The sequence below is a fragment of the Hevea brasiliensis genome, chromosome 6 (genome assembly GCF_030052815.1).
Source record: "Hevea brasiliensis isolate MT/VB/25A 57/8 chromosome 6, ASM3005281v1, whole genome shotgun sequence".
Classification (NCBI taxonomy): domain Eukaryota; kingdom Viridiplantae; phylum Streptophyta; class Magnoliopsida; order Malpighiales; family Euphorbiaceae; genus Hevea; species Hevea brasiliensis.
Genome location: NC_079498.1, coordinates 96,531,420 through 96,603,508, shown reverse-complemented (window position 1 = coordinate 96,603,508; position 72,089 = coordinate 96,531,420). Strand labels below are relative to the sequence as shown.

At 33.5% G+C, this 72,089-nt stretch overlaps 3 protein-coding genes and 2 pseudogenes across 4 annotated transcripts; 2 read left to right on the top strand and 3 right to left on the bottom strand.

Moving 5' to 3' along the window:
• Positions 1 to 28,357: 28,357 nt before the first annotated feature.
• LOC131180995 (probable serine/threonine-protein kinase PBL7) lies at positions 28,358 to 31,475 on the bottom strand (annotated as a pseudogene).
• Positions 31,476 to 33,845: 2,370 nt separating this feature from the next.
• On the bottom strand, positions 33,846 to 38,095 carry LOC110636467 (uncharacterized). Its single transcript, XM_058148672.1, has 7 exons — positions 37,545 to 38,095; positions 36,975 to 37,137; positions 35,995 to 36,195; positions 35,672 to 35,917; positions 35,191 to 35,338; positions 34,693 to 34,924; positions 33,846 to 34,470 (listed from the first exon to the last, which is right to left on the bottom strand). The coding sequence occupies exons 1-7, from the start codon at positions 37,918 to 37,920 to the stop codon at positions 34,136 to 34,138; spliced, it is 1,701 nt and encodes a 566-aa protein (XP_058004655.1). The 5' UTR covers positions 37,921 to 38,095; the 3' UTR covers positions 33,846 to 34,135.
• Positions 38,096 to 39,525: 1,430 nt separating this feature from the next.
• Positions 39,526 to 41,828, top strand: LOC131180845 (receptor-like kinase TMK3). Of its 2 annotated transcripts, none has more exons than XM_058148671.1 (2): positions 39,526 to 40,456; positions 41,095 to 41,828. In XM_058148671.1, exons 1-2 carry the CDS (start codon positions 39,760 to 39,762, stop codon positions 41,592 to 41,594), a joined length of 1,197 nt encoding a protein of 398 aa, XP_058004654.1. In that variant the 5' UTR covers positions 39,526 to 39,759; the 3' UTR covers positions 41,595 to 41,828. The 2 variants fall into 2 exon arrangements, with proteins under 2 accessions (XP_058004654.1, XP_058004653.1); XM_058148670.1 differs by having other exon boundaries at positions 41,089 to 41,828.
• A 17,009-nt stretch (positions 41,829 to 58,837) lies between these two features.
• Positions 58,838 to 62,348, bottom strand: LOC131180844 (uncharacterized). Its single transcript, XM_058148669.1, has 6 exons — positions 61,760 to 62,348; positions 61,190 to 61,352; positions 60,220 to 60,420; positions 59,897 to 60,142; positions 59,416 to 59,563; positions 58,838 to 59,149 (listed from the first exon to the last, which is right to left on the bottom strand). Exons 1-6 carry the CDS (start codon positions 62,040 to 62,042, stop codon positions 58,853 to 58,855), a joined length of 1,338 nt encoding a protein of 445 aa, XP_058004652.1. The 5' UTR covers positions 62,043 to 62,348; the 3' UTR covers positions 58,838 to 58,852.
• A 2,009-nt stretch (positions 62,349 to 64,357) lies between these two features.
• On the top strand, positions 64,358 to 66,430 carry LOC131180994 (receptor-like kinase TMK3; annotated as a pseudogene).
• The last annotated feature ends 5,659 nt before the right edge of the window (positions 66,431 to 72,089 follow it).

Sequence of the window (72,089 nt, the reverse complement as noted above, 5' to 3'; positions counted from 1 at the left end):
CACTTTGTAGTCAACCACATCCATAAATTTTCTCAGAAGTTCAATGGACTGATGGGTTGAACTAAATTGATCATTAATAGCAGCTTTGAACCCTTGAAGCTCACTCATAAACTCATTTGTAGAATCTGAACCAACCTTAGCTGAGGAAGAACCACCTTTTTCAAACCTTTTCTTTCTTCCATCAGTGTCAGAGTGAATTTCTCTAAGCACAATCAAATCAGTCTTAGAACTTTCCTTAGAGACATTTACATTCAGCTCTTTAAACACAGCAGTCAAAAGATGTGCATAAGGCAATTTTCCAATCCCATAAGCTTTGCACATGTTCTTAAAAATCAAATAAGCCAGATTCATCCTTACTTTGTTAACAATATGCCACATGATACACATGTCTAGGTAGCTCAAATAATCATAACTGCCAGACTTAGGACAGAAAATGTAGTTCACCATACTGTGAATGATTTTAATATGTTGAAAAGCTTTTGTGCTAGTGGACTTTTCATTTGTGGCAGTGTTGGCAGGGAACACTTCATTTTCAAACTCAGCCAAATTAAAGCCTGGAACACTAGCAACATCTCTATGAGTGGAGATTTTATTTCCATCATTAGGCAAGTTCAAAGCCGTAGCAATCATCTCAACAGAAACAACATACACACTATAATTCAAAACAACTTCAAATTTGTCCTCATCATCAACTGTTCTTAAGGTTCTATAAAAATGTTGAACAAGTCTAGGGTAATACGCATTGGTGCACTCACAAACAGACATCCATTCTTGAAACTCAAAAAGTTCTTTGAATTGAAAATTTACCTGACCAAAGTACTCCCATTTGATAAATTTACAATCAAGCAGCGCCTTATCCACTGAACCCGAAGAATGGGCAACGCCCTTTTTGCGTTGGGTGTCAATCCCTCATATTTTTCTTCCCTTTTTTCTTTTCTGGTGCTGATACAGTGGGTTCGACAACCTTGGATGGGTCGAAAGATGCACTAGTTGATTTCGATTTAGGTGAGTTCTTCTTTCCCTTCAATTTCTTTTGTAATGTGGTGACAGGGATATCGTCAGAGGCCGAGGAAGACGACGAACCAGCAGCAGCAGCAGGGGTTTTGCATTTGGTGCGAGCATCGATGGGAAATAAAAAAAATGTGATGAAATCTAAAATGGCTTTCGGTAAGTGATGAGTGAAGAAGAGAAGAGAGATGAGCGGTTAGATTAGAATGGGTTTGTTTTGCCGGAAAGAAAATTTTTGGAGGTGTAATGTCGTAAACCAATGCAGAGGAGAGAGAGGATGACGGTTTCGTGTGGCAGAGGATTTAAGTTCTCTTGAGTCCCGCGCTTTTCTATTCCAGTGTACTTTATCTGAACTTATTTTCCCTTTTTTTTTAATTTCAAATATGTCTATCTATCTTTATATGCACATATATATATTTCTACATGTCTGACACAGCACTAAGAATGTGATACCAAATGTGAATAGGTAAGATTTGAAATTTGAACAGTACACGATATAGCAAACTAATTTTAGTCACGCAACATTAGCATACAACTTAGTAAACTAATTTCTCAAGTACACAAATAAGTTAGCTAATGTTCTTTAGAGTTTTCTCAGCAAACTTATATCATAGCAAATCACTCACACATTGGATAATATGCAGATATATTAAATTACTATGACTTAAATTTCAAGCAAGTGGTTCACACATACCAATTTCCCTTCTAATTTTACAAAAGGTTTCCTCATTAAGTGACTTTATAAAAATATCAACAAGTTGATTTTCAGAGGCAACAAATTCTATTTTGATATTTCCATTTTGAACATGATCTCTAATAAAATGATGTCTGATCTCAATATGTTTTGTTCTTGAATGTTGGACTGGATTTTTGATCAAGTTTATGGCACTTGTGTTGTCACACCTAATTGGAACAAGATTATATTTTAAACCAAAATCTTCCAATTGTTGTTTTATCCATAAAATTTGAGCAACACAACTACCAGCACCTATATATTCTGCCTCAGCTGTAGATAAAGCTACTGAAATTTGTTTCTTACTGTGCCAAGAAACTAGTGCAAGACCAAGAAATTGACAAGTACCTGAAGTACTTTTTCTATCCAATCTACTTCCAGCAAAATCGAAATCACTATAACCAACAAGATTAAATGATTCACATTTAGGATACCATAAACCAATTGAGTATATGCCAATGAGATATCTAAAGATCCTTTTAACTGCACTTAGATGGGATTCTTTTAGACACGATTGAAATCTTGCACACAAGCAAACACTAAAGTGTATGTCTGGTCTAGATGCAGTAAGGTACAAAAGAGAGCCAATCATACCTCTATAAAGCTTGGTATCCACTTCTTTACCTTTTTCATCATTGTCCAATTTAATTGTTGAACTCATAGGAGTGCCCATGCTCTTCAAATCTTCCATTTTAAATTTCTTTAGCATATCCTTGATGTACTTTGATTGATTTATGAAGATGCTATCTTTCATTTGCTTAATTTGAAGTCCAAGAAAGAATGTGAGCTCACCCATCATGCTCATTTCAAATTCATTTTGCGTAATCTTAGAAAATTTCTTGCAAAGAGATTCGTTAGTAGCACCAAAAATTATATCATCAACATAAATTTGCACAATGAGCAAATCATTATGATGCTTCTTAACAAAAAATGTTGTGTCCACTTTGCCTCTTTGGAAATCATTTTGTAAAAGAAATTTACTAAGCCTTTCATACCATGCTCTAGGAGCTTGTTTTAAACCATATAAAGCTTTAGTAAGTTTATAAACATGATTTGGATGCTCATAATTTTCAAAGCCTGGAGGTTGTGCAACATACACTTTCTCATCAATATAACCATTTAAAAATGCACTCTTGACATCCATTTGGTAAAGCATAAAATCCTTGTAACATGCAAAGGCACACAACATTCTAATAGCTTCAATTCTAGCAACCGGAGCAAAGGTTTCATCAAAATCAATCCCTTCCTCTTGGTTGTAGCCTTGAGCCACTAGTCTAGCTTTGTTTCTAACAACATTGCCTTTTTCATCCATTTTGTTTCTAAAAACCCATTTAGTACCAATAATTGAATGATCTTTTGGTTTAGGCACTAAATTCCAAACTTTATTTCTCTCAAATTGATTTAATTCTTCTTGCATGGCAAGAATCCAACTTTCATCATTTTGAGCATCTTCAAAACATTTAGGTTCAATTTGTGAAACAAAAGCAACATTACCAAAATATTTTCTCAATTGTGCTCTAGTCATCATCCTCTGAGATGGATAATCAATAATGTCTTCTTGGGGATGATTTCTATGGAATCTCCATTCTTTAGGTAAATCTTCATGTTGGAGCTCAATTACTTGTAATTCTCCCAAATTTGGCATTTCTTCATTGATTTGATCATCATTGGCATTATGGGCATCTATTGTAATATCTCCTTGAGTTTCTTCATCTTTGTCATCAATTTGTTCCGTTTCTTGACTTGATGTTATATTTTCTTTTCCAAACACCTGCTCATTATTATCATCACAAATATTTTCCTTCTGATAGAAGGGTTAGTCTCATCAAACAAAACATGAATAGTTTCCTCAATGACTAAAGTTCTTCTATTGAACACTCTATAGGCTTTACTCTTTGTTGAATACCCAAGAAAGATTCCTTCATCGGATTTAGCATCAAATTTCTTCAAGTTATCCTTCTTGTTATTTAAAATATAGCACCAACTAAATGCTTTGAAATATGAGATATTTAGTTTTCTTCCTTTCCATAGCTCATAGGGGGTCTTTTTCAAAATTGGTCTAATTAAAACTCTATTCAACACATAGCAAGATGTATTAACAGCTTCAGCCCAAAAGTACTTTGGCAAATTATTTTCACTCAACATAGTTCTAGTCATTTCTTGCAAAGTTCTATTTTTCCTTTCTACTACCCCATTTTGTTGTGGTGTTCTAGGAGCTGAAAAATTATGGTTGATTCCATATTTATCACAATATTTCTCAAATAAATGATTTTTAAATTCAGCTCCATAGTCACTTCTTATAGATGTGATGCAAAATCCTTTTTTATTTTGAACCGTTTTACTAAAAGAGGTAAATTTTTCAAAAGTCTCATCCTTGTGAGCAAGGAAGAATGTCCATGTATATCTTGAATAGTCATCAACAATAACTAAAGCATATGACTTCCCACCAAGACTAGTAGGAGTTACGGGTCCAAATAAATCAAGATGAAGCAATTCTAATGGCCTAGTGGTAGACATAATATTTTTAGATTTAAAAGATGCTCTAGTATGTTTCTCTAGTGCACATGCTCTACATTGAAATTCACTTTCATAATTAATCTTAGGAAGACCATTAACAAGTTCTTTCTTAGACAATTTTGAGAGTGTATGCATGCTTGCATGACCTAGTCTTCTATGCCACCAATAACTAGAATTATCAAAAGATACTAGACATGTACCATGATTAGTTTCAAAATTATTCATATCAAGCAAGTAAACATTATTAGATCTATTGGCAATGAACAACGTGTCTTTTTCTAAGTTATTGATAGTACGTAGAGAAGAAGTAAACTTTACCTCAAAACCTTTATCACAAAGTTGGCTTACACTTAGCAAGTTGTATTTCAAACCTTCAACAAGCGACACATCTTCAATACAAGGTTTGGTTCCAATTGTGCCATTTCCAATTATTTTTCCTTTTCCTTTATCTCCAAATTTTACATATCCTCCATCTTTCATTGTGATTTTTGAAAACTTGTCCTTTTCACCAGTCATGTGCTTTGAACAACCACTATCTATATACCATTTTTCACTTTCCTTCATCCCTTTGAAACATACCTGAAATTTAATCATTGAACTTTAGGTACCCAGGCAACTTTGGGTCCTTGGGGGTTAGTGACCTTAGGTAAGGTTCCCTTTGGTACCCATACCTTCTTTACCTTAAGACGACCTTTCCTAAGTGCACAAGAACTAATCATATGACCTCTTTTATTGCAATAATAACATGTAACATTAGGCAAGGAAGATGTAGATGCTTTAATGAAATGATTCTTATATTTACCATAGTTCATGAAACCATCAAAACCAATTCCATACTTTTCATTTGAAATTCTTTGATTTCCAAGAAGTACATCTAGAGTTTCTTTTCATTTTGTAAATTTTGTCAAATCATTTGTCAAAGACTCTACTTTAGCTTCAAGAACTTTATTTTTCTCAATGAGCATTTCACAAGTATCTTTTGAGATTTTCAACTCTAAATCTAGTTTTTTAAACAAGGCAATTTGTCCTTTGTAAAATTCATTTTCTTTATACACATTGGACATAGCAATATTTTGTGATCTCAATGATTCAATCTCTAAATTCATTTTAGTGCACTTTCTCTTGTAATTTCTATACTCATCATATACTTTAGCAAATGCAAGCTCAAGTTCTTCTACATTAGGAGATTCATAAGAGTTTACCTCATTGTCACTTTCTTCTTCCTTTTGTGAACTCTCGACTTTCTCTTCAAGTGCCATCATACAAAGAAGAGCAGTCTCTTTGTCACTTGATTCATCATTTGAAGATTCTTCACTGTTGCTCCATACTACTTTCATAGCTTTCTTGCTCCTATCTTCTTTTCCTTTCTTCTTTTTGAGTAATGGACATTTGGGCTTGATATGTCCAGGTTTGTGACACTCATAACATACAATTTCTTCTTTTGAATCCCTGAAATGTTTATCCTTGGGAGTATACTTTTTCAAGAATTTCTTGTATTTGCTTCCTCCCTTCTTGAAAGCTCTTTTGAATTTTCTTGCAAGCATAGCCATTTCATCATCATCATCACTTGAAGCACTTGAGTTATCACTTGAGTCAACTTTGAATGCAACTCCTTTCCTTTTATCTTCATCGTTGTTTGACTTGAGAGCAATGCTTTTCTTCTTCTTTTGCTCATTTTCAACTTCATCTTTCTTATATACCATCTCATGTGCAATGAGAGATTCAATGAGTTCATCATAAGTGAATGTTTTGAAATCCTTGGTATCTTGGATAACTGTTGTCTTTGCTTCCCAAGATTTTGGAAGTGATCTAAGAATTTTCTTCACAAGTTCAGCTTCCTCAAATTTTTTACCAAGTGCTTTGAGAAGATTTACAAGATCGGTAAACCTTGTACTCATATCCGCAATTGATTCTCCTGGCTTCATTTCAAATAGCTCATAATCTCGAATAAGAAGGTTTGCTTTGGACTCTTTGACGACATCAGTTTCTTCATAAGTGACTTCAAGCTTATCCCAAATTTCCTTAGCAGATTGACATCCTGAAACACGATTGTATTCATTAAGGTCAAGTGAGCAATGCAAAATATTAATAGCTTTAGCATTTATAGAAATTTTCTTCCAATCATTGTCATCATATTCATCTTTATGTTTTGGAACTTTTGTGGTTCCTGGACCATTCTTTTGAGGAACATGTGGATCATTTTTAATAATTCTCCATGCATCAATATCTACAGATTGTATGAAATTTCTCATTCTTACTTTCCAAAATGAATAATTAGTGCCATTGAAGAGTGGTGGTCTAGTGATTGAGTAGCCTTCAGCTAGTGGTGCAGGTATACCGGCAGTATTGCTAGATGAACCAGCCATTATGGATCACTCTAAGGTTGTAATACCCTAAGCAAGAGAGACAAGCTCTGATACCAATTTGTTATCCCAAAATAGTCTAAGAGGGGGGTGAATTGGACTTTAACAATTTTTCGGCCCTTGCTTGTAGCCTAATAAAAAATTGTGGCTTTGTTCAACTAGGTACTTTTTAATATATAATGACAGTGATATGTATTTCAATAAAATGTCCCTAAGTTGCAAGTCAAGCTTTAATCAATATTTATAGCTACCAAAACATGCATCACAAGATTTTCAACTAATTTCTCATCATACTCATAAATCCTCAAATATATCAACTCAATATATTCAATCAACATTCAAGGTCATGTATTAAAATTAAATTGCACAAAAGTAAAAAGGTTAAGATTAGAGAGATCAAACACAATGATTTTTATAGTGGTTCAGCTTAACTAGCCTACATCCACTCTTTCAAAGAACCCTCTTTGAGTCTTCTCTCCACAATTTGCTCTTTTAAAGGCAAGAGACCAAAAGCCCTTTACACTTTTTCAACACCAAGCTTTTACCAAGGCAGCTTGAACCTTTGACAAGTGCTATCACAAGCACTTACTCTCTCTCAAGCTTCAATAAATGCTTGTACAACCTCTCTTAAATGCAACTTAATGTTTTAACACTCACTCTTACTCAATACAAATCAAACTATAAAGAAGAGATGAGTTGATTTGCCAATGGTAGCTCAAAGACTTTAAAACTCTTGAATGAAAGTAATAAATGAAAATCAAGGTTGGAGTTCAAATGTAAGCTTTCATCAAGTGTAAAATGAAGTAAAGGTGTATTTATAGTCCCAAATCATTTTAGACTGTTTGAAACCTTTTTGGAACGTTATACACACTGCTCAAGACAAAATGGCCGTTATTTTATCCTTTTGTGTGAAGTTGAGCAGCTTTGATCATTTAGCAAACTAATGAAATTTTGGCACAATAGTAAACTGGTTAGTAAACTAATATTTTAGCAAACATATTAGCAAACTAATATTTTAGCAAAGCAGTTAGCAAACTAAGTCAACAGCTACATGTCTCAACTTGTAATATTTAAAAACAAAGATTTAGACCTTAAAAGAAAAATAAGTTCCAATAGCAGTATCCAAGGTCATGATGAGAAAAAGTAATTAGAAAATAAAGTTTCATTTTTGAGCTCCATTCGACTAAATTCTCATCTATTCTTTTCACATAAGACCTAAGACTCAATCTCTAACTCTATGACTTTCATACCTTTACTTTGAGTCTTGGCTTTTATAATCTTGTTCTTTTCTCATTTTAGATTTGTCTTGAGATGCCTTTGAGTATTCTTCCTCCTTAGATGCAACTTCAAAAATTCTTTATGAATAAGAGAAGGAATCTACACATCACTTTAAAGCTGGGTTAGATAGATTCTGTTTTGAGTTTTGTTATCATCAAAATCAATGCTCATTTTGAGCTACACGGGGTCAACATCAACTTGGCTAGACCCATGATCAAGGACCCATGAAAGTGCCTCTCTCAAACTAAGGGCTTCAGAGGAGCTAAGCACCTGTTCCAATAAAAATGCCTAATACGAAACTATGTTCTAAATTAGGGAAGAAAGTGTGAAATGCTCCAATCAAACCCTAAATGCGTCCAAAATGCAAAACACAGCACGAATCAAAATCATAAAAGAAAAACAGAACCATCAAAACATATAATTAAGTAAAAATTATAATTAGCATATGGTGTAATTAAATATAGTTTATAGAACATTACATAACTTATGTTTGTTGCTCTTAAAGGTTCAGATAGGACTGTTATGCATGTGCAGATCATCTTTTAAATGATCAAGAAACAAACTCCATGATTGACCATTTTCAGTTTTCATCCTTTGCATGTGCAAGTGGGAATATGCCCTGAACTAAATCACACATCCCCGCCCTGTTGAAGATCAATTCAGAGAAGAACAGAATCAACCATGTCAAGAAGGACATTAAACAACTTAACATGAAGTTTTTTTTTTGGGTAAAATAAAGGAAGGACTAAAAGTGAATTTTACACATGGGCAAACACCCATTGTATAATTATTTAGGATTTACAGGTTATGATTTGGTAAAGGGATTGCATATTTCCAAATGAATCCTTTAAGGTATAGCAAAACACAGAGGTAAATGGGAGATTGGTCCTTTTTTTTGCACATCCTTCTATACTTTGTTGCAACTATCGAAGAGCACAAGAACTTACAGTAAAGGAATGTGTACTGAAATCCACATCTTTGCTTGAACCATTTGCCTCTTCCAAGCTTCAAGAAACTTGCAAGAATAATTAGCCACCACTAATTGGGGTATAATTGCTAGCTTATCTTTTTCTTTGACAACCGAATCTTCAATTGCATACTCCTCATTTAGAGCAAGAACTATGCACCCACGGATTTCTTCCAAACTGGGGAACTTAGCAACAAGCTTATTCAAACAATCTCTAGTTGTATTACCAATCTAGTGGCGTCTCAGTTGAGCCAGTTAAGTCCCAAGCTCTGGCAAAGAACAAGATCTTTATCTTCACTCATGAACCCTCACTTTCCACAGGTTTACCATTGATATTTTCGGTCTTGATTTTGATAGCATCCATAGCAGAATGAGGAATAGACTAATGCGAGTGGAACATATATCCAGACTAATATTGGACTACTTACGACCGCGCCTTGTTCAGTTCAAGTACAACAATTACGGTTATGGATTCAAAGTGCTGATAAACGACGACAGTGAGGGAAGCTATATCAACTTGAGGGAGTTGGTTGAGTTTAATCCACACCTTTAAATATTTGTTAAGGGCCAAGAGCTTTAACTCTATTATTGCATAACGCACAATAGCATGCGGCCCTCCAACTCTAGCCTCATGCACAAGTTCTTGAACCTTTTATGACTGTGATGGTATGTGTAACAAGCTTTAGGCTTAACTCACAGCCTGCTTACCAATAGGTAGAGCATGCTTATCAAACTTTCATGTATTATCGTGTCTAAATGAAAGAATGCTACTTATTGGTTGTCTCTTTTGTGGGAGAAAGGAAAGAGGAAGAGGTGATAGATGACAGAAAAAAAAACGAGGAGAGAGAAATCAATTAAAAAAAAAGATTAATGATGAAGAAAGAGAGAGTTACTGCCACGTAGAGGAGAAAGAAAATTTTGGTTCATGGAAATGTCAACATGAATAGTCCATACCAACATTCTTCCAGAGCTCTCAACAGAATCCAAATAAAGAAACTTTAGAAGGTATCAAATTAAAGTTGAAGTATTTTTATAAAACAAATTGAAGTTGAAGTCTAGAAATGGTTATGAAATTAACCTCAAAATTGAGGACAGTAGGTGAAAGCCCATACGTGGATGGACTAGTTATCTCTGGCAGATTTCCGGTACAATACTGCTTACCATTCCACTATATGGTGTTCCTCCACCATTTTCTATCCCTCATATCCTCGGTGATTCTAATATAGCTGCTGTTGATATATACAATCGTAACAAGAAAGCTACCATTTCTCTTCTTAAGCACCATCTCAGTAAGGCAATTAACTGAATGATGCAACAAGCAATCGCCATCGGTATGATAGAACTTTTGAGATCGGAGAAATGGTGTTTATAAAATTTCATCCTTATGCTCAGACCTCAGAGCATTATGGCACTCTTAAACTTCAACCTAAGTATTTTGGGCCATTCCTGATAATTGACAAAATTGGCAAGGTTACTTACAAATTACAGTTGCTTCCTGATTCTCAAATTCATAATCTGTTTCACGTCTCTTTGTTGAAGCCAACCTCAGCTTCGGTTCAAGTTTCTACGTCTTTCTCATCTAAGAATATATTATAAATAGCTTGTATGTTAGACAGTATAGAGAGAAATAATTCCTATATTGTTAAAATATAAGGCAATGACAAGAGTGAAATATGTATAGAATTATATATATATAATTCAATATATATTATTCTATTATGGCACTTGGCACGTATATGTGTAAAATAAAATAGTTATCTTATTGTAATTTTCATAAATAAATTACGAACAGATGTGTTTATTAACAAGTAGATGTGTCTGTTAATAGATAGACATGTCAATTCTATACAAACAGTCATAACTGTTTGTATAGGTGTGACACCCCTTACTCGTGTACAGTATACCCGAGTAAGTAATGCCACACGGTGTACTGGCACACTCTAATATACCTTACTTAATTTGTGTCATGCTTTTGAAGTTAATTTATGAAATATGATTTATTTTAATTATTTATCAAAAGTATTATTCATTTGAGGTTCCGAAGATTTTAAGGAAAATCCATGAGTACTGCTAAAAATGGAGAAAACAGTTCTTCGGAACCTGTTAAAAACACTTCCAATATACTATTTCATTCATTCTCAACTCCAATATCATCAATAAAACTCAATATCAATATCTCAGTAATTTGTCAATTTCAGGTCTCAACAACCTTTTCATTTCTCAAAACATCCCTTTCTCAGGGTTCTCATATATAAACAACCATTAAATGCTCAATTTAATACCATACATGACCATAAATCTTTATTATTTACATGAACCTCAAAATACATTACATAAATCCCAAATACATATGAGAAAATAAAAAGTTAATTACAAAATGACAAAATGACATCTAGTGTCCTACCAATGCACTGCAGGTGACGAGGTGACACGGACATCGAAAGAATCCGGGATGGACTCACCCACTGTGGTCTACTGGGCTCGCGATCGGGATCTCAGACTCACGCGTGGCAAAAGCAACGCGCTAAGCAATAATGCTTAGTGGTGCAATAATATAATAAAAGAAAATAGCAAGAAAATAAATGTGTATAGAATGTGTATGCTTTCTTTGTTTGGTATTGATATATTCATTGTTTCATTAACGTTGTTCACTTTTATTCATTTGGTTGCTCCAAGTAACCTACACTAGATGACTGGACTGGATAACGGGTAAACTGGCATTGGGTACCTAGTACCTCGGGCCGTCACACCATCGGTCACATATGCATCTCCGGTGTGCAAATGAGCAGCTAACAAGTCAGAATAATATCGAGCACAAGGCCAAGTCTCAATACAAAGTCAGAATGGCTAAAAGCCATGAAATCTCGGAATGGCATATTGCCATGTGCAGTACTGCTAACTGAACCCTATTGGCATGCCAAACTATCCAAACCAATCTTGTTAGGTATACTAGGGCATTTGAAACTTTTAAATTCTTCAATTTGTGAATTTCAACTTTTTTGGTGTCACTATTCATCATTGGTCAACAAAAATGTTGACTTTTGGAATAAAAATGTGTACATTGACTTTGGCACTCCCAACATACCACATTTGGTGTTTAAAACTTGTTGGCATTAAGTGTTAATACCATTCCAAAGTGAAACTCAAAACAAGCAGAATTTTCAATTTTGGTGAGTCAAGTTCACTATTCCATTGGACACTGTTACTGTTGGAATTTGAAGAAATGTAAAACATAAAAGTTGTTCCTTATTTTGTCTAGTTGAATTTCCTTTTTTGAATCACTCCATTTGAAGTTTCGTAGCTCCAGATATGGCCCAAAAACCCAAGCTGGCCGGATTGCCAAATCTGCAGATTTACCATATCTACAGTGCATGAACAGTAACTAGAGTCACTTGGTTGGCTGGGTTCTGGCCATAATTTGGGGTAGGTTCCTTCATGAAAGTTGTTTTTCTATGTCTTAACTTGTTGCTGTAAAAATTTCAGGCCAATTGACCAAATCTACAGTGAGTTATGGCCAAATGAACAGTTACTGTTCATTTGGTCAATTCTACAGAGGCAGTTTCAGGGTTCCGGATTGGGGCCAAGTTTTGGTCCTCTTGCTTTGGTCTTTTGGGCATGGTTTCTTCAGCAAAAATGTGCCATTATAAGCCTAGTTTCATGTCCAATTGACCAAACTTCAATTGGACTAACACAGCCCAAGTTATGGCAGTGCAAAGGGACTGAATTTTCAGTCCCTATGCTGCTGTCATAGGGCAGCCTGCAACCTCACTTTGCCATAGCATTTTTAAGTTCAATTTGTGGCCAACATACCCCAAATGGTCACTTATTGACCATTAGAGTGTTCTTTAATAGGTTGGTAAGCCAAATCAATTTTTCATGCTTCAAAACCCTAGTGTCCAAGGCAATTTACCCATAAACCTCCATTAGCACCCTAGTTAAACATCTATGTAAATATATAACTTAAATACAATCTTCAACTCATGCTAAGTCCATTAAAAACATTCAAAACCCTTCCTCTATTAGGGCTGCCGAAATTCAAGTGTTCATACCCATAGGTTTTTGTTCATTTAAACTACAAATCTTACTAAGTTCAAGTCCAAAATCATGGAAATAAAGAGTTTAATGGGTATAAGTGCACTAACCTTGAATGGCAGATTTTTCCAAGCCTCTAAACCTCAATTTCCTTCCTCTTGTTGGCTGCCAAGAGCTTGTTTAAGATGTGGGGTAAGGTTTTAATGAAGTGAAGTTAGGGTTTAGTGGTGAAAAGAAGAGAGAAAATAAGCTTGATGGAAGTTGGCAATGGGGGTTTAGGGCAAGGTTGATTTCGGCTGCAATTGGGGAGGATGGTGGCTGCTGGATTTTGTGGTTATTTAGTCTTCATTTTATCTCTTTATTAGTTAGTCAAATGGTAGATTAATTGTGATTGGTTGAACATTTTAAATGACATCACTTTGATGTCATAAATAGCCATTTTTCCTCAATTTCTTTTCTTTCCTCCACTACTCATTTTCAATTTAATTTCTAGCAATATTTCTTCATATTTTATATCATATTAATTATTTACTCAACTGGACAAGTCGGCCAAAAATCACCTCGGAAGGCGAAATGACCAAAATGCCCTCCGTTTGGCTTAACGGGTCAAAATCGTCTGTACCGATTGAAAAATTTTTCTAGGTATTTTCTTGGCATTCTAATGCCATGGGAACCTCAATTACCCTTCTCTGGAGTCCCAAAAATTATTTTATAATTTTTCCCCCAGGTCTAGGGCTCCTCGTTGCGAGAACCGCAACTTCCCTCCGGTTACCCATCGCTTGGGCACCGGCTCGTTTTGCTTGGTTGTATTTTATTTCTAAAATTTTTACTAAGTGTTTCTTATTAATATTTGAGTTAATTATGGTTCCCGACTTTAATTTTAATATTTTTTCGGACGTTCTAGCTGTCCGGACCGACACCGGTCACCGAGCATGGGAATGTACGAGTGGTTACCGGAGGGTGTTACAACTCTTCCCCTCTAATTTAAATTTCGTCCTCGAAATTTACCTGATGCAAACAGTTGAGGGAACTGTTGCCTCATCGTCTCTTTACTTTCCCAAGTTGCTTCCTCGGTGTTGTGGTGCCTCCAAAGCACTTTCACCAATGGAATCTGTTTGTTCCTCAACTCTTTCACTTCCCGAGCTAGGATCCGTAGAGGTTCTTCTTCATATGTCAAATCCGGTTGTATTTCAATTTCTTCTCTGGAGATGACATGTGAAGGGTCTGAGCGGTATCTTCTGAGCATGGATACATGGAACACATTGTGGATCTTGTCCAGCTCTGGAGGTAAAGCTAGCCTATAGGCCACTGGACCCATACGTTCAATAACTTCATATGGGCCAATAAACCTAGGGCTCAACTTACCTTTTCTTCCAAACCTCAACACTTTCTTCCATGGTGACACCTTGAGGAACACTTTGTCGCCAACCACATATTCTATTTCTTTCCTCTTCAGGTCGGCATAAGATTTACATGCATGCGAGGCAACCTTTAAGTTGGCTTTGATTGATTTCACCTTCTCCTCGGCTGTTTCACGTGTGCAGCCCTACCAGTTTGTCTTTGCCCAATTTAGTCCAGCACACTGGAGTTCTACATTTTCTCCCATACAGTGCTTCATATGGGGCCATTTGGATGCTAGCTTGATAGCTATTGTTGTATGCGAATTCTGCCAGTGGGAGATATCTATCCCAACTTCCCTCAAACTCAATGACACAACTCCTCAGCATATCCTCAAGGACCTGACATATATTTCGTGTTATTGTCATCATTTTAGTTCAATATTTGTATCAATTTCATGGGTTTCAATAGTTTACCTGGATTACTCTTTCGGATTGCCCATCCGTCTGAGGATGGAAAGCTGTGCTGAAGTGGAGTTGTGTACCCAAGGACTCATGCAACTTCTTCCAAAATCTCGATGTGAACCTTGGGTCTCGGTCAGATATAATGGAAAGTGGGATTCCATGCGATCTAACTATCTCAGCGATATACAATTACGCTAACCTCTCCGGTGAGTAGTCGGTCTAAGCGGCGAGAAAGTGTGCCGACTTCGTCAGTCTATCCACTATTACCCATGCTGCATCATATTTCTTCTGGGTGAGAGGTAGACCACTTACAAAATCCATGGTGACCCGATCCCATTTCCATTCAGGTATGCGTATAGGCTGTAGCAAACCCGATGGAACTTGATGTTCTGCCTTGACTTGTTGACATGTCAAGCATTTAGTTACATAGTCACCTATATCCCTCTTCATACCAGGCCACCAATACTGAAGCTTCAGGTCATGATACATCTTTGTACTTCCTGGGTGCATAGCATATACACTAGTGTGTGCCTCTTTTAGAATACTAGCTTTCAATTCCCCATCATCTGGTACACACAGTCTTCCTTTGTAATACAGACACCCATCTGCTTTCACCCCATAGTCAGTTGCTTTTCCCTCTGAGATCTTGCTCATAATAGCCATTAGCTTCTCATCTGCCTTCTGCCCATCTAATATCTGCTGTATGAGTTTGGCCTCACTTGCAATTCAGCCAAAATAGCTCCATCTCGAATCAAAGTTAGACGGGTATTCAATGATCTCGAGTGTGATGGATTTTCTGCTCAAAGCATCAGCAACTAAATTTGACTTTACAGGATGTTAGTCAATTACACTATCATAATTCTTCAGGAAGTCAATCCATCGGCTCTGTCTAATGTTGAGCTCCTTCTGGGTTGGCAATTATTTGAGGCTTTTATGTTCTGTGTAAATGTAGCACTTTTCACAATACAAGTAATGCCTCCATATCTTCAGTGCGAAGATAATTGCTGCAAGCTCTAGGTCATGGGTAGGGTAGTTCTGTTCATGTGGCCTTAGCTTTATGGAAGCATAGGCGATCACTTTCCCCTCTTGAATCAATACACACCTAACCCATTATGTGAGGCATCACTATAGACCACAAAATCCTTTCCGGACACTGGTTGTGCTGCTGGTGCCTCTGTCAACATAGCCTTCAATTTCTCAAAACTGATGCGACACTTGTCATTCGATCAAATCGACATTCTTGTGTAACAACTTGGTCATTGGAGCGGCTATTAGGAAAATCCTTCACAAATCTTCTGTAATACCAGCTAGCCCCAAGAAGCTTGACCTCGGTTGTGTTTTAGGAGGTTTCCATTCCATCACTGCTTCTATTTTCTTGGGATCCACCCTAATCCCATCAGCTGACACTATGTGTCCAAGGAATGCAATCTCATTCAGCCAAAAGTCACACTTGGACAACTTAGCATATAGCTTCTTTTCCCGCAGGGTTTGCAGAACAATCCTCAAATGTTTATCATGTTCTTCCCTAGTCTTGGAGTACACCAGAATGTCATCAATAAAAACCACTACGAACCGATCTAGGTATGGATGGAAGATACGGTTCATAAGGTCCATGAACGCCGTTGGTGCATTTGTTAGGCCAAAGGGCATCACCAGAAACTCATAATGCCCATACCGGGTCCTGAATGCAGTCTTGGGCACATCTACATCTTTCACCCTCAGCTAATGATACCCTGATCTGAGATCAATCTTAGAAAATACTCCTGCTCCTTTCAACTGATCAAACAGATCATCAATTCTAGGCAACGGATACTTGTTCTTCACAGTCACTTTATTCAACTGCCGGTAATCAATACAAAGCCTCAAAGTCCCATCCTTCTTCTTTACAAACAGCACTGGAGCTCCCCATGGTGACACACTGGGGCGTATGAACCCCTTATCAAGCAACTCTTGCAACTGAGTTTTCAACTCTCTCAATTCAGTGGGTGCCATCCTATAAGGAGCAATGGAAATGGGTCTTTGTGCAGCAGTGTCTCAATGGCAAATTCAACTTCCCTTTCTGGTGGCAAACCAGGCAACTCTTCAGGAAATACCTCTGGGAAGTCTCTCACTGTGGGTATGTCACTCAGGTTTGGCTTAGCCTGCCTAGTATCCACCACATGTGCTAGGTAGGCTTCACAGCCTTTTCTCATCATTCTCCTTGCAACAATGGCTGAGATAACATTGGACAGGAAATCTGTCCTTTCCCCTAACCGTGATCTCATTACCCTCTGAAGTTTTTAGAAATTCTCTTCAATTTGCAATCAACTATTGCACGATGGCGTGACAACCAGTCCATTCCCAATATCACGTCAAACTCATGGAAGGGTAACTCAATTAGGTCTGCGAGAATTCATACCCTTGAATCCTTAACGGGCAACCCTTGTATACTTTATTCACCACTACCGTGGCCCAATGGATTAGTGACCAGAATGTCTTGGTCACTCTCCCCTACTAGTATCCCCCTTTCTACGGGTAGGTTGATGCAAATGTAGGAATGAGTGGATCCTGGATCCACCAATGCATGCACAGGAGTATTGTAGAGGGAGAACGTACCCCTGATGACGTCCGGGGCATCTTGCTCCTCCTGAGCTCTCAGGGCATAATTTCGCGGTGGTACATTATCGGCCTCTTTGCGGCTCGGATGTAGGCCTGCGAGATGGTCCCACGGCCAGTTTACGGACCTTCTACCCCTTGGTGGTGCGGAGGCGGTCTGCGCTTGTGTTGGAGCGGCGAGTAGTTCTGCGTGGACAGTTCCTTAACTGATGCTCTGTTGACCCACACCTCAAGCAAGCACCAGTCACTCTCCAACACTCCCCCTTATGCCATTTTTGACAGTGTGGACATGCAGAAGATGCCGGGGCTAGTCCCCTGAACCCCATCCCTGGAGAGCTGCCCACTGATGGTGTGGGTGACCTCTCCTAGGGGTGAGCGTGGCTGGGCCCACGAGGCTGACCACAGCCCGTGGTGACCCAAACTCTGTGCACGAGGACCCTTGAACTTCTTCCCTGATGTAGGAGCTGAACTAGACTGACCCGGTCCCCTCTTCTGTTGTCTCTCTCTCTTCTAGTCCACTCACTAATTCTTACTTTTTCCACCTTTATTGCAGCTTCCACTAACTTGGTAAATTCGGTGATTCCCAAGGCAGTGAGCTGGATCTTGATGTTGTCATTTAGTCCCTCTTCAAATCTCTTGCATCTTTCAGCTTTATTTGGGACTATCTCCCGTCCATAGCGGCTTAATCGGACGAATTCTTTCTCATACTCAGCCACTGACAACTGTCTCTGCCTCAGGTTAATAAATTCTCTTCTTCTCTCTTCCAGGTATACAGTACCCACATACTTCTTCTTAAACTCAGAGAGAAAGAAGTCCCATGTCATAACTTCTGGCTGCACTTCACTGGATACCGTGTCCCACCACTCATATGCATCATCTTGCGAAAGAGATGGCGACTTCGGGTTTTGCTCGAGTGCGGTGGAGTTGTTTTAGTACTCTGCACTGTGCATTCAACCAATTCTCACCGCAATGAGTCATCTTCTCTCTTGCCGAAGAAATCCACTGCCCCAAATTTTCTTAACCTTTCCAGGTGTGATTTCTGCTGTGGAGCTGGTGGTGGTGGTGGTGCTGCTGGCATTACCCCGGCCATTTGTCTGAAGAAGTCGGCCATTTTCTGAAACATGGCCTGTGGAGGCCGAGGTGCTCTGCTTGAGTGGCGGAGGCATTCTCTCATGCCCCAGTCTCACTGCGCGGTGGAGCATGACTCTCCACTACCTCCTCGACGGCTCTCTGAGATGAGGGATCCATATCCTATTCAAAATAAGAAGGATAAACAGATCTGCGTTAGTGTCACCTCGACTCTTACAAATGCAATGCATGGTATGGACTCAATCTAGGCCTAGAAACGCCTAAACCGTGCTCGATACCACTAAATGTGACACCCCTTACCGTGTACGGTATGCAGAGTAAGTAATGCCACGATTGTCTTGGCACACTCTAATATACCTTACTTAATTTGTGTCATGCTTTTGAAGTTAATTTATGAAATATGATTTATTTTAACTATTTATCAAAAGTATTATTCATTTGAGGTTCCGAAGATTTTAAGGAAAATCCAGTGAATCTGGCTAAAAATGGAGAAAAGCAGTTCTTGAACTGTTAAAAACACTTCCAATATACTATTTCATTCATTCTCAACTCCAATATCATCAATAAAACTCAATATCAATATCTCAATAATTTGTCAATTTCAGGTCTCAACAACCTTTTCATTTCTCAAAACATCCATTTCTCAGGGTTCTCATATATAAACAACCATTAAATGCTCAATTTAATACCATACATGACCATAAATCTTTATTATTTACATGAACCTCAAAATACATTACATAAATCCCAAATAAATATGAGAAAATAAAAAGTTAATTACAAAAATGACAAAATGACATCTAGTGTCCTACCAATGCACTGCAGGTGACGAGGTGACACACGGACAGCGAATCGCGGATGGACTCACCCGATCACGTGGTCTACGGGCTCGCGATCGGGATCTCCAGTACCTACGCGTGGCAAAAGCAACGCGCTAAGCAATAATGCTTAGTGGTGCAATAATATAATAAAAGAAAATAGCAAGAAAATAAATGTGTATAGAATGTGTATGCTTTCTTTGTTTGGTATTAATATATTCATTGTTTCATTAACGTTGTTCACTTTTATTCATTTGGTTGCCCCAAGTAACCTACACTAGATGACTGGACTGGATAACGGGTAAACTGGCACTGGGTACCTAGTACCTCGGGCCGTCACACCATCGGTCACATATGCATCTCCCGGTGTGCAGCGGCTAACAAGGCGTAAATAATATCGAGCACAAGGCCAAGTCTCAATACAAAGTCGAATGGCTAAAAGCCATGAAATCTCGAATGGCATATTGCCATGTGCAGTACTGCTAACTGAACCCTATTGGCATGCCAAACTATCCAAACCAATCTTGTTAGGTATACTAGGGCATTTGAAACTTTTAAATTCTTCAATTTGTGAATTTCAACTTTTTTGGTGTCACTATTCATCATTGGTCAACAAAAATATTGACTTTTGGAATAAAAATGTGTACATTGACTTTGGCACTCCCAACATACCACATTTGGTGTTTAAAACTTGTTGGCATTAAGTGTTAATACCATTCCAAAGTGAAACTCAAAACAAGCAGAATTTTCAGTTTTGGTGAGTCAAGTTCACTGTTCCATTGGACACTGTTACTGTTGGAATTTGAAGAAATTTAAAACATAAAAGTTGTTCCTTATTTTGTCTAGTTGAATTTCCTTTTTTGAATCACTCCATTTGGAGTTTTGTAGCTCCAGATATGGCCCAAAAACCCAAGCTGGCCGGATTGCCAAATCTGCAGATTTACCATATCTACAGTGCATGAACAGTAACTAGAGTCACTTGGTTGGCTGGGTTCTGGCCATAATTTGGGGTAGGTTCCTTCATGAAAGTTGTTTGTCTATGTCTTAACTTGTTGCTGTAAAAATTTCAGGCCAATTGACCAAATCTACAGTGAGTTATGGCCAAATGAACCGTTACTATTCATTTGGTCAATTCTGCAGAGACAGTTTCAGGGTTCCAGATTGGGGCCAAGTTTTGGTCCTCTTGCTTTGGTCTTTTGGGCATGATTTCTTCAGCAAAAATGTGCCATTATAAGCCTAGTTTCATGTCCAATTGACCAAACTTCAATTGGACTAACACAGCCCAAGTTATGGCAGTGCAAAGGGACTGAATTTTCAGTCCCTATGCTGCTGTCATAGGGCAGCCTGCAACCTCAATTTGCCATAGCATTTTTAAGTTCAATTTGTGGCCAACATACCTCAAATGGTCACTTATTGACCATTAGAGTGTTCTTTAATAGGTTGGTAAGCCAAATCAATTTTTCATGCTTCAAAACCCTAGTGTCCAAGGCAATTTACCCATAAACCTCCATTAGCACCCTAGTTAAACATCTATGTAAATATATAACTTAAATACAATCTTCAACTCATGCTAAGTCCATTAAAAACATTCAAAACCCTTCCTCTATTAGGGCTGCCGAAATTCAAGTGTTCATACCCATAGGTTTTTGTTCATTTAAACTACAAATCTTACTAAGTTCAAGTCCAAAATCATGGAAATAAAGAGTTTAATGGGTATAAGTGCACTAACCTTGAATGGCAGATTTTTCCAAGCCTCTAAACCTCAATTTCCTTCCTCTTGTTGGCTGCCAAGAGCTTGTTTGAGATGTGGGGTAAGGTTTTAATGAAGTGAAGTTAGGGTTTAGTGGTGAAAAGAAGAGAGAAAATAAGCTTGATGGAAGTTGGCAATGGGGGTTTAGGGCAAGGTTGATTTCGGCTGCAATTGGGGAGGATGGTGGCTGCTGGATTTTGTGGTTATTTAGTCTTCATTTTATCTCTTTATTAGTTAGTCAAATGGTAGATTAATTGTGATTGGTTGAACATTTTAAATGACATCACTTTGATGTCATAAATAGCAATTTTTCCTCAATTTCTTTTCTTTCCTCCACTACTCATTTTTAATTTAATTTCTAGCAATATTTCTTCATATTTTATGTCATATTAATTATTTACTCAACTGGACAAGTCGGCCAAAAATCACCTCGGAAGGCGAAATGACCAAAATGCCCTCCGTTTGGCTTAACGGGTCAAAATCGTCTGTACCGATTGAAAAATTTTTCTAGGTATTTTCTTGGCATTCTAATGCCATGGGAACCTCAATTACCCTTCTCTGGAGTCTCAAAAATTATTTTATAATTTTTCCCCCGGGTCTAGGGCTCCTCGTTGCGAGAACTTAACTTCCCTCCTGCTACCCATCGCTTGGGCACCTACTGCTTTTGCTTGGTTGTATTTTATTTCTAAAATTTTTACTAAGTGTTTCTTATTAATATTTGAGTTAATTATGGTTCCCGACTTTAATTTTAATATTTTTCCGGATGTTCTAGCTGTCCGGACCGACACCGGTCACCGAAACAGTAGAATGTACGGAGTGGTTACCGGGAGGGTGTTACAATAGGTGTTTGTTAATAAACAGACATGTCCATTCTATACAAAAAGTCATAACTATTTGTATAGGTATCTGTTAATAAACAGATATGTCTATACAAATAGTCACAACTATTTCTATAGGTAGCTTTTAATAAACAGACATGTCTATTACACAAATAGTTGTATCTATTGGAGATAGACAGATGTGTCTATCTAGTAAAGGTGCCATGACTTTTCATTCTTTATAAATATGGATAAGTTTTTTCAATCCAAAAATATACTACTTCTACTTCTTCTTCTTTTCTTCAGTCTCTCTAAACGGTTCGTATAAAGAGTTCTTAAGGGAAATCTTCTGGAGTTGCTGTCTACAGATTTCAGGCTTTGTTATATCCTGGAGGTATATTGTCATAACCTTGCAGCAATCTAGTGGGGGCAATTAATACCTTAAAGATAGTGATTCATCACACCTCAAAGCCTATTCTACACCCACTGCCTCAACAATTTTAAGGTATTAATCGCAATAGAGTCTAAGGCTATTTTGTGATGAATCAAGAGTTCGTGAAACTTGATCATTTTAAGGAAAAAATTATGTTCACTGAGAAGGTGAAAGCAGATCAAGAAAAGAAGATGAATTGCCATGCCGAGGTCATATTCTCAATAACTCATCAGATAGGCTATAAGATTTGTTTACCTCTGTCAAGTCTCCAAAGGAAATCTGGAATTCGTTAGAATTCGAATATAATACAGAAAAAAAAAGGTATGGATAAATTTCTCATTATGAAATATTTTGAATTCTAAATACTTGATAATATGCCTGTTATGGATAAGTCCATGAGTTGCATATCTTTGTTTCAAAATTTAAGGATTTGAAAGTGGTAGTTCCTAAATCATTGCAATTAGGAGGAATAATAGCACATCATACTTCTAGTTTAAATGATTATAGGAAGAAATTATTGTATGCCACATACGACTTTTCTCTTAAATAGATTCAGAAATACATACACATTAAAAGTTTTTTATGTGATAATTTATTTTATGTTGATGACATGCTTATAATTAGAAGAAATATAAGGTTATATTATGATGCTAAAGTTCATGGTGAATGTGTTAAAGAAGATAATAAGATTTATGTGCATAAGTCAAAAAATACTTTTTATATGCATAAATCATAATTCATATTGATTGTGTCTATCACTAACTAGGTGGGGATATAGTTAAAAATATTAGTGATAGGAAAATTTGTCTCATTTCAAAAGAGTTATGTCTGTTCATTAAAAGATATCAAAATGAACTATTTATTACCGATAATTATATATGTTCTAAAAGTTATAAGTGAATGGTTGTATCTGTTCTAAGAGGTATAAGTGAACGGTTGTATATGTTCTAAGAGGTATAAGTGAACAGATGTAATTATTCTAAGAGATACAAAGTGAACAGTTGTATCTGTTGTAAAAGGTATAAGTGAACAGATGTAATTATTCTAAGAGATACAAAGTGAACGATTGTATCTGTTGTAAAAGGTATAAGAGAATAGATGTAATTGTTATAAGAGATACGAAGTGAACTGTTGTATCTATTCTAAAAGGTGTAAGTGAATAGATATAACTATTCTAATAGATACAAAGTGAACTATTGTATATGTTTGAAGAGATGCAAATGCTTTATAAATAGCAGTTTGGAACAAAAAATCTATTAACTTTTCTTTTTTGTCTCTTCTCTTCATTTTTACCTACAATCAATATTATTATTCTTTAATTTATTCTTGGGAGAATTTTAAAATTACTGTCTAGATTTATATTTTGGTTATTATCCTTGAGGGATCTGTCTAAACTACCTAGCTGTAACATAGTGGGGGTTTTACTCTTTGTCAATTTCATTATATTGAGGGAAGCAAATACTCCATATGATATTTATTGCAAATTGACTGGAAATTTTGGTAGAATAATTACTCAAATTGAGTATACTAATGCTATTGATAGCTTAATATATGCTATGTATTACACTAGACCTGATATTGCTTTCGCAGTATTTAAATTATCAAGTTATACTAGTAATATTAGTATGAAATACTGGAAAGAAATTTCAAGGTTTGGATATTAAAAAAAAAAGAATTATAAACTATAGATTATTCTGTGATAAATTTCCAAATGTGCTAAAACCATATAAAGAGTTGTATTCATGCAAAAAGTTGTGTCTCTTGGCTAAAAGATGTAACTAAATAAAAAGATGCAATTCTTTTTAATAGTTACATGTATAAAGAGATGAATTTATTGGCCAAAAGGTTGATACATTTTGAGTAGTAAATATAAGAGCCTTACAAGTCATTTGTAAGAAGTGACAAAAGGACAAATGAGTATGCATTTGTGTGTATGTGCAAGTTTAGCTTGGTTCTTTATTGTTGGATGCTCTCATTTTAAACAAGTTATGGAGCAATTTATTTCTATAAATAAGGTACAAATCTAGACTGTGAATTATTTATGTAGTTCATGTTATAAACATATGATTATATGGTTGACTAGTGAAACAAATATGGTGGAGATCTAGGATTATACAAATGCCAATTGGATAAGTAGTACTACGGATAATAAGTCAACCTTTGATTGGGTGTCCACTTTAAGTGGAGATTCTGTTTCTTAGGCGTCAAAGAAACAAACTTGTATTACTCATTCTACGGTGAAATCCGAATTTATAACTTTGGCTAATGTTGGTAAAGAAGCAGAATGGCTGAGAAACTTGTTATTGAATATTAAGTTGTGGCCACAACCTGTGCCATCTATTTCTTTATATTATGATAGTCAAAATCATGATGGCTCAAGCTTATAGTAAAATATACAATTGAAAGTATATACATATAAGCTTAAGACCTGAAAATGTAAGACAATTAGTCTCTAATGGTCTTATTACCATGTTTTGTTAAATCCTATAATAATCTAGCAAATCCTTTAATAAAAGGGCTTTCAAAAGTTATGATCATAAGTACATGTGCTGATTAGGATTTAGAATATTCCATTAAATTTACTACTGATGGAAACCCTACTTTATAGTATTATTACTAAATAAAGTTTAAAGGGTAACAACAAGTCATTAGTAAATGTTGTAATTAAGTACTTAGTGTACTAAGTTAATGGAATGAGGATGAGTATTTATACTCTTAATGAAGTTTAAAATTATTACAAAGGAAACTTCACCTATATGAACATAGGAAGTGGTGCCGCTTCAACAAAAGTGAGAATAACTTTTGTAAATGTTCATGAAAACAGGAGGTAGCACAAGGCCATATTCGTGCTAAAATTTTGGTGAACTTTTTAAGTCGAACTAATTGATTCGTGTGTGTAGTATTTCCGATTCTATTTAATAGGAATCTAGGTTTAAGCTAAGGCCACCATGATTTTTTTAGAACTTTGAAATACTTACACTAAGGAAAAGTTTAAATCGAAAGATACTTTTCATTTTGCATGAAATAATGGGATCTAACAATACAAGCTAAGTGGAGGATTGTTATAAATAGCTTGTATGTTAGACAGTATAGAGATAAATAATTCCTATATTGTTAAAATATAAGGCAATGACAAGAGTGAAATATGTATAGAATTATATATATATAATTGAATATATATTATTCTATTATGGCACTTGGCACGTATATGTGTAAAATAAAATGGTTATCTTATTGTAATTTTCATAAATAAATTACGAACAGATGTGTTTATTAACAAGTAGATGTGTCTGTTAATAGACAGACATGTCAATTCTATATAAACAGTCATAACTGTTTGTATAGGTGTTTGTTAATAAACAGACATGTCTATTCTATATAAAAAGTCATAACTATTTGTATAGGTGTCTATTAATAAACAAATATATCTATACAAATAGTCACAACTATTTCTATAGGTAGCTTTTAATAAACAGACATGTCTATTACGCAAATAGTTGTATCTATTGGAGATAGACAGATGTGTCTATCCAGTAAAAGTGCCATGACTTTTCATTCTTTATAAATATGGATGAGTTTTTTCAATCCAGAAATATACTACTTCTACTTCTTCTTGTTTTCTTCTAGTCTCTCTAAACGGTTCGTATAAAGAGTTCGTAAGGGAAATTTTCAGGAGTTGCTGTCTGCAGATTTCAGGTTTTGTTGTATCCTGAAGGTATATTGCCATAACCTTGCAGCAATCTAGTGGGGGCAATTAATACCTTAAAGATAGTGATTCATCACGCCTCAAAGTCTATTCTACACCCACTGCCTCAACAAAATATTCTTACTATGGTTGTTCCACAAATTGTTCTCGATCGTCGCATGGTAAAACATCGTAATGCAGTAACTACGCAAGTCTTGATGCATTGGCAAGGTACTTCGCTAGCTGACACGACCGGGGAGTATGCAAATGAGATAGCATCTTCGTTTTCCTTCATTCTCCTTGGGGATAAGGATTCTCGATGGGGGAGTAATGATATGGATCGCGTGGCAAGTTAATAAAGCAAAGCATTTGGGGAATAAAGGAAGTTATGATAGAGTCAATAATACGGTAGCGTTTGGAGAAGGTCAGAAACAACCAACGGTTGTAACAACATCAATTGAATCTCTTTTAGATAAGCTGGAGACATCAACAGCTATGGAGGAAGAAATCCTCCAATTAGTTATAGTACAGTTACAATTAGTTAGAGATAATTGTATATAAGAGATAACTGTACTATAGAAGAGTGAAATGAAAAATATCTTATGTTTCTCTCTCTTCTTCTTTCTCTCTCTGGAACTTCTCTCTTAAACGACTTCTATTCTTTCTTATTTTCCCATAAATTGTATCACATCTCTAATCAAATCTTTTCCAATATTATTATCATCACATCTCTCCATTTCCCTCTACCATGGAGATTACAACAAGCCTTTAATATCATTGATAACCAGAGAGCAAGACTCCCCAACTTAATTATCTTTTCAATATGTATTAAGAGAATGCAATAAGGTGGCTGATTCCCTCGCTAAACAAGAATTTATGCTTCTTGTCGTGGGCTGAACTTATGGTATTGACAATCTTGCCATGATGGTTTTGGAATTATTTAAAGATCCCACATGTGCTCAGGTCCTAAAACTTTGGAAATTTGCTTCGTTTTCTTCTTTCATGAGGAACTCTTGGTTTATGGTTACAATTAGTTGGTCTTTTTTCCTACTGTTTTTGTATTTGTGCTCTCTCTCTGCTTTTCATTCGCTGTCAGGTTCTTGTTCCTGTGTTCTGGTCTTGTATAATACTACAAGCTTTAGGTTGATTGTATGAGTTTTGATCTGATAATCAGAGTTTAGTTTGGCCTGTTCTGTTAAGTTTTTCCTGAAAAAAATCATCAAACCACTAAATTAAGTTATTTGCATATTGCTCCCCTCTCTCACTGTTTATATAACTCAATGCATCAGATGTACCCTGCGCAGGTACCGCTTCATTATCAACCAACCCTTCACTACACTTCTCAACGTCTACATCAACCTCATTCACAATGTTGCCAACATTGGCATTAGTATTCCTAGTAGCAATGGTATAAGTGGTCTTCCACTAGATTCCCGTTTCTCAGCACTGTTTTTTTCCTTTATATTTTTTCCTATTTAGAGACGAAGTAGTAAATAGTGACAAATCCTAGGGATCTTAACGTAATTCACCATAATTTATATATTTTCAATTATATGTTAAAGTTCAGGCAAAATGCAGATAAAACGTGCCCCGCTTTAAATGTATATGGGGTTAGGTTATATGTTTTGAATTCAAACCATATTTGGTTGGTCAAATTGATTTAATCGAACATCAAAATCTGATCTAATTTAATTTCCCTAATTTTCAAAAACTTAGGTCGAACTAGTATAAGATTTTCAGAAATTTGGATTAAACCGACGTAAACCGGCGAACAGGAAATCCGATTGGGTTTAAAACAGTCGGATCAGTCATTGAACAAAATTAATTTTGAAGCTTCGCTGGCATGGTTAGAAGCCTGGGCAGGCAAAGCAACTTCTGTAGTACACTTGCACTTGGCGATAATGTATATATACTATGATTTTTTTTATTCTTTTTATTAATTTAAATTTATTATTATGAAAATTTTAATTTTAAGTATTTTTTTTATTATAAATAATTAAATATTATTATTTAAATTTTAATTAAAATATTAAATTATTTTTAAAATATTTAAATATTAAAATTTATTTTAATACTTATTTATAAGGTACTAAAGTATTAATTATACTATTGTTATTAATTTTATAATATTTATTTAATAATATATCAATTAAATGCTGGTTAAACTTTAAATCTTGATCTTTTATATTCATCGGCTAAACACACGATTAATTTTCTCTATTCTTATCATTTGAAAAATAAATAATATATAAACTTATGAAAAAGTGAAATAAAATTAAATTTAAATTTAAAAAATATGTTCCAAGTAAACAACATACTATTTTATTAAAAAAAAAATAGGACACTAAGAATTTAGACCAAAATTTTCTCATCTCACACTAAGCAAAATGAAAGCAAGAACCAAAAACATGCAGGCATATGTACATACATGTAGAAAAATGGGATGAAAGAAGGCAAAACTTTACACTGTTGAGAGTAAACTAGCTAATTAATTAACTTCACAATTATGATTTCTGATACAAGTTGTTGTTTGTCTTTAATTCTGAAGGCTCCAATATTTAATGAAATGGATAAAAAGTTGGGGACTATGCAGTAGGTTGATATCTGCTGTTACTATTAGAAATTGTAGTCTGTGGACTTTGTTTTCTCTTTTCTCTGCAACTCTCTCCCCACTTCTTTGCCTCTGCTACTGCGCGATCTCTATCTAAATCCTTCTCTATAATCACTGCAGTTACACTAGGGGGGAAGTCAACAACAGGCCATTTGACACTCGCCTTCTTCTTGGATTCCCTAGGATCATATTTCTGTGACACCAAAAAATCCATGGCAGTCACCAACTCACTTGTTGAAGGACGTAAATTTGCATTTTCATTCAGGCATTTTGATGCAACTTCTATAGCCTTGTTGAACGGAGTCATTGAGAAGTGACCTCTCAGCAATGGATCTGCTAATTTTATATAAGTTTCACGGTCTTTCATCAAGGGAAGTGCCTGCAATCCAGTAGTAAAATGGAAAATTTAGAAATATTCATCAAGGCATATGGAACTTAACATCAAAATCAACAAATGTATTCAGTATGGTACCCAGTGAATCAAATGCATACGTCGACCATTGAAGTCGTCTACTGCTTTATGTCCTGTAATCAGCTCTAACAAGACTACCCCAAAGCTATAAATGTCAGTCTTCCTTGTCAATCTTCCAGTTGAGGCATACTCAGGGCACAGTAACCATATGTACCCATGACCCTGGTGGCGACATGAGATACATCACCAACTGGACCAAACTTTGCAAGTCCAAAATCTGAGAGTTTTGTCTGGAATCCCTTATCCAATAATATGTTTGATGCTTTTAAGTCCCTGTATATAACAGGAGGATTTGCGTTGTGCAGATAGTCCAATCCATCAGCTGCCCCTGCAGCTATTTGCATCCTTGTATTCCAGTCAAGAGGCTCCATATCGGGTGTAACATCTGCATGCAGCCCATGAGACCATTAATCATCACTTCAAAGAATAAATGTGCAAGGTGCATCATTAATTATCTTTACTTAGATTCAGATAAAGAAATCGAGGACATGCAGTACCAAAAAGGTGATCTTCCAAGGATCCCATGGACAAGTATTCATAGACAAGAAGGCGTTGTTCTCCTTCTGCGCAGAATCCAATCAAGTTGACAAGGTTAGGGTGATGCAGTAGAGTGAGCATGAGAACTTCCACCAGGAACTCCTTTTCCCCTTGGATACCTGATAGATCTAGCTGCTTAACTGCTACAACCTGATAATTACCATATCAGAGCGCTTAATCCATCAATTAACATGAAAAGTAGGGTAACAAAGACCTTGAAATATTCAGAGAGGAGATGAGAATGAACAAAAAAAAAATCTCTATTTTCAGGAGAAAGAAACCTTTTACCTGACCAGTGCTTTCTAATTTCCCCTTATAAACTGCACCAAAACCACCTCTGCCAAGAAAACAATCTGGGTGAAAATTATTTGTCGCAATCGCAAGCTCTTCATAGGTGAATGTTGGAGCCACATTAGAAGGTTTAACCCTATGACCTGGAGCTGACGGTTCTTGTCTCAAAACTGCATTAACTTTTGATCTTGACCCTGACCCTGATGGCGATGCAGGTGCTGATGCTGTTCCTGATGCTGACCCTGATCTTGATCTTGATCCTGATCCTATATTTATTTCTCAATAGAAGAGAATTAGGTTCTGCTTGAATCCATTTCTACGAAATATACTTCTTATGGGCAGAGTAAAACTATAATTGAATATACAATGAAAACCATGTCATGGAAACTATGCCTACATTTATGATTCCGAGCTTCACATCACATTCCAATACGGTGAACTATGTAAAAAATTAATTCTATAAAAGAATTTGAATTCCGTAAAAGCACCATTTATCTGCAGTGTGAGTCAAATCTTTTTTGTACAAAAATCGTATAGGTTGGGAAACAATAACAACTTCTTTGTTTCTGTATACAATTCTGTGATCAGGAGATGCATTTGCACTTGCTCTTGAATCTAGCATTTCCATCAAATTTCTGAACATCTAGTACAGGGTCAGACACCTCAATTTTCTCTATGACAATTATGCTAACAGTAATAAAAATCTTAGGAAAGAAAGAGAGAGATGAAGCAAGGTTTTTGAATATTGCAGATAATTCAGTGATAAGAATATCTAGTTCATAGTCTATCCAGCTAATTATTGTTGATGAGAAGGGAGTCTTGTGAGTAAAATATCGGCAAGGGTTTGTGTCAAATTTGTAAAGTTTTCACTCAAATCTTGCTACTGTACATTTCTTGTTCCTGGCTTTATATTTTGATACACAAATATACATTTCTTTTTCCTTAGCTGGTTGTTTCTGAATAACAAAGCATTCTGTCATTCGATCATATCATATATACCAGAAAGAAGCCTATCCAATCATAAACAAAATCTAAATAATTTAAAAACAGATTGTGATCACTAGAATAGGCCATACATGCTTAACACTAACAAGAATAATCATTTATAATCAGCAACTCCAAACCATAGGATAAAGAGACTAATGGCGACTAAAACCTAAAATGTTTTCTTCAAGATGCACCAAACAATACCCCAAAAGCCATTGAAAAACGAAGATGAAGCCATTAAAAAGAAACCAAAATTTGATCAAAATCATCTTACGTAGAGAGAATGCACCAAAATTTATATTTTATAGGTAAAATGAAAGGAATGAAAACTCACCATAAGATGGTTTTTTATCATAAGATGCTTCTTTATCGCTAATGTTGCGCTGGAGCCTCTTCCTATTCAACAAACCAAAACAGGGACAATGACCCATTTCCAGAAACAAGGAACATCGATAATTGAACGTAGAAGGGAAAAGAAAATGTGAGGAGAAAATGAAAATTCTTTATAAGGTGTCACAGGAGTGCAGTTGATAGCTAATGATTTCAGAAGAGAAATGAAGATGATCACGATGATGATGATCCATTGAGATATAGATATGTGACAAAAGGGATGAATAGAGAGTTTTAGGAAGGGGGTTTATATGTATATATGGTCCAGATTCTCTGCCAGTTTTCCTAGCAACCAAACAAGACTCTACCGTATACGGCTAGAATCTAGGTTTTGTCTTCTAATGTACGTACATGACGTCAACCCTTCCATTAATCATTAGAAATTTAGAATTTCTTTTTCTGGATCAATCTTTTTTTTAATTTAATAAAAAGTGGTATTAGGAAATTAATTTTTAGATTTATTCTCAAATAGAAATTAAATAATTAAGGCTAAATTAAAGTTTTGATTAATAAAATACAAAATAAATCTATTTATTAACTAGAATTCCCATTTAGTCACTTCTTTATTGGTAGCTTAATTAGATAAAGTTTAAATAGTTAGTGGATGGTGTTAAATATTTAAATTACTGAATTTCTTCCTCCATTCAAAATAAAAAAAAAAATAATTCTGAGAATAAGTTTATTTTTTAGCTCGGAATACTGCTAATTAATCATAATAATAACAATAGTAAAAAAAAAAATAAAATTTATGGCAAGCTTAATGTGAATATATAATTACCTTGAAAGTGTTAAAAATAATTTAAAGAATTAAAGAAAGTCATCATACATCATTTAAATAGTAATGATAGAAATGGCAAGAGTTTTCTTATGAAAACTTTTCTTTTTTCTTTTAATTTTATATTTAAATATATCATTATACAATATAAATTTATTTTAAAAAAATAAATTATAAAATAGAAATATAAGTAATCTTAATAATATATATATAATTTTTTAATTTATAATATTTAAATGCTTTAATATGTAAAAATAAATTAATTTTTTAATAAAAATAATATATTATTATTTTAGCAGGAAAAAGTTCTCCCATCTCTGTTAACAAAACATGCTTCAATCTTGTTGAATTCCTTCTCTTCTTATATTGTAATTTATCTTAAAAATCTAAAACATACTACAATTAAAATAAAATTTTCTCAATTTGTCCATTACCATAAAAGGTAGAGTCCTCATGATATATGATAATTCTTTTATTTAATAATTTTCTTTTTCAATAATTTTAAAATATATATTAATTATACACTCATTAAAAAGAAAATAATTAAATAAAAATTAAAAAAAAACACACAAATAGAAAAAAAAATTTATACACTTTTAAATAATTCTTTTTATTTTATTGATGCGCGTCGTTGGTAGTAATATTTTCAAGAGTATTTAACTGTACTTTTTTACTGTATTTTTTACAAAAAGCTATTGATTTAATGTGTTATAAAAACTTTAACATAAATGGCGATTTTAAGATTAAATAAAGTTTTTTCTGTAGAATTTCTGACACACGTGTGTTTAAAAATTTTCTTCAAATTGGAGTTTTCTTTGTTATGAAACTTTTTATAAAACATTTTTTTTTTCAACAGCATTTTATTAAGTGAACACTATTTTTATAAATAATTTTAAGAATAAATTTTAATAACTATCCTTGAATTTATATGGTTGTAACACTACAGTACTGTAATTTTATAATGTAATATAAAATTTCCTAAACTTTTAAATTTTATACAGTAAAATCCCTCTAACTTTCAATTATTGATTTTTTAGTTAGAAACTGACGTGATAACTCCCAAACAATGCTTAGTCAATATTTTTCTCTCCTCTTTTTATGCAAAGTGTAAAATTATTTTCTATGCACGTGAAAAATTATTCTGTCTATGGAGAGGAGAAGAATTCAATCTACACATGGCTTGAGAAAGAAAAGAGAAATACAGACTAAACTCCATGATGGAACTGTTCAGATCAGCGTCTAACAAGAAAACCAGTAATTAGAGGTTAGAGAAATTTTACTGTGCAAAATGTGAAAATTGATGAGATTTTATGTTACATTTTTAAGTTAGGGGACTGTAATATTACAACTAAATAAATTCAATGATGGTTGTTATAATTTATTCATAATTTTAGATACACACTAGATTTGTAAATAATTTATTTTTTACATTTTTCTAATAATTAATTTAATGTTATGATTTTGAAATCCTATCAATCAATATATTTTGTCAATGTCATCATGATGGACACAACTCTTAATTACAAGATGCCCCAACAATAGCAACTTGTGAATCTCCTTCAGAAACCTCTACAGCATCATATGCAAAGCATGGACTTCTAATACTTTAGGATTAAGGCCACATTTTCACCTAAAAGCTTTATTATTTTTAAGTCTTCCATGATAAATAGGAAAAACTCATTAATTGTTAAAAGTCCATTTGATGAAAAGAACTTTTTTAAATATATTAGATAGATAATATTAAAAAAATAATTTAAAATTAAATTTGATAAATTTTATCTATAAAAACACTAAAATAACTAAATAATTATTTTTAAACTTTTTTCTACGGAATTTAAAATGATACTCGTTCCTTGAAAAACATTTTTAACCTTTGAAACCTCAAAGCCAAACAGGCACAAAGCTAAACTGAGAATTCTATTGATAATTACCTAAAAAATACAAACAACATTAGGTTACAGGAATATTAATCAAATATGGATAGTCAATTGCTGATTAATATTTCAGAAATAAAATGAAAATTTCTTTGCTTTACTTTCTATTCATCACTTAATTCTCTCTAATACATCAATAGTCTTGAACTGACTGCAGATAAGTTTCCATTGTGCTGTCTTGGGCGATTTTCAACTGAAACCTTTTCATTTGTTTCCCAAATGGAAATGCTGCAACTCTAGAAAATTATGCTCATATAATCAAAACAGTTTTCACTGTACTTTTCTTTGACTTACAGAAAGACCGAAGATGAGCCTCGTCAACTGTGCCAAAACCAGATAGTTTGATGCCAAATGCCATTAGCCTGCGGATGTCCCGTGGAATAGGGGATTGCCAAAGACCATCCCACCAAGCTGGAGGGAGAAGGGGTGTGAAAGCACATTGATTGGGCTGGTTCCTACAACTCAAAGGACCAGCAAATCTATTCCAAACATGTCCCCACCCAACCTGCAACTTTAAACCACCTGTTAACAAATTACTTTGGAAGCTGCTCAAGAATGAAAAACTTGAACCAGTAGAGTTTTCCCCTGCCAAAAGAAAAAGAAAATGCATTAGCTGCTACTGAAGCATTCCATAAAACAAATTCGCATATAAAACTGGAAGATACAGAAAGAAAATATCAATTATTTAGTGCATGTTATTTTATTTTGAATCGAACTGAAGTTTTCAAACAATGTTTTATGTTTACCACAATTTAACTATTAATTTAAAATCTGAATAGCAAATAATAGGAGAAATCAATGAAATACCTAGGTGGTTTGCTGCCGCCAATGCTGCAATTAATTGTGCATAGGTAGTCCCAACACGTCTCTGAGCACCAGAGACAACAGTATGTTTTGCACGTGATGCAAGAAAGAAGTCCACAAATGCAACCCATCTGGGTGCAGGGCCCCAATCCTTCACTCTAAAATCTAAACTGTGCGATAGGTTGACACTTTGAGAGATGTTTCCTTGGAAATGTTTATAATCAAAATAAAGAACCTGGAAAAAGCAAGTCATTCATAATTCAGAATGAGCAATCCCATGATCTTGGATCTGAAATCAACTCAAACTTAATTTTGAATCTAGAATAAAATTAACTCAATCAACATAAGTGGAGAATGTTATTGCATTGCCAATTAATATTACATTAAAATTTTAGTTAAAGAGAAAAGCATTAAGGTTTTGGTTGAACATGAACAATAATTTTCATTGCATGAGCAAATCATTGCTAGTAACAGCATCATTTTGTACATCAAGTAAATTACCTCTGCAAATCCATTTATGTTTGGAAGAATACTTCTTATAAAAGATGGAGTATCTGATACTAAAACCACCCTAGGCCTTGATATTTGGCGTAGATTACGCAAGGCTTTTTTGATGCAGTTCAATGCTGCCTGTGTGGCTCTCACTGACCTGAAATATAAGATGAAACATTTTTTTTTTAAAATGCCCATGAAAAGGTTTACATCTTTCCATCTTTGCTTTTATCCCACAACACATCAAGCATATTTAACTCTTCTAAAGGATTTAGTGCCCTAACAAAGCATAAAGAATGGGAAAAAGAAAAAATAATAATGATCAAATTGATGGATGAATCGGTGCAATTACCAGTGATCACTAGACCCAAATTATACAGAAGGGCTCAAATGCTTTTTGAGCCCCCAAAAAAATAGAGAAAAGATGGAAAAATTAACTATTATCTTCTTGATACTTGTATGGAACTTGCTAACAATATAATAACAATACCTGTTCATAAGCATCCGCATGTGCAATGATACATCAGGATCTGCCCCACCACCAAGAACCCTGCTGACTGCTTCCACAACATCTTCTGAAGGGGATACGAGAACTTTCATCAACTCCCCAAAAACATTAGGCCGAGATTGAAAATCTTCTGGCTTTCCAAATAAATCAGAAGCTGCATCTCTCGTTTCACGGTATACGTTCTTCAAGAAAAATTGACAGGCCACAGCATCTGTTGTATTTTGAAACCTGTAGTTCTATAGTCATTAGTCAAACATAAGTGATGATGACAAGAATAACTCATATAAAAAATGTTCTCACTTTACCATATGATTGGTTGCTTCCACTTTCTCCAATTGCTGCAGAGGACATTTGTTTTAGCTGGCTTCTCAAAGTCATCAATCCTCATTACCAGATGCCTTCCATAGTTCTTTACACAACCATTTTTTCGCCACAGGTGTTTGACTTTCTTCAATGTGAAAGAATGATTGCTATAAGAAATATAATTGCCAAAAGGATATTTGCCCCTGACAAGTAGAAGTGAAGCAATAATCAGTACTAATAAAAAAACCAGACATCTCCAAATTGTATAACTATTACATGCTCTGTTGTGCCATGGAGACCACCAATTTTGGAGGACACATCAAATATGTCTTCTTCCTACAATGTCAACGATGCATTCAAGAAAAACAAGATTTAGGGATTATTTTTATTTCATTTTTAATTATGAAATTCAGATTTTGCTTATACATTTCTATATAGTAAGTTCAAGTTTAGGTACTATTTAAGAATTTTACTAATCAATTTTGTTTGACCATACTAATACTATATATAGTATTTTTTTTTTTAGAATTTTCCTAGTTTGGGATTCCCAATCCTAGTAAGTGTAGTATTAGTTCTCTATAATCACCTACGTATTTCTTAGTTTTTTATGATGATATTTTTGAGTATTTGAGTATTTCTTCCCCTCTGCTGCTACAGTACCTGGGTAATGTTCACGGCACCAAGAATCTCCTATTTCTTTTTCTTTTTTCACTGTAACAAGCTCTGCTTCAATTTCCTAAATCATTCAAATTCCTGGTTAATGTTTAATTGAGACATTGTCATGGTACACTATCCATGTGGTGTTACTGTTGGGCTCCATTTCTGAACTCCACAATACATCTTGGGCTTATCTAAGGGGCAATAGTGACAGAGAGTATGACATGATGCTAGCAAGCAGATAATGCAAAATCCTAGTATTTGCTGAAAGTTATAATTATAATTCAAATGCAAAACAGAAAGGCTTGAGAAAGAACCAATATGCCTGGTCTGCCCAATTATCAGGGACCGGTTCAACATTATACTTAATGCCGCAGCATTTAAGATCTTGTACATTTCATTGCCAAAACCTGCCTCTGATGACTTCCCAAAGACAAAGCCATGTATGCAGAACTGCTCTGGAGGAAGATTTTGAATTCTTGAAGCACCTAAAACAGAACAAAAAATATGTCAGTCCCAATTCTCATAAAAGGTTTACCATAGGGAATAACCTTTCCATGAACCACTAAAACATGATAGGCAAAGGTTTTATAATCAATGCACCAAGGTGCAAATGACAACTCTTCACGTAGTAAGTGCGAACCAAGATCTCAATGATGCAATTTCATCCTCAACAATGAAAAACAATTTCCAAAATAAGGTTAAAACAAAGCATTTCATACTCAATTGGACAATATATGAAATTTACTTCGTCACTTTTCCTCAATTTCTGTTAATAAAAAATTAATAACAATGTCATTTTGAGTCTCCCTCTCCCCTTTTTCTCTCACCAAGTCTTGCATTTTCTCGGTAACCAAACAAAACGTAATTCAAATAAAAAAATAAAAAAAAGTACCGTTCACAGCGAAGTGCTCCTGGATGATTCTTCTCACTCGTAGACTCTCCTTCCAGACGGCTCCCTTGAAACCCTCGCCCATTTCTTCAACCGTAGCGCACGATTTTAAACCTCCACTTCTCTGTTTATAAACATCATTTACTTCAGAAATGGTGCCATTTCGTAAGGCAAAGCTTGAATTTAGACCTCCTCTCACTCCACCTCTATTATCTCCTTCTACCTCGAGACTCGAAAGAAAAACGGCGCCGTGAGAGGGTGGATCAACAGATCTCAGTATAAGCATGAGTAAGCCAAAGCCGGTGAAAACGGCAACCGCGACGGGGAATGAGTGTATGGACACTCTCCTCCTCCTCCTGGATCCATGGTAATATCTCATTATTCTCTTCTTTTCCTGGGTCTCTGTAACGTGCGTTTATAAGAGACGTCTGTCTGGTGTAGAGACTAGAGCAGTGGAGTTTCTTGTCGGTGGAATTTCTTTGTTTCTTTTCTTGGCATGGAGAAAGTGGCAAGTTGGGCTTGGATGGCTGAGCCTTCGTCAAGCTGAGCTTCAGTTAAAGAAAAGACTCAGAGCTGGAAGCTCGGCTTGTTGAGCTTCCCCCTTTGACTCGTCATACTTAGTACCTATTTGGATTTACCCTTGAATACAATTAATAATAGTTTAATACCTAATAATAACTGTTTTATATTAAATATTTAATAAAATTATATTTAATTATTAATATTAATATATAAAATAACTAATAAAAGTATATATTATATAATTTATTTTATTATTTAAATAAATATAAAATTATAAATTTATTATATTATATTATTTATTTTATTATTAAATTAAATATATAATTATTAATCTTTTATATTATATCATTTATTTTATTATTAAAATAATAAAATAATTATTTTTTAAAATAATTAAATAATTTTAAAAATATAAATAAAATAATAATTATTATTAGTAGAAAAATTTATAATTAATTTTAAGTTTTTAAATATAAATAAATATTTTATATTTTATGTTATTGATAAAAAGTATTTTAACAAAGTTGAAATACGTTAATTAAAATATTAAAATTATAAATAAAAAAATAAAAATATTAAAAATATTAATTTTCAAATTAAATAAAAAAGGATAATATGATCAAAATAAAAAATAAAACCAGATCAGCTATCAGCTGATGAGAAACAGCTCTAAAAATAGAGTTAATACAAATCGCAGCTGATGGGTATCATATCAGTTGCCCATCAGCTATCAGCTCTATTTTTTTAAGCTTGTCAAACATCACAATTTACATGTTTGGGTGTCTATCGACTATCAGCTGAATCCAACAGGTAAACCAAACACGCCATTAATAAAAACTTTTTCTTGTTCTCTAAAATTCCTATTATTCTTTCTCTGCCAACTACTTTTGCTCCGGTTCCTCAGATCCACGTTTACAACAACAGAGTTGGCTGATTTAATATATATATATTAAATTTAATTATAATAAATGTTAGATTTAATAATGGCTAGTGGAAATTCGATGAACATTATTTTAAGGTAAGTTTAGCAATATCATAGCTCAAGTTAGTTCTAAAGATAATTGCATGTTGTAATGTAAGATTATTTACACCATAATTTAGTTTTATTATTTTGAACTTAAATTAATTAATAAGTTTAAAATATAAAATTAAATTATTTAATTAAAATAATTCGATCTATAATTCAAACTAATGAAAAACATAAGGCATATTATAATAATTATTCTTAAAGAGAGGCAATTAAGGTGGTTACGTGGATTACGGAAGTAGTTACAAAATAATGGGATGCTACCTAGTCGTTTCCTAAGAATAAGTAGCAGTGATGGCTGAGGTGGCGAAAGCGATGCAAGGAGCGGTTGCGATTTTAGTGGGCAAGTAACAGAAGCAATAGTTATAATTGGATAAATCATATTTGTTCACCGATTTTCACTTGATTCAAGTTCTTGGTCATCAAACTAACTCAATTCTATAGATAGAGTATCAATAGAAAAGGAGTCCACATTAGCAATATAAAACCGGTCCCAAACCTACTCTATGTACACCCCTTGTTGCAATTGTATCTCCTCTTGCAAGTGCTGCATTTGTTGCTATTTTGATCATTCCTTTATCCACTTACTATCGTAAGAAGAGAAAAGACACGTTCCAGGCTCCAAGTTCCCTAGTCATTCACCCAAGAGATCCATCTGATTCAGATAACATGGTTAAGACTGTTGTTGCCAGTAACACCAACGGAAGCACTTCAACATTAACAGGGAGTGGTTCTGCAAGCAGAAATAGTAGTGGCATTGGTGAGTCCGATGTCATCGAAGCAGGAAATGTGGTCATATCAATTCAAGTTCTTCAAAACGTGACAAAGTATTTTTGCCCGGAGAATGAGCTTGGCCGTGGTGGCTTTGGAGTGGTTTATAAAGGGGAATTGGATGATGGCACAAAAATAGCAGTAAAAAGAATGGAGTCCGGTGTGATTAGCAGCAAAGCGTTGGATGAATTTCAGGCCGAGATTGCTGTTTTTTCAAAGGTCCGACATCGTCATTTAGTATCACATTTGGGTTATTCAATTGCAGGCAATGAGAGAATCCTTTTTTATGAGTATATGCCTCAAGGAGCTCTCAGTAAGCATCTTTTCCACTGGAAAAGCCTGAAATTGGAGCCTCTTTCTTGGAAGAGAAGGCTAAATATTGCCTTGGATGTTGCTAGAGGAATGGAATATCTTCATAATCTAGCTCACAGAAGCTTCATACATGGACATCTTAAATCATCAAATATCTTACTTGGTGATGATTTCAGGGCAAAAGTTTCAGATTTTGGACTGGTAAAACTTGCTCCTGAAGGGGAGAAATCCATGCTGAACAGGCTTGCTGCGACTTTTGGATACTTGGCGCCAGAATATGCTGGTAAGAATATTATTCTGCATTCTTTGGATCTGCTGCAGTTACAATGTAACAGCTTAAGTGATATACATTTTATGAAAAACTCTTAACTCTTTCCCCCTGAAATTTCTAATGACTTTTAATTTGGAGCTAAATGGTAGTTATCAATATCGTTGAATCCATGCAGGTTTATGGGGATCAAATATATAATGTGATAAGCATACTGCTTCATGAGAATTATTCTAGTTGATGTCATGATTTTGGGATTGAAGTAATTAGAAATTTGCTTTTTTTTTTTCCTTATTGAAAATCATTAAAAGGTTTTATTTAGTTTTAATCACATGTTAAAACTTTTGGCAGTTCAGAAGAACTAAAAAAAAAATTGATGTAATTTTAAAATTTGATTGCTGTGAAAATTTCATGCTTATAAGACATGTAATATTGATTAACAAATTGCAATTTTGGTATTTATTCAATAGAAAATGACATTGCTAGAAGAATTCACCCAACCAATTAACCAACTCTCTCAAAAGTTTTTGATTCAGAGGGAGATTCTTTCCTGCAATGCTAGTTTAGTATAAACTTGAACTTCTTTATTCTACTTGAACTATGCCATTATCCTGGTGACACTGATTTTCTCATGCTGATTTTTGTAGTGACAGGAAAAGTCACAACCAAGGTTGATGTCTTCAGTTTTGGGGTTGTGTTAATGGAGCTGCTGACTGGGTTGATGGCACGTGATGAGGACAGACCAGAGGAAAGTCAGTACTTAGCTGCATGGTTCGGGCATATCAAATCAGATAAGCAGAAACTTAGGGCTGCCATTGACCCTGCCCTTGAAGTCAAAGATGAAACATTTGAAATTTCCATCATTGCTGAACTTGCTGGGCACTGCACAGCAAGAAAGCCCAGCCAAAGGCCGGATATGAGCCATGCAGTGAATGTACTAGCCCCTCTTGTTGAAAAATGGAAACCATTGGATGATGATATCGAAGAATATTGCGGTATTGATTATAGGCTTCCACTTAAGCAGATGGTGAAAGGCTGGCGGGAAGCAAAAGGGAAAGATTTCATTTATGTGGACCTAGAAGACAGCAAGAGTAGTATCCCAGCAAGGCCAACAGGCTTTGCAGAGCCTTTCACTTCCGCAGATGGTCGGTAAAAGAGGTTTTTTCACTACCTTTTTCTATCGGGTGTTCTTTTGGTAGGTAGTATGGTCTGTTGTTTTTGTTTCTGAATTTAATGTCAATATGCTGTGCTGTCAATGCTTATATGGTGGATTGTGCATTCCAAACGTTTATGAGCTTTTATGTAGGCTTTGAATTTTTAGTTGGTGAGATTGCTATTGGTGATGTAGATAGAGAATAATGATAAATGCAAACTTCTTGTTTGATTATTTCCTTGTCCTTCCATAGAGGTTATTGCAGTCTGCCATTGTTGCTGAATTGAGTTCTCATTTGAGCTTTAGATGAGTTCAGTGTGTGCATTTGGCTCTTCTCAATGAGATATTGATTCCAATATCAATCCACTTCCAGTGGCCATTGCCAATGCCTGACCCAAAAACATCATAGGACCAAATGGTGGGTCCGTTTTTCATGTCCTTTTTCACTTTCCAGTTGCTGAAATGGAATGCTTTATGCTATTACTGTCACTGCACCTACATATATATAAAACAGATGCTGATAGGATTGATGTGAATTTCTGCTACAAAGACTAATGTATGTCTGATCCATGCTTGCCCATTTGGGTGGCTTCTTCTTCATTTAGGACAACTAGCGTGTTAGTTTCAGGGTTTTGGTCTCATTAGGGTGACAAATTATGCTTCTTCTGACCAATCAAAAGCAATAATATGGCCAATAAATGGCGGGTTGTGCTGTATGGTGATTGAGATTGTTTGTTTAGAGCCTCAAAAATTGTTCACGTCTCCCTACATCTTAACAGATATTAATTCTTAACAGAATTAGGGAATAATTCTGAACAAACTTAACAGGTGTATGAAACAATGATAGTATTTTCTAAATAATCAGCTTCACATATAAATCAGGGTTGGGTTAATTGGCAAGTAAATTTACTTATTGATCCCAACAAAACTCTTTGTTAAGACTTGCAATGGCGAATCTAATTCTACACTTTTTTTTTTTTTTTGACAAAGAAATCAAATTCTACACTTGAGGGGCGAATCTCTTGGCTTATGAAATTTTATATTGGCAAAAAGCCCTTTTAAGCCATAATTACTTTGAGAGTTAAATAAGTTTTTGTCAATTATAACAATTATTTTTTGAGTCAAATAAGTTTTTGTCAATTTAATTTATCCTTTTAAGCCATTGGTAATTAATTTTAGAGTCAAATAAGCTCTTATCAATTTAGTTGATTTTTTAAGCTCTTAACAATTACTCTTTGAGTCAAATAAGTTTTTATCAATTTAATTTATCCCTTTAAGCCATTCTTTTAAGCCATTGACAATTCAAATAAGTTTTGTCAATTTAATTGATACATTTAAGTTCCTATGAATTGAAAATTCACTTTTACAAGCCCCCACTTGACGTAGTATATATTCCATTAAACGTGAGTCCAGGTGCTCAATGCCACTGGGTCATGCAGCTCTTAAAACTCCTCTTCTACATTCAGTACGTGACAATGCTGAAAAGCACTGAATTTAGCATAACGCCCATATTTTCATTCATTTGTATCCTATTAATAGAATTAAGTCAAAAAAGAAGAAAGAGAAAGAGTGCTCTTAGGTTATGTAACAAAAATAAATGTCAATTAAATGTTAGGTAAGTGCATTTTGACTTAAATTTTTAGCGTTTTGACTCTAAAAGTAATTGTAAGGACTTAAATGTATCAACTAAATTAACAAAGGCTTGTTTAACTCTATTAATAATTGTCAGGAGTTTAAATAGGTATAAGAGCTTATTTAACTCTAAAAATAATTGTGCTCTTTAATTTTCAATACTAGTTTACAATTATATGCAAACTAGTCCAAAACTCATGCGTTGCGGGGGAATTAATATGCATTAATTTTTAAAAAAATTATATAGGATAAAATATAATAATTTTTAAATTATTTGACATTTGAAATAAATTAAAAAATTTTATTTAAAATATATAATTTAAATAAAAAGAGTAGAGTACTGTAAGGAAACTTCTGGATTTCTTATATATATTGTTGAAAAATATAATGAATAAATATAACACTATTTTAAAAACCTTTGTTACTTCATGTCTTTAACTATCTTTATAGTTTTTTTTTTCCCTGCATTTACTTTTTTTTCAAAATAATAATTGCTAAATTCTAAATAACAAAGATAGATAGATATATATATATATATATATATATATATATATATATATATATATATAGAAAAACTATGTTGAAAATGCCAAACAATTAATATGATTTAAAGATACCATACTACTCCTTTAGTATATGTTAAATAATTGAACTATATACAGACACATGCATGCAAGTGATACAATTGCTAACTTACCCAAACAGAATTTGCATAATGTTGCTTAGTTGATAGCCTTGTTGATGTATTTGTCAGCTTCCCTCCAAATTAATACTATTTCTTATTGAGATGTAACACATACTTAATTAGTTGTTCTTGCTTTGGTCTTGATTGTATCCTTCATCTTTGCCCCTTTTTTTCACTTAGCATGTCATGACTTAGGCCAAATATATTGGGGAGGTCAATCTAACCGAATTTAGGTTGGTTGTACCCATGCTAAATTTTTCCTGGTTATTATTATGAAAAAAATTTTTTGCTTATAAAAAAAATTCAGAAACAACAAATCAAGTTGGAAGATTTTGTCTAAACCCCACCTGACATGCCTCTTCTGGAAATCACTTGCCATTATGAGGCCCCTTCAACAGGAAAGCAGAAAAGATGTCTGCTTTAATGAGTTCTCAACAAAATGTGATTATAATATCTGTTTATGAACAAATCCAACCAATGCAGGCCTATGAACGTAACCTGGCAATGCAAATGCCATCCAATTTTCACTTTCAGCAGGTTTTCTTTATATTATATTATGTACTTTAAATTTTCTAAGAAAATGGAGGAAAAAAAGTGTTAATCTATTAACTTTGTTAATAACATAATGCCTCACTACTTTGCAATCCAGAATGAGAACAGAGCATAACAAATATCCTACGATCAATTTTAAAGAAAAAGAATTGCGTCTATGGTTACCTGGTCCTGGAGGCAATGCAAATGAAAGTGAGATTGCCAAGAGTAATAATATTACAATATCTCCATTTCTAATGATGCTTAGATTTTCATCCAATAGGTGGCATACATAGAATTTTTAAGCAAATCTTCATAAATATTTCCCATCTTATAGCTACCATATACTATAACATAGGATTTGAAAAGTCCCCGACAATCAAAACACAATTTGCAACACACTACAGCTAAAGGGTTGGGAGGGTTTATACGTAAAAGATTACCAAGTAAGAGAAGAGAAGCCATTGAAACTAAAGCAGAGGAACGAGGGAGACAGAAGATAAAAGAAAATGAATGTTAAGTCCCCAATGAAAAAAAAATCACATGCATGAATCAAAAACGTGGTTAAACTTATTGGTAGAATCTCAATCTAACCATAGTTTGAGCATGTGAATAGAACCCAAAAAGCAAAAAGAAAAGAATAAACTTCACTATGTAATAAAAGAGTCAAAGGAGAAGCTAGTTGCATGATTTTCAATGTTTATGCAAGAGTTAAAGCAGAATGGTGCGCTATCAACCTTGGCATTGATGGCTGCAACTGTTATCCAACATAGCCATATTCTTGGAATTCATTCTGCAAACTCAAGCTTCCAGCAGAGAAGGAATTAAATGAGAAAAGCATTTAAAGGAGGAATCTTTAAGGTACAGCTGTTACAGCATGCGCATACAACATCCTCACCATATATATATATGGAATTATAACGGCATATGGTTCATCTTCGTCAGATGCTGTTTTGGTACCAAAGTCAGACATGGATATCCATTTCCAATAGCTTCAATGTGCAGGATTGTGAAGGGCCCTGGGTTTTTCGCTTTCATATGTTGACACTTGCGGGCAAGAGATTTGCCAACTTTGATGTTACCTTATGCAGTCTATTTCCGTATCTTAGAATTGATGCCATATTCTATGAAGTACTAATAATTAAAAATTATACAACTAATAATACAAAATCATCTGCATAATCTGAAAGGAAAAAATAACACAAATATTAGATTGCTTACAAGCCAAGGACACAGCAAGTGACTTCCTGGTCTTTATCGAGGCATTTCTCTGGATTTGGATCCCTTCTTACACTGAGAAACACCACATTCATTCTCCTTTAATCATCTCATTGATATGTGCTTTGACGACTCTAACAGCTAAAAGGCTTAAAGATTATTAAAGGAGAGAATAGGAATCGTTGTAATTGACGCAGAACAATGAGGGGGGCAGAGCAAAAGAAGAAGACGGAATTATAACGGAAGGAAAGGCATGATGCTCAGAAGAAGCTACGAAATAGTGCTTAGAACATAGAAAGGTGGAGAATTGAATTTTCTCCATATAAGCTGCCACATGGCAAAATAATGGGATAAACACTTGGCAATATTATGTTAATTTATTTCAAAGCTCAGCTTCCTAGTATTTATATAGATAGATATAGATATTTACTTTTTTTTAATTAAATCAGCTCTTTAATTTTTTTTCAAAGCACTGAGTTTACACTTTTAGGACAAATTTATATTTTTCTAACAATCAATTTACTATTTAATCAAGTGTTTAATTTATATTTTTTTGGTACATATTTACTTTTTCAATGTAATATATATATTTTTTATAATGATCAATTTTTAATTTTCAAGCATAATTTTATTTTTCAATGCACAAACGACTTTTCAATTACAAGCGCCCAAATTACAATTCTCATGAGACTGAGAGAGTATAGAGCTCCGCCAAACTTCGTCTTATTCCTCTACACCCTCCATGGTTCTGAGCTCTTCTCTTGGTTGGTCATGGATCCTGACCCTATTCTCTTGCGATTTTAGGGATGGTTTTGAGGGGCCTCCTTCATTCGGCTTTAGCTTAACATATCCTCTCTTGCACTCCTCGATATTTGTACTCGGTGATTGGCTTTTGGAGTTGGAGATGGCACTTCCCGTTTGTTGCCGTGTCTGTACTTGGTTGTGCTTGGTTGTTCATGCCCTTGCTAGGGTTTTGTGTTGTTCCAAAATAGTCCAAGAGGGGGGTGAATTGGATTTAAACAATTTTTCGGCCCTTGCTTGTAGCCTAATGAAAAATTGTGGATTTGTTCAACTAGGTTCTCCTAGATATAGTGAAAATGATATGTGTTTCAAGAATGTGTCCCTAAATTGCAATTCAAGCCTCAATTAATATTTATATCAATTTTTGACATAATATGCATCACAAAATATTCAACTAATTTTTCAACCTACTCAATATATCTTCAAGCATATCAACTCAATCTATTCAATCAACATTCAATATCATGCATAGAAATTAAATTACACAAAAGTAAAGAGATTAAGGTTAGAGAAATCAAACACAATGATTTTTATAGTGGTTCGGCTTAACTAGCCTACATTTACTCTCTCAAAGAACCCTCTTTGAGTCTTCACTCCACTATTTGCTATTTTAAAGGCAAGAGACCAAAAGCTCTTTACAACTTTTTCAACACCAAGCTTTTACCAAGGTAGCTTGAACTCTTAACAAGTACTATCTCAAACACTCACACTCATAAGCTTCAATAGATGCTTGTACAACCTCTCTTAAATGCAATTTTATATTTTAACACTCACTCTCACTCAATATAAATCAAACTATAAAGAGGAGATGAGTTAATTTACCAATGGTAGCTCAAACACTTTAAAGCTCTTAAATGAAAGCAATAAATGAAAAACCAATATTGGAGTGCAATTATAAGCTTTCATCAAGTGTAAAATGAAGTAAGAATGTGTATTTATAGTCCCAAAGCAATAAATGAAAAACCAATATTGGAGTGCAATTATAAGCTTTCATCAAGTGTAAAATGAAGTAAGAATGTGTATTTATAGTCCCAAATCATTTTAGACTATTTGAAACCTTTTGGAACATTATACACTTTGTTCTAGGTAAAATAGCCGTTATTTTGTCTTTTTATATGAAGTAGAGTAACTCTGATCATTTAGCAAACTAATGAAATTTTTGGCAATAGTAGTAAACTAGTTAGCAAACTATAATTTTAGCAAAAACATTAGCAAACTAATATTTTAGCAAAAACATTAGCAAACTAATATTTTAGCAAACAAGTTAGCAAACTAATTTATCAAATGCCTGTTTCAAATTGTAATCTTTAAAAATCTAATTTAAACCTTAAGAGAAATATATATTCCAATAGCAATATCTAAGGTCATGATGAGAGAAAATTTTATAAAGTAATTGAAAGAAAAATTAATTTTGAGCTCTAATTGACTAAAACTTTCATCTATTATTTTTACACAAATCCTAAGACTCAATTCCTAACTCTATGACTTTCATACCTTCAACTTGAGTCTTAGCTTTCATAATCTTATTCTTTCTCAGCTTAGATTTATCTTGAGATGCCTTTGAGTGCCCTTCCTCCTTAGATGCAACTTCAAATATTCTTCATGAATAAGAGAAAGAATCTACACATCACTTGAAATTGAGTTAGATAGATTCTAGTTGAGTTTTGTTATCATCAAAATCAATGCTCATTTTGAGTTACACGGGGTCAACAATCTCCCCCTTTTTAATGATGACGAAACTCAATTGAATCATCAATCAAGAATAAATAAAAGTGTGCGTAAGTTTATGTATAACCAAGCATGTTGGTATGCAAAAATTACTCCCCCTAAATGTAACACCCCTCACCCGACTACAGTGTAGCCGAGCAAGGCGTGCTACATTCGGTGCTGGAGCACCCTAACTTACCTTACTTTATTTCTTTAAAAATTTTGTTCTCGTTATATTTAATATCGATTATTTTTCGACGGAGAAACTAACGGAGTTTCCCCTATTTTATTATCGTTTGATGTGTTTACTATTCACCTGTTTGAAAATTTCAATAATATTTTACAATAAAAATCTCATCAATTATTTTCATAACCATCTCATAATTCACATCTCATTTATATATCTCAATTTTATATTCATTTTCATGCATTATCTATATATTTCAAATCTGTCTTTAAATCCATACAATCTCATTCATGCTCAAATCACATAAGTAAAATTTTCAAATTTCATTAATTTACATAATTTCATAATTTACATGATATATAAATTAATTACATATGAAAAAGCTAATTTATTAATTTACATCACATTCCTATTAATTACCTGTTCATAATATACATTACAATATAATATCTAAGCATTTTATACAAAATATAAAATATAATCTATATGGGCCCTATCTACATGCATTGCTGAGGAGGTGACAACCTTGAATACTTCAGACACTTCTGCAGATCAGAACTCCCAAGATTCCCAGTCAAACGTCCATTGGGTTCTAGCTTCAGTACCTACGCGAAGGAAACAATTCCATCGCGCTAAGCATTGCTGCTTAGTGGTGCAATAATATAACAAGGAAATAATATACAAATAAAGATAGAAATAAAATATAATTCAAATAATTAAGATTTGTTTATACTTCACATGCGGTTTCTAAAATTTAATAAGTTTTATCCTAATTTAGTCTTCTTTGGAAGTGTTTATTTCGCCAATGTACAGTAATAATGTACATAGAAAAATGATCTAAAAATAATAAATTTATGTTTATATTATTATGTAAGTCACATTTGTAATATTTATGTATGTTATAATTTTCTTTGCTAATCTTTTAGCATTTTCTCAATACTTTCTAGGTTGTCTCAGTTTATTTTATAATAAGTAAATTTTAAGATCGGTCCAGTTTATTTCGATTCTTTCTAATAAATAACTATTCTAATTTATTTTAGGTCATCTTACTCATTTATTTAATTTCTAATATTTTTAATTACTAATATTCTCAACTTATTTCAATAAATTTCACTGCCCAAGTAACCTATGACAGGCTGACTAAACTGGATAACGGGTCGTTGGCACTGGACACCACGGTGCCTCGGGCCGTCATACCATGGGACGCAGAACGTCAACCACGTATGCAGTCAGTATGGCTAAAAAGCCATGATAACACATAATCGGGCATAAAAGCCATGAATGTTGGCATAAAGCCATGAATGCGGGCATAAAGCCATGAATGCGGGCATAAAGCCATGAATACGGGCACAAAGCCATGAATACAGACATAAAGTCTTTCGCAGTACTGCTAAAACAATACCCTATTAGCATGCCAAACTATCCAATCTGACACACATGTCTAGGCAATACAAGGGCACATAATATCATTAAATATTAATATATTGTGTTTTATGACTTCATTATTTCATGATAAATTTCATAATTTATACATTCATCATAATATTTATACATTCCTTACATCATTCATATTGATCACAATTCATAACAATGGTTTTCATATACCATTGTACTCAAAACGTTCTTCCTTTCCCTTATAAAGAAAACTAATGTTCCATTCATATTTTCATGTGATTCATTTATTCATTACAATATTTATATGGATTCATAACTCATACAAGGTGTTATTATCTTATTTGTAATGGAAACATAGATCCTAATGTAAAACTCATCCCATTTATACTCAACAATCCATCTAGGTTAATTTTATTTCATATTCAAGTGGTATCACTCATGTTTTATTAGACCTACTAGTAATGGGAATACAAATCTTAACTATATACTCACATAACTTAAATGTTCATTAAGTCATTTAGGTGAATTACTATTTCTATTCCAAGTAATCCATGAATGTTTCATGGATTCCAAATTTCATACCTTAATTTTCTCTACCAATTTTGTTATTATACTTTGTGTCTTTGTATTACTATTCACATTACTATTCACTCAAATTGTTGACTTTTTAATACATAATAAATTTATTGAACCTAAGTTCACCAAGATATCACATTTTGCATTTTATTTTTGTTGGTATTGATTTCCAATACCATTTCAAAGCTTATCTTATGTTATTCAAAATTTTTAGATTTCATGGCCTACGTTTACTGTTCCATTAGTCATTTTTGTAGTGGGAATTTGGCAAAATGATCAACATGAAAGTTATTTCTTATTTTGTCTAGTTTAATTTCTTTTTTTAGATCACTCCATTTGGAGTTTTGTAGCTCAAGTTATGGTCATTTTACCATAACTGGCCGGAGTGACCTGTACCCAGATTTTCTGGGCAATTTGGTTCTGCCAGATTTGGTGACCTAAGTTTGGTTGGCAATTTGACTAGGTTATGCTCAGAATTTAAATTTGTGTTCTTCATGAAAGTTGTTGGTCTATATCTCAGCTTGTTGCTGGTAAAATTTCAGGTCAATTGGACATTTCTACATTGAGTTATGGCCAAATGACCAAATACTGTTCATTTGGTCATTTTGCCAAGGCAGACTGCAGGTCACCCGGATTAGGGCAAATTTTTGGTCCACTTGGTTTGGTTTTCTGGGCATAGTTTCTTCACCAAAGTTGTGCCATTATGTGTCTAGTTTCATGTCCAATTGGCTTTGCACCAATTGAACCTCTACAATTCAAGTTATTACTTCCCAAACCTACTGGACTCATGCCCAGTCCTGCAGGTCACCAAGGGCAGCCCATTCACTCAATTTCCTCATGTCACTCATTTCTAGACTAGAAATGGGCCTCCACCTTATTAATTTCTACATGTAACTTCATTAAATCAAAGTATGCTTAATCATTTTTCCTCTAAAATTTCTATCTCATGCAATATACATGTTACTAGAATGAATAGTGCACTCGAGGCACAATCAAGATCGTAAACAGGGTGCAAAAATAATCACCATAATTTATAGAAACAAGATTTCAAGACCATATTTTCTAGAAATCAACCTTCATATGTTTAACTCAATCTCCAATTGGAATCACATCAAAATCAGATCGGAAATTGCAGAACTAATTAAAAAGGTGCAACCTGTCCAGAATCCAGTACATGCAGGATAGTAGTAAGGAAATGCAAAAATATCAACCAGCAGCTACCACAATTAGCTCTTGGCCATAGCTACAAGGTTTTAGAGCATTCAATAAGCGTTTCAAGGACTCAAGAATCACATCATTTCGAGTTTTGTGGCTCTAGTTATTATTTATTGAAGGTGGCTGTCATTGCAGAAATCACAGTGACGAGTCCACATCTGAGCAATAAAATGTTTTGTCCTCAAACCCTAACCTAACATTAGAATCAGGTCTGCCATAAAACTACAAAGTTTTAGAACATTCCTTAAGGTTTCTTTTGACATAAAAATCACCCTGATCTGAGATCCCTGACCTAGTTATGAATTTTTAAAATTTACTGTTCACACATATACTGTACAGATTCCAGATTTTCACTCATCTATAATTTCCTATGGCACCTAGTTGTAGGATTTACTAATTTCTTTCATAAAACATAGAAATAACTATAAGTTAAAGCACTAACCTTTGTGTGTGTCAACCCAAGCTTAAAGAAAAATCTTTCTCTCCTTTTCTTTTGCTGCCTTAGGCTTGTTCTAGTTGCAAGAAGCAATTTTTGTGAAATCAACAGGTGATTTTATGGTGTGTTTACAAGGAACTTTTAGAGAGAAGTAAAAGCATCCATGGAGAATAGAGAGGGAGAGAGTTTTGGCTGGTTGAAGAAGAAGGGCAGCAGATTGTTGTTTTTCATTTTAACTCATTTTATCCCTTTTTAATTTGTTTATAAGGTGTGTGTTACAATATGATTGGTGGAGGACTTTTAATGACACAATAATGATGCTATAATTTATATTTTATTTCATTTTCTTTTCTACTCATTTTCAATTAAATTTTTAACAATATTTATTCACATTTTAGATCATAATAATTATTTACTTAATTGGACAAGTCGGTCAAAAATCGTCTCTAAAGGCGAAATGATCAAAATGCCCTCCGTTTGGCTTAACGGGCCAAAATTGTCTGTACCGATTGAAAAATTTTTCTAAGCCTTTTATTGGCATTCTAATGCCATAAAAACCTCAATGACTCTTCTCTGAAGTCCCAAAAATTATTTTATGAATTTTCTCCCTGGTCTAGGGCTCCTAGTTGTGAGAACCACAACTTCTTACTAGGTTACCCATCGTTAGGGCACCGGCTCATTTAACTTGGTTGTATTTTATTTCTAAAATTTTTTCTTAATTTTCCTTATACTTATTTGAGTTATTTATGACTCCTCACTCTAGTCTAAATATTTTTTCAGACGTTCTAGCTGTTCAGACCGACACCGGTCACCAGAACAGTAGAATGTGCGGAATTGCTACAGTGAGGGTGTTACACTAAATGTATGCACACAAGTTAAAAAAAAATAAAAGTATTAATAGCTATACAAAACTCCCCCTGAATTTATGCTACAAAACATATTCATAAGATATCCACAATTTCAATATGCAAAATATTAAACTTAATAGTTTGCACACATAAGTCACAATAGTTTGCATACACACTTCTAAAACATAAGTATACATCCATTTTCAAAATATAAGCACACATCCATTTTTACAAAACAAAAGCACACAAAACACACATCCATTCTCCCCCTTTTTGTCATCATTCAAAAAGGAAACAGGAGATATTAATCCAAAAAGAACCAAGTAAGCATAAACTGAAAAACAGTAGCAAACTAAAAAACCATCCAACAACAGTAGTAAACATATTAGTAAACTAAAAAAACATATCATTTTATAAACATTAAACCTTTTGCTCCTTCGAACAGCTTTGGAAGGCACTATCTTCTTCTTGGATGGTTTGGCAGCAGGTGGCTGAGAAACTTGGTCAGCAAAAGCATTATGAGAATCACGCTCCTATGATTCATCCTCATCAGATGGGCTTTGAAGAGTAGTAGCCAGAGTCTGATGTGGATTGGACACTGTAGACTTAACTTTTTTCTTACTCTTCTTAGCCTGAGAAGCTTCAACTATAGAAAGTTTAGGTGGAGTACTCTCCTGCTGATCCTTTAGATAATCTTCCTTCTTCTGTGTAGACTCAACTGCAGGTTCTGCAATTTGTTCACTCTCAAGTTCAACAGTAGGTTCAACTACAAGTTCTACAACCTGTTCACTATCATGCTCAACAACAGGTTCAACTATAGGTTTTGTAACATGTTCACTTTCATGCTCTACAGTAGCAGTAGACTCACTAAGCCCAAAGGCCTCCACACTCAACATTACCATGATCAAATGCACTACCATCATGAGTAGAAGGAATATCTACGTGTGCATCAGTCTCAACTCTAGTTGCAAAATCAGTTCTGTCACACTTTATGTAATGATCGGGCTCCCACCACTAGAGAAATTGTCTGCTTTGGTCATAAGCCTCATAGTTTTGTCCCATAGCCCAGTGCCTCCACCGAACTTTGCCTACCGATAACCCATTAAATACATTATAAGGGATTTTAAAACAATTTTCTTACTTTTTGAAGGTGGTGAGCATTTTTAGTAGGAATTAAAAACTTTTATTTGAAGTTAAACCACATATCAAATTTTTAATCAATTTAAAGTTTCCGTAAATTTTATAAAAATTTCGGCAAAGTGCCGTCTATAATTGGGAAAAACCAGTTCTTCAAAACCTGTGAAAACACTCACAATGAAAACACTCCCAATGATTTCAAAACCGGTTCTTGTCTCAAAACTGCATTAACTTTTGATCTTGACCCTGACCCTGATGGCGATGCAGGTGCTGATGCTGTTCCTGATGCTGAGCCTGATCTTGATCTTGATCCTGATCCTATATTTATTTCTCAATAGAAGAGAATTAGGTTCTGCTTGAATCCATTTCTACGAAATATACTTCTTATGGGCAGAGTAAAACTATAATTGAATATACAATGAAAACCATGTCATGGAAACTATGCCTACATTTATGATTCCGAGCTTCACATCACATTCCAATGCGGTGAACTATGTAAAAAATTAATTCTATAAAAGAATTTGAATTCCGTAAAAGCACCATTTATCTGCAGTGTGAGTCAAATCTTTTTTGTACAAAAATCATATAGGTTGGGAAACAATAACAACTTCTTTGTTTCTGTATACAATTCTGTGATCAGGAGATGCATTTGCACTTGCTCTTGAATCTAGCATTTCCATCAAATTTCTGAACATCTAGTACAGGGTCAGACACCTCAATTTTCTCTATGAAAATTATGCTAACAGTAATAAAAATCTTAGGAAAGAAAGAGAGAGATGAAGCAAGGTTTTTGAATATTGCAGATAATTCAGTGATAAGAATATCTAGTTCATAGTCTATCCAGCTAATTATTGTTGATGAGAAGGGAGTCTTGTGAGTAAAATATCGGCAAGGGTTTGTGTCAAATTTGTAAAGTTTTCACTCAAATCTTGCTACTGTACATTTCTTGTTCCTGGCTTTATATTTTGATACACAAATATACATTTCTTTTTCCTTAGCTGGTTGTTTCTGAATAACAAAGCATTCTGTCATTCGATCATATCATATATACCAGAAAGAAGCCTATCCAATCATAAACAAAATCTAAATAATTTAAAAACAGATTGTGATCACTAGAATAGGCCATACATGCTTAACACTAACAAGAATAATCATTTATAATCAGCAACTCCAAACCATAGGATAAAGAGACTAATGGCGACTAAAACCTAAAATGTTTTCTTCAAGATGCACCAAACAATACCCCAAAAGCCATTGAAAAACGAAGATGAAGCCATTAAAAAGAAACCAAATTTTGATCAAAATCATCTTACGTAGAGAGAATGCACCAAAATTTATATTTTATAGGTAAAATGAAAGGAATGAAAACTCACCATAAGATGGTTCTTTATCATAAGATGCTTCTTTATCGCTAATGTTGCGCTGGAGCCTCTTCCTATTCAACAAACCAAAACAGGGACAATGACCCATTTCCAGAAACAAGGAACATCGATAATTGAACGTAGAAGGGAAAAGAAAATGTGAGGGAGAAAATGAAAATTCTTTATAAGGTGTCACAGGGAGTGCAGTTGATAGCTAATGATTTCAGAGGAGAAATGAAGATGATCACGATGATGATGATCCATTGAGATATAGATATGTGACAAAAGGGATGAATAGAGAGTTTTAGGAAGGGGGTTTATATGTATATATGGTCCAGATTCTCTGCCAGTTTTCCTAGCAACCAAACAAGACTCTACCGTATACGGCTAGAATCTAGGTTTTGTCTTCTAATGTACGTACATGACGTCAACCCTTCCATTAATCATTAGAAATTTAGAATTTCTTTTTCTGGATCAATCTTTTTTTTAATTTAATAAAAAGTGGTATTAGGAAATTAATTTTTAGATTTATTCTCAAATAGAAATTAAATAATTAAGGCTAAATTAAAGTTTTGATTAATAAAATACAAAATAAATCTATTTATTAACTAGAATTCCCATTTAGTCACTTCTTTATTGGTAGCTTAATTAGATAAAGTTTAAATAGTTAGTGGATGGTGTTAAATATTTAAATTACTGAATTTCTTCCTCCATTCAAAATAAATAAAAAATAATTCTGAGAATAAGTTTATTTTTTAGCTCGGAATACTACTAATTAATCATAATAATAACAATAGTAAAAAAAAATAAGATTTATGGCAAGCTTAATGTGAATATATTAATTACCTTGAAAGTGTTAAAAATAATTTAAAGAATTAAAGAAAGTAATCATACATCATTTAAATAGTAATGATAGAAATGGCAACGGAACATATCAAGAGTTTTCTTATGAAAACTTTTCTTTTTTCTTTTAATTTTATATTTAAATATATCATTATACAATATAAATTTATTTTTAAAAAAAATTATAAAATAGAAATATAAGTTTTATACGTAATCTTAATAATATATATATATATATATAATTTTTTAATTTATAATATTTAAATGCTTTAATATGTAAAAATAAATTAATTTTTTAATAAAAATAATATATTATTATTTTAGCAGGAAAAAGTTCTCCCATCTCTGTTAACAAAACATGCTTCAATTTTGTTGAATTCCTTCTCTTCTTATATTGTAATTTATCTTAAAAATCTGAAACACACTACAATTAAAATAAAATTTTCTCAATTTGTCCATTACCATAAAAGGTAGAGTCCTCATGATATATGATAATTCTTTTATTTAATAATTTTCTTTTTCAATAATTTTAAAATATATATTAATTATAAACTTATTAAAAAGAAAATAATTGAATAAAAAAAAAACACACACAAATAGAAAAAAAAAATTTATACACTTTTAAATAATTCTTTTTATTTTATTGATGCGCGTCGTTGGTAGTAATATTTTCAAGAGTATTTAACTGTACTTTTTTACTGTATTTTTTACAAAAAAGCTATTGACTTAATGTGTTATAAAAACTTTATTATAAATGGCGATTTTAAGATTAAATAAAGTTTTTTCTGTAGAATTTCTGACACACGTGTGTTTAAAAATTTTCTTCAAATTGGAGTTTTCTTTGTTATGAAACTTTTTATAAAACATCTTTTCTCAATAACATTTTATTAAGTAAACACTATTTTTAAAATTATTTCAATGATAAATTTTAATTGCTATCTTTAAGCTTATATGGTTATAACACTACAGTACTGTAATTTTATAATGTAACATAAAATTTTTTAAACTTTTAAATTTTGTACAGTAAATAAAATCTCTCTAACTTTCCATTATTGATTTATTTGTTAATAACTCCCACACAATGTTTAATCAATATTTTTCTCTCCTCTTTTTATGCAAAGTGTAAAATTATTCTCTGTGCACGTGAAAAATTATTCTATCTATAGAGAGGAGAAGAATTCAATCTACATATGGCTTGAGAAAGATAAGAGAAATACAGATTAAACTCCATGATGGAACTATTCAGGTCAGCGTCTAACAGAAAAATCGATAATTAGAGGTTAGAGAAATTTTACTGTGCAAAATATGAAAGTTGATGAAGTTTGATATTACATTTTTAAGTTAAGGGACTGTAATATTATAACTAAATAAGTTCAATGATGGTTGTTATAATTTATTCATAATTTTAGATACATACTTAGATTTGTAAATAATTTATTTTTTACATTTTTCTAATAATTAATTTAATGTTATGATTTTGAAATCCTATCAATCAATATATTTTGTCAATTTCATCATGATGGACACAACTCTTAATTACAAGATGCCCCAACAATAGCAACTTGTGAATCTCCTTCAGAAACCTCTACAGCATCACATGCAAAGCATGGACTTCTAATACTTTAGGATTAAGACCACATTTTCACCCAAAAGCTTTATTATTTTAAGTCTTCCATGATAAATAGGAAAAACTCATTAATTGTTAAAAGTCCATTTGATGAAAAGAACTTTTTTAAATATATTAGATAGATAATATTTAAAAAATGATTTAAAATTAAATTTGATAAATTTTACCTATAAAAACACTAAAATAACTAAATAATTATTTTTAAATTTTTTACTACGTTTAAAATGATACTTGTTCCTTGAAAAACATTTTTAACCTTTGAAACCTCAAAGCCAAACAGCCACAAAGCTAAACTGAGAATTCTATTGATCATTACCTAAAAAATACAAACAACATTAGGTTACAGGAATATTAATCAAATATGGATAGTCAATTGCTGATTAATATTTCAGAAATAAAATGAAAATTTCTTTGCTTTACTTTCTATTCATCACTTAATTCTCTCTAATACATCAATAGTCTTGAACTGACTGCAGATAAGTTTCTATTGTGCTGTCTTGGGCGATTTTCAACTGAAACCTTTTCATTTGTTTCCCAAATGGAAATGCTGCAACTCTAGAAAATTATGCTCATATAATCAAAACAGTTTTCACTGTACTTTTCTTTGACTTACAGAAAGACCGAAGATGAGCCTCGTCAACTGTGCCAAAACCAGATAGTTTGATGCCAAATGCCATTAGCCTGCGGATGTCCCGTGGAATAGGGGATTGCCAAAGACCATCCCACCAAGCTGGAGGGAGAAGGGGTGTGAAAGCACATTGATTGGGCTGGTTCCTACAACTCAAAGGACCAGCAAATCTATTCCAAACATGTCCCCACCCAACCTGCAACTTTAAACCACCTGTTAACAAATTACTTTGGAAGCTGCTCAAGAATGAAAAACTTGAACCAGTAGAGTTTTCCCTGCCAAAAGAAAAAGAAAATGCATTAGCTGCTACTGAAGCATTCCATAAAACAAATTCGCATATAAAACTGGAAGATAAGCAAGAAAATATCAATTATTTAGTGCATGTTATTTTATTTTGAATCGAACTGAAGTTTTCAAACAATGTTTTATGTTTACCACAATTTAACTATTAATTTAAAATCTGAATAGCAAATAATAGGAGAAATCAATGAAATACCTAGGTGGTTTGCTGCCGCCAATGCTGCAATTAATTGTGCATAGGTAGTCCCAACACGTCTCTGAGCACCAGAGACAACAGTATGTTTTGCACGTGATGCAAGAAAGAAGTCCACAAATGCAACCCATCTGGGTGCAGGGCCCCAATCCTTCACTCTAAAATCTAAACTGTGCGATAGGTTAACACTTTGAGAGATGTTTCCTTGGAAATGTTTATAATCAAAATAAAGAACCTGGAAAAAGCAAGTCATTCATAATTCAGAATGAGCAATCCCATGATCTTGGATCTGAAATCAACTCAAACTTAATTTTGAATCTAGAATAAAATTAACTCAATCAACATAAGTGGAGAATGTTATTGCATTGCCAATTAATATTACATTAAAATTTTAGTTAAAGAGAAAAGCATTAAGGTTTTGGTTGAACATGAACAATAATTTTCATTGCATGGGCAAATCATTGCTACTAACAGCATCATTTTGTACATCAAGTAAATTACCTCTGCAAATCCATTTATGTTTGGAAGAATACTTCTTATAAAAGATGGAGTATCTGATACTAAAACCACCCTAGGCCTTGAAGTTTGGCGTAGATTACGCAAGGCTTTTTTGATGCAGTTCAATGCTGCCTGTGTGGCTCTCACTGACCTGAAATATAAGATGAAACTTTTTTTTTTTTTAAATGCCCATGAAAAGGTTAACATCTTCTTTCCATCTTTGCTTTTATCCCACAACACATCAAGCATATTTAACTCTTCTAAAGGATTTAGGGCCCTAACAAAGCATAAAGAATGGGAAAAGGAAAAAATAACAATGATCAAACTTGATGGATGAATCGTGCAATTACCAGTGATCACTAGACCCAAATTATACAGAAAGGCTCAAATGCTTTTGAGCCCCAAAAATAGAGAAAAGATGCAAAAATTAACTATTATCTTCTTGATACTTGTATGGAACTTGCTAACAATATAATAACAATACCTGTTCATAAGCATCCGCATGTGCAATGATACATCAGGATCTGCCCCACCACCAAGAACCCTGTTGACTGCTTCCACAACATCTTCTGAAGGGGATACGAGAACTTTCATCAACTCCCCAAAAACATTAGGCCGAGATTGAAAATCTTCTGGCTTTCCAAATAAATCAGAAGCTGCATCTCTCATTTCACGGTATACGTTCTTCAAGAAAAATTGACAGGCCACAGCATCTGTTGTATTTTGAAACCTGCAGTTCTATAGTCATTAGTCAAACATAAGTGATGATGACAAGAATAACTCATATAAAAAATGTTCTCACTTTACCATATGATTGGTTGCTTCCACTTTCTCCAATTGCTGCAGAGGACATATGTTTTAGCTGGCTTCTCAAAGTCATCAATCCTCATTACCAGATGCCTTCCATAGTTCTTTACACAACCATTTTTTCGCCACAGGTGTTTGACTTTCTTCAATGTGAAAGAATGATTGCTATAAGAAATATAATTGCCAAAAGGATATTTGCCCCTGACAAGTAGAAGTGAAGCAATAATCAGTACTAATAAAAAAACCAGACATCTCCAAATTTTATAACTATTACATGCTCTGTTGTGCCATGGAGACCACCAATTTTGGAGGACATATCAAATATGTCTTCTTCCTACAATGTCAATGATGCATTCAAGAAAAACAAGATTTAGGATTTTTTATTTCATTTTTAATTATGAAATTCAGATTTTGCTTATACATTTCTATATAGTAAGTTCAAGTTCAGATACTATTTAAGAATTTTAATAATCAATTTTGTTTGACCATACTAATACTATATATAGTATTTTTTTTTTAGAATTTTCCTAGTTTGGGATTCCCAATCCTAGTAAGTGTAGTATTAGTTCTCTATAATCACCCAAGTATTTCTTAGTTTTTTATAATGATATTTTTGAGTATTTGAGTATTTCTTCCCCTCTGCTGCTACAGTACCTGGGTAATGTTCACGGCACCAAGAATCTCCTATTTCTTTTTCCTTTTTTCACTGTAACAAGCTCTGTTTCAATTTCCTAAATCATTCAAATTAATGTTTAATTGAGACATTGTCATGGTACACTATCCATGTGGTGTTACTGTTGGGCGCCATTTCTGAACTCCACAATACATCTTGGGCTTATCTAAGGGGCAATAGTGACAGAGAGTATGAAATGATGCTAGCAAGCAGATAATGCAAAATCCTAGTATTTGCTGAAAGTTATAATTATAATTCAAATGAAAAACAGAAAGGCTTGAGAAAGAACCAATATGCCTGGTCTGCCCAATTATCAGGGACCGGTTCAACATTATACTTAATGCCGCAGCATTTAAGATCTTGTACATTTCATTGCCAAAACCTGCCTCTGATGCCTTCCCAAAGACAAAGCCATGTTTGCAGAACTGCTCTGGAGGAAGATTTTGAATTCTTGAAGCACCTAAAACAGAACAAAAATATGTCAGTCCCAATTCTCATAAGGTTTACCATAGGGAATAACCTTTCCATGAACCACAAAAACATGATAGACAAAGGTTTTATAATCAATGCACCAAGGTGCAAATGACAACTCTTCACGTAGTAAGTGCGAACCAAGATCTCAATGATGCAATTTTATCCTCAACAATGAAAAACAATTTCCAAAATAAGGCTAAAACAAAGCATTTCATACTCAATTGGACAATATATGAAATTTACTTCGTCACTTTTCCTCAATTTCTGTTAATAAAAAATTAATAACAACGTCATTTTGAGTCTCCTTCTCCCCTTTTTCTCTCGCCAAGTCTTGCATTTTCTCGGTAACCAAACAAAACGTAATTCAAATAAAAAAATTTAAAAAAAAAGTACCGTTCACAGCGAAGTGCTCCTGGATGATTCTTCTCACTCGTAGACTCTCCTTCCAGACGGCTCCCTTGAAACTCTCGCCCATTTCTTCAACCGTAGCGCACGATTTTAAACCTCCACTTCTCTGTTTATAAACATCCTTTACTTCAGAAATGGTGCCATTTCGTAAGGCAAAGCTTGAATTTAGACCTCCTCTCACTCCACCTCTATCATCTCCTTCTACCTCGAGACTCGAAAGAAAAACGGCGCCGTGAGAGGGTGGATCAACAGATCTCAGTATAAGCATGAGTAAGCCAAAGCCGGTGAAAACGGCACCCGCGACGGGAATGACTGTATGGACACTCTCCTCCTCCTCCTGGATCCATGGTAATATCTCATTATTCTCTTCTTTTCCTGGGTCTCTGTAACTGGCGTTTATAAGAGACGTCTGTCTGGTGTAGAGACTAGAGCAGTGGAGTTTCTTGTCGGTGGAATTTCTTTGTCTCTTTTCTTGGCATGGAGAAAGTGGCAAGTTGGGCTTGGATGGCTGAGCCTTCGTCAAGCTGAGCTTCAGTTAAAGAAAAGACTCAGAGCTGGAAGCTCGGCTTGTTGAGCTTCCCCCTTTGACTCGTCATATTTAGGACTTGTTTAGATTAAGCTGTTTTATATTAAGTGTTTAGTAAAATTATATTTAATTATTACTGTTAATATATAAAATAACTAATAAAGGTATATATTATATAATTTATTTTATTATTTAAATAAATATAAAATTATAAATTTATTACATTATATTATTTATTTTATTATTAAATTAAATATATAATTATTAAATTAATATATTATATTATTTAAATAAATATATAATTATTAATCTTTTATATTATATCATTTATTTTATTATTGAACTAAGAAAATAATTATTTTTCTAAGATAATTAAATAATTTTAAAAATATAGATAAGATAATAAAATAATTATTATTGTTACTAGAAAAATTTATAATTAATTTTAAGTTTTTGGATATAAATAAATATTTTATATTTTATGTTATTAATGAAAAATATTTTAACAAAGTTGAAATATATTAATTAAAATATTAAAATTATAAATAAAAAAATAAAAATATTAATAATATTAATTTTCAAGTTAAATAAAAAAGGATAACAAAATCAAATAAAAAATAAAACCATATCATATCATCGGTGATAAGAAACTTTCTGTTTGGATTAACTGTTGAATACAACTTATAGCTGTTAGCTGATAACTGATAGCTAATGATAGCTGTTTTATATTAATTGTTTGGTAAAATTATATTTAGCTGTTGCTGTTAATATGTGAAATGACTAATAAGGGTATATATTATATAATTTATTTTATTATTTAAATAAATATAAAATTATAAATTTATTACATTATATTATTTATTTTATTATTAAATTAAATATATAATTATTAAATTAATATATTATATTATTTAAATAAATATATAATTATTAATCTTTTATATTATATCATTTATTTTATTATTGAACTAAGAAAATAATTATTTTTTTAAGATAATTAAATAATTTTAAAAATATAGATAAGATAATAAAATAATTATTATTGTTAATAGAAAATTTTATAATTAATGTTAAGTTTTTGGATATAAATAAATATTTTATATTTTATGTTATTAATAAAAAATATTTTAACAAAGTTGAAATACATTAATTAAAATATTAAAATTATAAATAAAAAAATAAAAATATTAATAATATTAATTTTCAAGTTAAATAAAAAAGGATAATATGGTCAAAATAAAAAATAAAACCAGATCAGCTATCGGCTGATGAGAAACAGCTCTAAAAATAGAGCTAATACAAACCGCAGCTGATGGATATCATATCAGTTGCCCATCAGCTATCAGCTCTACTTTTTTAAGCTTATCAAACACCACAATTTACCTGTTTGGGTGTCTATCGACTATCAGCCGAATCCAAACCAAACACGCCCTTAATAAAAACTTTTTCTTGTTCTCTAAAATTCCCTATTATTCTTTCTCTGCCAACGACTTTTGCTCCGGTTCCTCAGATCCACGTTTACAACAACAGGGTTGGCTGATTTAATATATATATTAAATTTAATTATAATAAATGTTAGATTTAATAATGGCTAGTGGAAATTCGATGAACATTATTTTAAGGTAAGTTTAGCAATATCATAGCTCAAGTTAGTTCTAAAGATAATTGCATGTTGTAATGTAAGATTATTTACACCATAATTTAGTTTTATTATTTTGAACTTAAATTAATTAATAAGTTTAAAATATAAAATTAAATTATTTAATTAAAATAATTCGATCTATAATTCAAACTAATGAAAAACATAAGGCATATTATAATAATTATTCTTAAAGAGAGGCAATTAAGGTGGTTACGTGGATTACGGAAGTAGTTACAAAATAATGGGATGCTACCTAGTCGTTTCCTAAGAATAAGTAGCAGTGATGGCTGAGGTGGCGAAAGCGATGCAAGGAGTGGTTGCGATTTTAGTGGGCAAGTAACAGAAGCAATGGTTATAATTGGATAAATCATATTTGTTCGCCGATTTTCACTTGATTCAAGTTCTTGGTCATCAAACAACTCAATTCTATAGATAGAGTATCAATAGAAAAGGAGTCCACATTAGCAATATAAAACCGGTCCCAAACCTACTCTATGTACACCCCTTGTTGCAATTGTATCTCCTCTTGCAAGTGCTGCATTTGTTGCTATTTTGATCATTCCTTTATCCACTTACTATCGTAAGAAGAGAAAAGACACGTTCCAGGCTCCAAGTTCCCTAGTCATTCACCGAAGAGATCCATCTGATTCAGATAACATGGTTAAGACTGTTGTTGCCATGAACACCAACGGAAGCACTTCAACATTAACAGGGAGTGGTTCTGCAAGCAGAAATAGTAGTGGCATCGGTGAGTCCGATGTCATCGAAGCAGGAAATATGGTCATATCAATTCAAGTTCTTCCAAACGTGACAAAGTATTTTTGCCCGGAGAATGAGCTTGGCCGTGGTGGCTTTGGAGTGGTTTATAAAGGGGAATTGGATGATGGCACAAAAATAGCAGTAAAAAGAATGGAGTCCGGTGTGATTAGCAGCAAAGCGTTGGATGAATTTCAGGCCGAGATTGCTGTTTTTTCAAAGGTCCGACATCGTCATTTAGTATCACATTTGGGTTATTCAATTGCAGGCAATGAGAGAATCCTTTTTTATGAGTATATGCCTCAAGGAGCTCTCAGTAAGCATCTTTTCCACTGGAAAAGCCTGAAATTGGAGCCTCTTTCTTGGAAGAGAAGGCTAAATATTGCCTTGGATGTTGCTAGAGGAATGGAATATCTTCATAATCTAGCTCACAGAAGCTTCATACATGGACATCTTAAATCATCAAATATCTTACTTGGTGATGATTTCAGGGCAAAAGTTTCAGATTTTGGACTGGTAAAACTTGCTCCTGAAGGGAGAAATCCATGATGAACAGGCTTGCTGCGACTTTTGGATACTTGGCGCCAGAATATGCTGGTAAGAATATTATTCTGCATTCTTTGGATCTGCTGCAGTTACAATGTAACAGCTTAAGTGATATACATTTTATGAAAAACTCTTAACTCTTTCCCCCTGAAATTTCTAATGACTTTTAATTTGGAGCTAAATGGTAGTTATCAATATCGTTGAATCCATGCAGGTTTATGGGGATCAAATATATAATGTGATAAGCATACTGCTTCATGAGAATTATTCTAGTTGATGTCATGATTTTGGGATTGAAGTAATTAGAAATTTGCTTTTTTTTTTTCCTTATTGAAAATCATTAAAAGGTTTTATTTAGTTTTAATCACATGTTAAAACTTTTGGCAGTTCAGAAGAACTAAAAAAATTGATGTAATTTTAAAATTTGATTGCTGTGAAAATTTCATGCTTATAAGACATGTAATATTGATTAACAAATTGCAATTTTGGTATTTATTCAATAGAAAATGACATTGCTAGAAGAATTCACCCAACCAATTAACCAACTCTCTCAAAAGTTTTTGATTCAGAGGGAGATTCTTTCCTGCAATGCTAGTTTAGTATAAACTTGAACTTCTTTATTCTACTTGAACTATGCCATTATCCTGGTGACACTGATTTTCTCATGCTGATTTTTGTAGTGACAGGAAAAGTCACAACCAAGGTTGATGTCTTCAGTTTTGGGGTTGTGTTAATGGAGCTGCTGACTGGGTTGATGGCACGTGATGAGGACAGACCAGAGGAAAGTCAGTACTTAGCTGCATGGTTCGGGCATATCAAATCAGATAAGCAGAAACTTAGGGCTGCCATTGACCCTGCCCTTGAAGTCAAAGATGAAACATTTGAAATTTCCATCATTGCTGAACTTGCTGGGCACTGCACAGCAAGAAAGCCCAGCCAAAGGCCGGATATGAGCCATGCAGTGAATGTACTAGCCCCTCTTGTTGAAAAATGGAAACCATTGGATGATGATATCGAAGAATATTGCGGTATTGATTATAGGCTTCCACTTAAGCAGATGGTGAAAGGCTGGCGGGAAGCAAAAGGGAAAGATTTCATTTATGTGGACCTAGAAGACAGCAAGAGTAGTATCCCAGCAAGGCCAACAGGCTTTGCAGAGCCTTTCACTTCCGCAGATGGTCGGTAAAGAGGTTTTTCACTACCTTTTCTATCGGGTGTTCTTTTGGTAGGTAGTATGGTCTGTTGTTTTGTTTCTGAATTTAATGTCAATATGCTGTGCTGTCAATGCTTATATGGTGGATTGTGCATTCCAAACGTTTATGAGCTTTTATGTAGGCTTTGAATTTTTAGTTGGTGAGATTGCTATTGGTGATGTAGATAGAGAATAATGATAAATGCAAACTTCTTGTTTGATTATTTCCTTGTCCTTCCATAGAGGTTATTGCAGTCTGCCATTGTTGCTGAATTGAGTTCTCATTTGAGCTTTAGATGAGTTCAGTGTGTGCATTTGGCTCTTCTCAATGAGATATTGATTCCAATATCAATCCACTTCCAGTGGCCATTGCCAATGCCTGACCCAAAAACATCATAGGACCAAATGGTGGGTCCGTTTTTCATGTCCTTTTTCACTTTCCAGTTGCTGAAATGGAATGCTTTATGCTATTACTGTCACTGCACCTACATATATATAAAACAGATGCTGATAGGATTGATGTGAATTTCTGCTACAAAGACTAATGTATGTCTGATCCATGCTTGCCCATTTGGGTGGCTTCTTCTTCATTTAGGACAACTAGCGTGTTAGTTTCAGGGTTTTGGTCTCATTAGGGTGACAAATTATGCTTCTTCTGACCAATCAAAAGCAATAATATGGCCAATAAATGGCGGGTTGTGCTGTATGGTGATTGAGATTGTTTGTTTAGAGCCTCAAAAATTGTTCACGTCTCCCTACATCTTAACAGATATTAATTCTTAACAGAATTAGGGAATAATTCTGAACAAACTTAACAGGTGTATGAAACAATGATAGTATTTTCTAAATAATCAGCTTCACATATAAATCAGGGTTGGGTTAATTGGCAAGTAAATTTACTTATTGATCCCAACAAAACTCTTTGTTAAGACTTGCAATGGCGAATCTAATTCTACACTTTTTTTTTTTTTTTGACAAAGAAATCAAATTCTACACTTGAGGGGCGAATCTCTTGGCTTATGAAATTTTATATTGGCAAAAGCCCTTTTAAGCCATAATTACTTTGAGAGTTAAATAAGTTTTTGTCAATTATAACAATTATTTTTTGAGTCAAATAAGTTTTTGTCAATTTAATTTATCCTTTTAAGCCATTGGTAATTAATTTTAGAGTCAAATAAGCTCTTATCAATTTAGTTGATTTTTTAAGCTCTTAACAATTACTCTTTGAGTCAAATAAGTTTTTATCAATTTAATTTATCCCTTTAAGCCATTCTTTTAAGCCATTGACAATTCAAATAAGTTTTGTCAATTTAATTGATACATTTAAGTTCCTATGAATTGAAAATTCACTTTTACAAGCCCCCACTTGACGTAGTATATATTCCATTAAACGTGAGTCCAGGTGCTCAATGCCACTGGGTCATGCAGCTCTTAAAACTCCTCTTCTACATTCAGTACGTGACAATGCTGAAAAGCACTGAATTTAGCATAACGCCCATATTTTCATTCATTTGTATCCTATTAATAGAATTAAGTCAAAAAAGAAGAAAGAGAAAGAGTGCTCTTAGGTTATGTAACAAAAATAAATGTCAATTAAATGTTAGGTAAGTGCATTTTGACTTAAATTTTTAGCGTTTTGACTCTAAAAGTAATTGTAAGGACTTAAATGTATCAACTAAATTAACAAAGGCTTGTTTAACTCTATTAATAATTGTCAGGAGTTTAAATAGGTATAAGAGCTTATTTAACTCTAAAAATAATTGTGCTCTTTAATTTTCAATACTAGTTTACAATTATATGCAAACTAGTCCAAAACTCATGCGTTGTGGGGAATTAATATGCATTAATTTTTAAAAAAATTATATAGGATAAAATATAATAATTTTTAAATTATTTGACATTTGAAATAAATTAAAAAATTTTATTTAAAATATATAATTTAAATAAAAAGAGTAGAGTACTGTAAGGAAACTTCTGGATTTCTTATATATATTGTTGAAAAATATAATGAATAAATATAACACTATTTTAAAAACCTTTGTTACTTCATGTCTTTAACTATCTTTATAGTTTTTTTTTTCCCTGCATTTACTTTTTTTTCAAAATAATAATTGCTAAATTCTAAATAACAAAGATAGATAGATATATATATATATATATATATATATATATATATATATATATATAGAAAAACTATGTTGAAAATGCCAAACAATTAATATGATTTAAAGATACCATACTACTCCTTTAGTATATGTTAAATAATTGAACTATATACAGACACATGCATGCAAGTGATACAATTGCTAACTTACCCAAACAGAATTTGCATAATGTTGCTTAGTTGATAGCCTTGTTGATGTATTTGTCAGCTTCCCTCCAAATTAATACTATTTCTTATTGAGATGTAACACATACTTAATTAGTTGTTCTTGCTTTGGTCTTGATTGTATCCTTCATCTTTGCCCCTTTTTTTCACTTAGCATGTCATGACTTAGGCCAAATATATTGGGGAGGTCAATCTAACCGAATTTAGGTTGGTTGTACCCATGCTAAATTTTTCCTGGTTATTATTATGAAAAAAATTTTTTGCTTATAAAAAAAATTCAGAAACAACAAATCAAGTTGGAAGATTTTGTCTAAACCCCACCTGACATGCCTCTTCTGGAAATCACTTGCCATTATGAGGCCCCTTCAACAGGAAAGCAGAAAAGATGTCTGCTTTAATGAGTTCTCAACAAAATGTGATTATAATATCTGTTTATGAACAAATCCAACCAATGCAGGCCTATGAACGTAACCTGGCAATGCAAATGCCATCCAATTTTCACTTTCAGCAGGTTTTCTTTATATTATATTATGTAATTTAAATTTTCTAAGTAAATGGGGAAAAAAAAAGTGTTAATCAATTAACTTTGTTAATAACATAATGCCTCACTACTTTGCAATTCAGAATGAGAACAGAGCATAACAAATATCCTACGATCAATTTTGAAGAAAAAGAATTGCGTCTATGGTTACCGGGTCCTGGAGGCAATGCAAATGAAAGTGAGATTGCCAAGAGTAATAATATTACAATATCTCCATTTCTAATGGTGCTTAGTTTTTCATCCAATAGGTGGCATACATAGAATTTTTAAGCAAATCTTTATAAATATTTCCCATCTTATAGCTACCATATACTATAACATAGGATTTCAAAATTCCCAAACAACAAAAACATAATTTGTAACACGCTACAGCTAAAGGGTTGGGAGGGTTTATACGTAAAAGATTACCAAGTAAGAGAAGAGAAGCCATTGAAACTAAAGCAGAGGAACGAGGGAGACAGAAGATAAAAGAAAATGAATGTTAAGTCCCCCCAATGAAAAAAAAAAAAATCACATGCATGAATCAAAAACCTGGTTAAGCTTATTGGTAGAATCTCAATCTAACCATAGTTTGAGCATGTGAACAGAACCCAAAAATCAAAAAGAAAAGAATAAACTACACTATCGAATAAAAGAGTCAAAGGAGAAGCTAGTTACATGATTTTCAATGGTTATATATGAGTTAAAACAGAATGGTGCGCTATCAACCTTGGCATTGATGGCTGCAACTGTTATCCAACATAGCCATATTCTTGGAATTCATTCTGCAAACTCAAGCTTCCAGCAGAGAAGGAATTAAATGAGAAAAGCATTTAAAGGAGGAATCTTTAAGGTACAGCTGTTACAGCATGCGCATACAACATCCTCACCATATATATATATGGAATTATAACGGCATATGGTTCATCTTCGTCAGATGCTGTTTTGGTACCAAAGTCAGACATGGATATCCATTTCCAATAGCTTCAATGTGCAGGATTGTGAAGGGCCCTTGGGTTTTTTCGCTTTCATATGTTGACACTTGCGGGCAAGAGATTTGCCAACTTTGATGTTACCTTATGCAGTCTATTTCCGTATCTTAGAATTGATGCCATATTCTATGAAGTACTAATAATTAAAAATTATACAACTAATAATACAAAATCATCTGCATAATCTGAAAGGAAAAAATAACACAAATATTAGATTGCTTACAAGCCAAGGACACAGCAAGTGACTTCCTGGTCTTTATCGAGGCATTTCTCTGGATTTGGATCCCTTCTTACACTGAGAAACACCACATTCATTCTCCTTTAATCATCTCATTGATATGTGCTTTGACGACTCTAACAGCTAAAAGGCTTAAAGATTATTAAAGGAGAGAATAGGAATCGTTGTAATTGACGCAGAACAATGAGGGGGGCAGAGCAAAAGAAGAAGACGGAATTATAACGGAAGGAAAGGCATGATGCTCAGAAGAAGCTACGAAATAGTGCTTAGAACATAGAAAGGTGGAGAATTGAATTTTCTCCATATAAGCTGCCACATGGCAAAATAATGGGATAAACACTTGGCAATATTATGTTAATTTATTTCAAAGCTCAGCTTCCTAGTATTTATATAGATAGATATAGATATTTACTTTTTTTTAATTAAATCAGCTCTTTAATTTTTTTTCAAAGCACTGAGTTTACACTTTTAGGACAAATTTATATTTTTCTAACAATCAATTTACTATTTAATCAAGTGTTTAATTTATATTTTTTTGGTACATATTTACTTTTTCAATGTAATATATATATTTTTTATAATGATCAATTTTTAATTTTCAAGCATAATTTTATTTTTCAATGCACAAACGACTTTTCAATTACAAGCGCCCAAATTACAATTCTCATGAGACTGAGAGAGTATAGAGCTCCGCCAAACTTCGTCTTATTCCTCTACACCCTCCATGGTTCTGAGCTCTTCTCTTGGTTGGTCATGGATCCTGACCCTATTCTCTTGCGATTTTAGGGATGGTTTTGAGGGGCCTCCTTCATTCGGCTTTAGCTTAACATATCCTCTCTTGCACTCCTCGATATTTGTACTCGGTGATTGGCTTTTGGAGTTAGAGGCGGCACTTCCCGTTTGTTGCCGTGTCTGTACTTGGTTGTGCTTGGTTGTTCATGCCCTTGCTAGGGTTTTGTGTTGTTCCAAAATAGTCCAAGAGGGGGGTGAATTGGATTTAAACAATTTTTCGGCCCTTGCTTGTAGCCTAATGAAAAATTGTGGATTTGTTCAACTAGGTTCTCCTAGATATAGTGAAAATGATATGTGTTTCAAGAATGTGTCCCTAAATTGCAATTCAAGCCTCAATTAATATTTATATCAATTTTTGACATAATATGCATCACAAAATATTCAACTAATTTTTCAACCTACTCAATATATCTTCAAGCATATCAACTCAATCTATTCAATCAACATTCAATATCATGCATAGAAATTAAATTACACAAAAGTAAAGAGATTAAGGTTAGAGAAATCAAACACAATGATTTTTATAGTGGTTCGGCTTAACTAGCCTACATTTACTCTCTCAAAGAACCCTCTTTGAGTCTTCACTCCACTATTTGCTATTTTAAAGGCAAGAGACCAAAAGCTCTTTACAACTTTTTCAACACCAAGCTTTTACCAAGGTAGCTTGAACTCTTAACAAGTACTATCTCAAACACTCACACTCATAAGCTTCAATAGATGCTTGTACAACCTCTCTTAAATGCAATTTTATATTTTAACACTCACTCTCACTCAATATAAAT

Bases quoted from the DNA above. Each gene is read 5' to 3' on its own strand.
- LOC110636467 (XM_058148672.1), bottom strand. From the start codon at position 37,920: ATGAGATATTACCATGGATCCAGGAGGAGGAGGAGAGTGTCCATACAC. The intron at 37,138-37,544 runs GTACTTTTTTTT...GTTCTGTTTTAG, and splicing joins GGAGCACTTCGCTGTGAACG to GTGCTTCAAGAATTCAAAAT. The intron at 34,925-35,190 runs GTAATTTACTTG...TGCTTTTTCCAG, and splicing joins ACATAAATGGATTTGCAGAG to GTTCTTTATTTTGATTATAA.
- LOC131180845 (XM_058148670.1), top strand. From the start codon at position 39,760: ATGGTTAAGACTGTTGTTGCCAGTAACACCAACGGAAGCACTTCAACA. The intron at 40,457-41,088 runs GTAAGAATATTA...TGATTTTTGTAG, and splicing joins CTTGGCGCCAGAATATGCTG to TGACAGGAAAAGTCACAACC.
- LOC131180844 (XM_058148669.1), bottom strand. From the start codon at position 62,042: ATGCTTATACTGAGATCTGTTGATCCACCCTCTCACGGCGCCGTTTTT. The intron at 60,143-60,219 runs GTAAAGTGAGAA...ATAGAACTGCAG, and splicing joins TGGAAGCAACCAATCATATG to GTTTCAAAATACAACAGATG. The intron at 59,150-59,415 runs GTAATTTACTTG...TGCTTTTTCCAG, and splicing joins ACATAAATGGATTTGCAGAG to GTTCTTTATTTTGATTATAA.